The sequence below is a fragment of the Apodemus sylvaticus genome, chromosome 5, assembly GCF_947179515.1.
Source record: "Apodemus sylvaticus chromosome 5, mApoSyl1.1, whole genome shotgun sequence".
In the NCBI taxonomy this organism is placed as follows: Eukaryota; Metazoa; Chordata; class Mammalia; order Rodentia; family Muridae; genus Apodemus; species Apodemus sylvaticus.
The window spans coordinates 4563843-4632181 of NC_067476.1; the positions used below are offsets into that span (position 1 = coordinate 4563843).

At 50.5% G+C, this 68339-nt stretch overlaps 7 protein-coding genes across 8 annotated transcripts; 6 read left to right on the plus strand and 1 right to left on the minus strand.

The window, feature by feature from the left end:
• The first annotated feature begins 71 nt into the window (after positions 1–71).
• On the plus strand, positions 72–3266 carry Lcn8 (lipocalin 8). Of its 2 annotated transcripts, XM_052181054.1 has the most exons (7): positions 72–227; positions 1180–1310; positions 1757–1827; positions 2118–2222; positions 2302–2391; positions 2484–2509; positions 3123–3266. In XM_052181054.1, the coding sequence occupies exons 1-7, from the start codon at positions 135–137 to the stop codon at positions 3132–3134; spliced, it is 528 nt and encodes a 175-aa protein (XP_052037014.1). In that variant the 5' UTR covers positions 72–134; the 3' UTR covers positions 3135–3266. The 2 variants fall into 2 exon arrangements, with proteins under 2 accessions (XP_052037014.1, XP_052037013.1); XM_052181053.1 differs by having other exon boundaries at positions 2484–3266.
• Positions 3267–5290: 2024 nt separating this feature from the next.
• Positions 5291–9250, plus strand: LOC127686458 (epididymal-specific lipocalin-5-like). Its single transcript, XM_052184671.1, has 6 exons — positions 5291–5407; positions 5624–5760; positions 7379–7458; positions 7951–8055; positions 8214–8315; positions 9177–9250. Exons 1-6 carry the CDS (start codon positions 5291–5293, stop codon positions 9248–9250), a joined length of 615 nt encoding a protein of 204 aa, XP_052040631.1.
• A 10426-nt stretch (positions 9251–19676) lies between these two features.
• On the plus strand, positions 19677–26086 carry Lcn6 (lipocalin 6). Its single transcript, XM_052184672.1, has 7 exons — positions 19677–19827; positions 19997–20136; positions 23133–23203; positions 23855–23965; positions 24164–24265; positions 24499–24524; positions 25946–26086. Exons 1-7 carry the CDS (start codon positions 19735–19737, stop codon positions 26084–26086), a joined length of 684 nt encoding a protein of 227 aa, XP_052040632.1. The 5' UTR covers positions 19677–19734.
• A 34-nt stretch (positions 26087–26120) lies between these two features.
• Positions 26121–28953, plus strand: Lcn10 (lipocalin 10). The gene is made up of 6 exons (XM_052184673.1): positions 26121–26228; positions 26836–26975; positions 27368–27438; positions 27635–27742; positions 28339–28437; positions 28925–28953. Exons 1-6 carry the CDS (start codon positions 26121–26123, stop codon positions 28951–28953), a joined length of 555 nt encoding a protein of 184 aa, XP_052040633.1.
• Positions 28954–29941: 988 nt separating this feature from the next.
• On the minus strand, positions 29942–30773 carry LOC127684089 (mitochondrial pyruvate carrier 1). The gene has a single exon (XM_052181055.1). It carries the CDS (start codon positions 30742–30744, stop codon positions 30415–30417), a length of 330 nt encoding a protein of 109 aa, XP_052037015.1. The 5' UTR covers positions 30745–30773; the 3' UTR covers positions 29942–30414.
• An 11380-nt stretch (positions 30774–42153) lies between these two features.
• LOC127684090 (odorant-binding protein 2a-like) lies at positions 42154–44694 on the plus strand. Its single transcript, XM_052181056.1, has 6 exons — positions 42154–42240; positions 42796–42929; positions 43154–43224; positions 43612–43719; positions 44288–44389; positions 44669–44694. Exons 1-6 carry the CDS (start codon positions 42154–42156, stop codon positions 44692–44694), a joined length of 528 nt encoding a protein of 175 aa, XP_052037016.1.
• Positions 44695–49153: 4459 nt separating this feature from the next.
• Positions 49154–50061, plus strand: LOC127684091 (protein B-Myc). Its single transcript, XM_052181057.1, has one exon. It carries the CDS (start codon positions 49321–49323, stop codon positions 49828–49830), a length of 510 nt encoding a protein of 169 aa, XP_052037017.1. The 5' UTR covers positions 49154–49320; the 3' UTR covers positions 49831–50061.
• Positions 50062–68339: the final 18278 nt, after the last annotated feature.

Here is a 68339-nt window from a genome sequence, read left to right on the forward strand (position 1 = left end):
AGCAGAATCGGAGTCTGAGGAGCTGGCAGCCAGCTTCGCCCAATGGCATTCTCTGAGTGGTTGCACATGCTTGCACACTCTCCAAATATAAGCTCCCGCCTTCCACAAACAGAAGCCACAGGCCAGGCCCTGAAATGGAAGCCAGGCTGCTGAGCACTGTCTGCGGACTCTTCCTGGCCTTCCTGCTACACGCAGAGCCTACCCAGGTGGAGCTTGTACCAGAGAAGGTGCCTCTTTCTTCTTGGCTTTGAGGCACTCCTGGGGCTTAATGGGAGTCAGACAGGGAGGGAACAGAGTGTACAAGCACTGAAGTCTCTCTTCCCTTCCATCTGACTCCTAGTTGGCTGCAGCCTAGCTGCAGGGGCCAGACCCACTCTTGGGGCCGCCATCCCTAAGACAGGAGGCGGCGTGAGTCCCTAGTGCAGCTCTGAGCTCTGTAGATCTCTCTCCTCCCTGAGTTCTCCCATGTGCCACCTGTCTTGAGGCAGAGTTGCTGTCCTCAAGCTGGTCACCTCAGGGTCCATGGTGATTTACAGATTTGGGGTCCCTTCCTGCTTCCTGGTTCATAGAGTTCCTAAGACTCTGTCCATGTGCACCGTGAGGCCAGAAGAGGACTTCTCCAGAGCAGACAGCTTCTTGCTTGAATTCTTCCTTCTTTGCCCCAATGTCTCATCCTTCCTGAGATTTCCAGACTACACTGTAAATCTGACTGTAAAGTCAGAGGGGTCAGACTTTGGGGGACACAGATTCTTTTCTCTTGTAACAGTAATGAGTTTCTAAAAGTTTCAGGTGATGTCCTGTGCTCTGAGAACATTGCCACTCTAGGTGACCCCGACCCTGGGAAGGCTGAGCTTAGTAGAAGCATGTTTCATCCAGTATGGAAACTGTAGGCCTGCATGTTTGTTCTGCACACCTGTCAGAAAGGTCTCTTGGCAAACCAGGAGGAAACACTGTGTCAGTATCTTTTGGAAGGGACATTTCTGTCTGGTGTCCTGAAAGGTCCCCTGGGAAAGGAAATTCGCTGAGAACAAGTGGCTTCCAGTCTCATGACTATGAATGGCCCCTCAAGCCCACCCACTGCTGTCCGAGTGTCCCTGAGACGCCCTCTACGGCCCGGGTGCTGGAACCCAGTTTGGCTTGGCTGTGAAAAGCTAGGAATACTCTAGTTTTGTTCTCTAGATCGCAGGATTCTGGAAGGAAGTGGCTGTGGCTTCTAACCAAAACCTAGTGCTGAAGGCTCAAAGGAGGGTAGAGGGCTTGTTCCTCACCTTCAGTGGGAGGAACATCACTGTGAAAGCCGTGTACAACAGGTAAGAGGCTTGGGTCATTTGGGGAGGTAGTCTGCTGGGAGGGAAGAGCCATATATGTACTTGAAGTTAGACAAGGATATACCACCACTATATATAGTGGTGAGATCATCAGTATGTGGGCTAGCCTTTTCCATGTCTATCTGCTTGGGTCCTCCAACCCCAGAGAAGGCTAGATCTCAGGGTTCTCCGTCTGCCTTTCTCCCAAAATGCAAGCAAGGACTTTAGATAATGCCCTATTGCTTTGTAAGAGAGTGCAGGTAGTAGTAGCTGCCTGGCTCTCTGAAGGTGAGAGGCTGGGCCACCCCTGCTCCGGGCATGGGCCCTAGGCTCCAGCATGGTCATGATCTTGCCAGCATCCTTCCTGAAGGTATGCACCACTCAAGAATGCACCCAGCAGGTGGGATGCAGGCTGGCAGGTTCTTAACAAGCACGGTGTTGCTTTTCAGCTCAGGAAGTTGTGTGACAGAAAGCTCAGTGGGCTCAGAAAGAGACACTGTAGGGGACTTTGCTTTTCCTGGTAAGTTCTGTTGCCTTGTTGCCAAAGTTGCCACTGTCTGAGCCCAGACTTCTCTCCCTAGCCTCGCTCTCTGTGCCCTTCCCAGGATTCTCAGGCCCTGGACCCCAGGCCCCTCATCTCTACTAGTGTACTGGGTTGACCCTCAGAAGTTGTCTTCTCAGATGTCACAGGCAGGTCCCAGCACTAGGCAGAAACGGAAAGGAGTTAGATTCCGCAGACTTCAGGGTCAGCTCCCTGCAGTGTTCAGATATAAACAAACCTCCTTAACCCTGCCACTGCCACTTCTGAAGGCAACAGGGAGATCCGCGTGCTGGACACAGACTATGAGCACTACACCATCCTGAAGTTGACGGTGCTCTGGCAGGGTAGAAACTTCCATGTGCTCAAGTACTTCAGTAAGTCGGCCTGGCCTGGGGCTCCGCCCTGCAACTGTCTTCCGTCAGGCTGCCAACCCGACTTTGTTGTGCCCCACAGCTCGAAGCCTTGAGAACGAGGATGAGCCAGGCTTCTGGAGGTTCCGGGAAATGACAGCAGACCAAGGCCTTTACATGCTGGCCCGACACGGTGAGTACAACATCTTGGGGAGGATGCTGTACCAGGCCCCTGTGATGGGGTTTGATGTCCTCCGGACTGTACTAATGTGTCCCATCATGCAGGGAGGTGTGCTGAGCTCTTGAAAGAGGTGAGTCCACTACTCTTGGTCTACACTGCAGCCCGACTCCCAAGAAGGCTCTGCTGGTACTACTAGATCCTGATCCTGGGGAGGAGGGTCCATCCATCCTTCCTCTGATCAAGACAACTAACAGCCCCAACTGGCAGCTTCAAATGTATCTGTTTTGTAGGCTCTTTGGAAAGAGCAGCCTGCTCTGTGACCCAAGCTGCCATGCTGGGCTCTTGGGTGTGGGAAAGAACTAGGTTGGTGAAGAGAGGTTCCTCGTTTGTATTGTTGTGTGAAGCAAGGCTGTGCAGGGTTCTGGGCCAGCTCTGACCCGTCATGTCTTGACAGTGGGATGGGGTGTTCAGCTCTGCTAGATATCTGGGGGTTTCCTGTGTCTAGCACCATGCTAACCTGTGACCTATACAACCTCACTGTCACAGCCCATGCCCCAGAGGTTGACACCATAACCCATTTTACATATAGAGATGTCAAAGCTCAGAGAACCAGTGCTTTGCCAAGCCAGGCAGCTGGGGTGCCAGGCAGCTGGGTGCCAGGCACCTGGCTTGTGATACTTGTCCAGTGCCTCAGGGTCCCTGGAGGCCATGCATGGCCCTGAGCTCTGCTGTTCTGCCTGCAGGGACTGGTCTGAGTAGCTCCTGCCCAGGCCAGTGGCTGCAGCCCCACCTACCTGGCCTCTCTTGTTCCTGCCCGAAGAAACTGCACCTGCTCCAAATAAATCCTGCTGTCAAACGCTGCCCAGCATTTTTTTCTGGGGTGGGAGGCTGGTGGAAGGCTTCTCTGGCCCAGGTCTGGAGAACAAGCCTGTGTTTTCTGGGAATGCTTGTGAATGCGCCTCACACACAGGGCAGCCAGTCCTAGACTCCCCCGTGGAAAGGTCTGGCTCTACCCTGCCCTGCCCCACTCGTGTCACCCTGGGCAAGGGGTCCCAGTGTCTCCTCTTCTCATTCTGTGACAGCCCCTCCTGCTCATAAATGCCGGTGGCACCCCAGGGTGCTACAAGCAAAAATGAGAGCAGTCTGGAGCCTCGTGAGCAGTGGGCAGAGGGGCAACAAAGAGATGCTTTAAAGTAGGCTGCCTCATGGTCAAGCCATGCTTCCAGCATGGCCTCCAGGAAAACACGCGGACCTGTGTGACCCTGGCTATCACAGAGCCTCTGTCCTTCCAGTTGCCCACCTTGTTGGCTGCACCTCTGCACCTCTCTGTATTTGACGCATCCTTCTGAAGTGTCTTGTCCCCACTAGACAGCTGGGCAGCTGCCATTCAAAAGACAGAATAGAGTCTAGGGCCCTTTCCTGAAACCAGTATCTGGTGTTGCATTCTGGAGATGGCAAAGGCGTTGCAGCGGCAGTGGCTACTGTGTGAATCTAGGAGGGCAGGTGTGGCAGTGTGCAGTTAGCAGGATCCTGAAGGGTTGGTTTATTTGATCAAAACACAGGAGGCTTTTTTTTTTTTTTTTTTTTTGCACAGAGACTTTCTAAGAATACAGATCCTTACTGTTGGCCATAGAGTACCCTACAAAACTCTTGGTGCCAGAGGTTCCAGAGCTTACTTCATTGGCTTTCAAAGATCACTTCCAAATCACAATTCTAGCATGAGTTTATCAGCATCAGGAAAGCTCAGTTCTGAACAGACCCAACATTCTTTTGAGGTTTTCAGGGAGGATTGGAGGCCTGGCGGCTCATCTGGAGCTGGCTGAGATGGAGAGGAAGTGTGGGCAGAGCCCCAGTGGTTGCCTGACTCGATCTGGGCTTCCTCAGAATAGCTGGTTGACTGGTTTCAAGAGCTGGGAACACCGGCTTCTGTCGGAAAGAGAGGGCGCATCAGCCCACCAGCTGGCCTCCCCGAAGATCCGATGGGCCATCTCCTATGTCTGCATTAGACATCCCTTTCTACATTTTTATAGCCCTGAATCATTTTTATAGTTCTTAACTGCTCTCCATGCCTTCTCCTTGGCTCCCCCTCCCTCTCCTTAAAATTTGAACACTGGCTGTAGGTGACAATACTCCTCTATCCTTGTCTGTGCCCTGAAGGCTCAGGGCCTGAGCTATGCCTGGGGGGTGATATCACAAGAGGCTGTCTCTTTGCTCTGGAGCCTGCATGGCCCTATATGCTTAGCTCTTCACCTGGAAGCTGGAAATTGTGGTCTCTGTCCATAAAGACAAATTTGTGGGTAAAGATACTGTCGGGCAGCAGTGCTGGCTTCAGCACGGGCATGTTGGCTGCTCATCTGGTGCCCTTGGCCGACTGCCATGGCCTCTTCAAAGACAGTCAGTCACAGGGTTGGAGGGATTACGATGTTCTAGCCCACTCCTTAAGAGTCTCGGTCTGCTGGACATAAAGCTGCACAGATTCAACCACAAATGGCTCCAATGCCCTCAGTCCTGCCCCCGCCATCTCCAGGCCACTGATGCCTGGGTCACCTGGCAGAGTTGTGCTCCTAGCAGGTCTTTAGCTGCTCTGTGTTTATGACCAAAGCCTGCCAAGGGGCCTTGGTGGAACCTGCTCTGTCACCCACACATCTCTGGAAAGAATCAACTCAATTACTGAATGGATGGATAGGTGCATACATGAGTGGACACCCAAGGCAAGATCTGTGTCCCCTGGAGGCGGTTCCCCGAGGCCCCGCTATCGAGCAGGTGGGTGATCCACTTGGCTGGTTTACAGTGTGCTTCCAACCCACTTAATGAGAACCTTCTATGCCTACTGCGAGCATCCACAGGGAAGGCTATAAAGTCCAGAGGTTCTGAGCCAAAGGCTGTGGCTTCTGGCTGGGGAGCTGAACCCATGTGCTCAATTGCTAGGCATATGGGGAGCATCATGCTCGTCACTTTGCTGGGACTGCCTGTGGGGCTGGCAGCTGATACCGAGGGGGCCGTGGTGAAGGACTTCGACGTAAGCAAGGTAGTCACAGTTACAGTGGGCCAGTGCTTTCTGTGGGGGTTGGGCCCTGCCCAGAGTCAACCTTCAATACTCTACCATGTGGGGAACCCTTTACTCCTAGACCTTTCTAGACTGCTACATCCTTTGGAAAGGAGGGGTAGAGAATGGCCCCAAGGGTCCCAGGTCCTGGATGATGGTACACTTGGGTAGTTCCTTTCTCTACTCTCTATCCCCCAGTTTTTAGGATTCTGGTATGAGATTGCCCTTGCCTCCAAGATGGGTGCCCACGGCTTGGCACAGAAGGAAGAGAAGATGGGGGCCATGGTGGTCGAGCTAAAGGAGGACCTCCTGGCTCTGACCAACGCCTATCACAAGTGAGTTAAGGCTTTGTTGATGGCCATACAGGGACATTTGGGGAGTCTGTACAGTGCTCTGGGCTTTCCCCAAAGACACCTCTGCCCATGTCTGTGCTGCAGCTTCAGCTGTGGAGGGGGGCATGGGAGGCAACTGTTTCAGAAGAGACCAGACATCTTTGGCGTCATGGGTGTTTCACTGTAAACCAAGACAGTTTAGGAGCTGACCTACAACTTTTTGACCTTCAGACCGCCATGCTGGACAAAGTATGTCTGAGCAAACAAGGCAAAGAGCAGACAGCCCTAGGTCCAGTGTCCTAGCTCTAGGGTCACGAGACAGGCTGACTTCAGACAAACAGATGCCAAGGCCCGAGAAAGAGACAAGGTTGGCCTGAGTCATCGCCTCATCTTGGTGCTCAGTCTAGCCCTGTCAAAGTTCACACGTATCGACTGGCCGGGAGACATCTTCCAGTTCCGCAAGTCGAAGCCAGATCCTTCCACAAAGGCATGTGTACACCCTGCTCTCAGAGCGTTCCTTCAAAGTGTGTACTTTCATCACCGAGTGGCCCTCGGATGCATGTCCCTGATCCCCAGGGAATGTGTCCTCAGATGTATATAACTATGGTTCTCAGAGCGTGTACCTTCAGATGTGTATCCTGTCACCTTAATGTGTGTCCCACATGATAAAATGTGCTTGTACCAGAGTATGTACCTGACCCTTAGACTATGTGTCCTTCAGACCCAAGCATGTCTCTTCACCTCAGTATTGTGGTCTTCAGCTGTGTGTGACTCTGTTACTCAGACTATGGACCTCACATGTGTGTCTTTGCTCCTAAGTATGTGTATGTCCTCTACCATTAAGTGTGCTCCTCAGTGACTCTCCCCCAAAAGTGTGTCTCTACACTTTAGGAAGTTGGTCCCTCAGATTGTGTGCTTCCATGCTCCTGGATGGCTTATTCATATCATTGTGTCCCCCAGCAGCACTGAGCGGGTGTGTTTGCTCCTGTACCTCAGACTGTGTCCCTCAGGCGGGTACACACACTGATTCTCAGCACTAGTAAGTGACTCCTCAGATGGACTCGCGGGGGACATTTCCACAGCCACTTCCTCTTGTCACTCCAGCTCCAGCTCCCTGGGTAGCCACTGGGTGGGGGTCCTGTTCTCTGGGGTCATAGGCTTGGAAGACATTAGGCCAGTTGTATGTGACTGGTCTCGGATGCCTTCGTCACCCACCCTGTACCCTCAGGCCAGGTACTGTAGGGCCTGGTAGGCAGATGGCTGGTAGTCTACTATCTTCCTTCCTTCCTTCTCCTTCCTTTCATTCTTTCCCACACCTTTCTGTCTGTCTGTCTGTCTAGCCCAGGCTGCCCAGGGATGTGCACACATCTGAGGGATACAGTCTCTGGGGAACAGTGTAACACTTGTTACATCTGAAGATGTCATAGTTTGAGGTACAGAAACAGACATACCGCTGTCACTGAGGGACACAGTTTTTATCCTCGTTGTCTGTCTGTATACCCAGGCTGGCTCTGCATTAGGTCTATAGCCCAACTTGGCTTCAGACTACAATCCTTTGACTCGGTACCCTCACCCTCCAGTGTTGGGGTTACAGGCTGGCCTGCCTTACTTGTCTTTGTAGTGAGGACCGCTGTGTGCTGGAGAAGGTCACAGCCACTCAGGTGGACGGTCCAGTGAAGTTCAAGGTCACCAGAATATCAGGCAAGAATTCGATGGCAGGGTTGGTGGGTGCTGGGGCCTCCCTAGGGCACTTTGGTTTACTCTCAGTGCGTACCTACCACTGTTCTGGATGGGAGTGAGGGAAGGACCCTGCCTCACTGGGGGTGTTGTCTGGTGAATCTTGACTGAACCTCTGAGTGCAAGGGTGTGAGCTCAGTGCCATGCCCGGCTGTCTGGAGCTGGGGCAGCTACCCCTGCAACCATAGGCCGCAGCCTCTCTTGTCTTTGCCAGGGCTTTGGCAGACTCCTCTCTGAAGTCCTAGGTGTGATTCAGTATTCATTTATCTGGGCCCTGGGGATTCCTGCCCTCTTTGATGCAGCAAGTCACTCAGACTCTCAAGGCCCATTCCAGCTGTCCCAGTGTGTTTCAGATACATGCTTGTGTACACATATGTGAGAAGCAGAAGCACAGCTAGGAACAGAGAGCCCTGACCGACAGGTGAGAGGGTGTCTAGGATTCTCCTCTGTTCCCAGGAAAGAAAGAAGTTGTTGTTGTAGCCACAGACTACATGACGTATGCCGTGATTGATATCACCTTCCTGGTGGCTGGGGCGGTCCATCGGGCCATGAAACTGTACTGTAAGCCCAGCCTAGACTCACCTGGGGGTGGGGTAAGGGCAACCCCTCCTGGGCCTCATCTTATTGTCTGGGCTGGGGATAGGAGAGGATCCCGGGGCTACATCAGGGAGGGAGGAGGATGTCTGTGATACAGAAGCCCCGTCCCATCTTACCTGCAGGTCGGGGCTTGGACAACAACGGGGAAGCCCTGGATAATTTCCAGAAGATAGCCTTGAAGCATGGGTTTTCAGAAACAGACATATACATTCTCAAACATGACTGTGAGTAGGCCTCACTGGGATCGGGGCCTCCAGGGATGGGCCAGACCCGAGCCTGTGCTGCCCCTTCACATGGCTTTTGTCCACAGTAACCTGTGTGAACGCATTGCAATCGGTAAGTCCCCAAACGAAGCTGGGCCTGTGCTGGACACAGGGTGGGTGGGGGCTCCTTCGCATGTCCTTTCTGTCACATTGGGGAAGGTATCTGCTTACATCGGTCGGGTATCTGTGGGTAGCTGGCTAGTGTGTCTGATCACATACTGGAGCAAGCAGATCCAAGTTCTAGAACCTAGGCTGCCAGAGGATCAAGAGGACTGAGTTGTCCCCTCTGGGCATAGCAGCTGGGTGACGTCAGCTGGTGGGGTCTGGCTCCCCTGCCTCCACTACACACTGCCTTGCCCGCAGGCCGGTGAATCAAGGCCCTGAAGCAGGTGAGCACACATCCTTCGTTCTATACTGCAGCCGTGTGTTCTGACACTAGATCCTGGCCCCAGTGGTGTGTATACCCCTCCTCTGGTCAGGACACCCAACAGCATTGCTTGACAGTTCCAAAGAGGCATCTGTTCTGTGGTTTGGAAAGAGATGTAATCTGCAATGTGAGACCAAGCTGTCAGGCTAAGTCCTAGGAGGGAAGTGGATGGGTGGATAGGCATGTTTGTGGATGTTGGGACAGATCTGGGTGGCGTGCCCCTTGTCCTCAGGACTGCCGCTTGACTCTGTCCCTCCCTGTGCCAGGGAGGGGGTCACGGGGAGAAATGGACCCTGTTGGATATCTTAGGGTTCTCTAGATCCAGCACTGTGCTGATTCATCACCAGTGTGACCTCATTGCCACAACCTACCCCTAGATCTGACTCATTTTCCAGATAGAGAAACCAAGGCTTTGCCAAAGCCCAGCAGCTGGGACAACAGGACCCTAGCCTGTGACCCTAGCCTGTGACCCTGGCCTGTGACCCTGGCCAGTGAGTGCCTCAGGTTCCTGGAGGCCACACATGGCTCTGAGCTCTGTTCTTCTGCCTGCAGGGACAGATCTGAGGAGGAAGTCTGCCTACCTGGCCTCTCCTGCCCCTACCCAAGGGGTCCCTGCACCTGTGCCAAATAAAGCCAGCTGCTACACGCTGCCCAGCATCTTTCCTGTGGGTAGAGTGAATGAGGACAGATGGGTCGCAGGGGCAGAAGTGGGCATCATAATCCCTCCAACCCTGTGACTGACTGTCTTTCTGAGTACTTTGAAGAGGCCATGGCAGTCGGCCAAGGGCACCAGATGAGCAGCCAACATGCCTGTGCTGAAGCCAGCACTGCTGCCCTACAGTATCTTTACCCACAAATTTGTCTTTATGGGCAGAGACCACAATTTCCAGCTTCCAGGTGAAGAGCTGAGCATACAGGGCCACGCCACCTGTGCAGGCCACACACATGTCCACAGTGACCCTGATGAGTGAAAATGCATTGCATGTTTCTGTGAACACTCTGTAATGGACCCACCTCACATAGCTGACGGACTGAGTCAGGCGCTCAGCCTTGTCCTCACTCTGGAGCAGTCTCCTGTCACTCGTGCTCCGGAAGCAGCCCTCACAGGCCCCAAGCAGAGATGAGAGCAGGCCTCCTCTTTAGTCTCAGTAGCTCTCTCAAATGGAAGGGGGATGCTGCCTATAGTTTCCTAAGGCTCCCTACTGTGTCGTGTTCAAATCCCCAGCCATTGTTTCCTTGGCCTCCCTGGGCGTGGCTGCCCTCCAGTCCCCTGCTCCGCCCCTCCCACCCAGCTCTGTGTCTTCTGCCCAGCCGCACCTGACTGCTCATCACCGTGTCCCTCACACTATGGCCTAAAGCCACCACTGTCCGCTTATCCTGGACTTTCACCATTGCTGCCGCAGCCAGGAGGCAGGAAGGACAGGAATGTGGGGTGATCCGGGCATCAGCTCCTCGGGGCACGTGTGTTTTATTTGCAGAATAAGGCAACTGGAAGCTTCCTTTCTGAGAGTGGTAGCTCCAAGATGGAAGCAGGCAAGAGATACCTGTGATGGAACAGTGCTGTGGGGTGATGAAGACCCAGCCCGGCTAGTGGAGAGATACTAACTAGTAGAGTTTCTAACATCCAGGCATTTGAGTGAGATATCACAGAAGGAAAGCTCCACACCCCTCACCCTCCTCTAACCCTGAACCAAGTGCTAGAGAAGCCTCAGAGGAGGCAACCAGAGGTGAAGTCCTGACACACCAGGGGCACTGGGGAGCACTGTGCAAGGGTACTGGGGAGCACTGCGATCTCCCTCAGAGGTTCTGGTCCACACCCACACCAAGTCCCAGAGCTTGACCTGTGACCAGACTCCCTGCTAGATTTAGTCTTTTCTGACTCATAACAGGTGCCCTGCTGTGGACTCCAGCCACAGTACCTCACTGCACAGGGTTGGAGCTTGATCTCAAGTTCAGAGCCATGAGCCAGCATTTTATTTTCAGGGCTGGGAACATGGCTCAGTCAGTAAAGTGCTTACCATGCAAACATTCAGATCTGGATCTAATTCCCTTTAACCCATGCTGGGAAGTGGGCACAGAAGGATTCCCAGGCCCTGTTGGCCAACCTATTTAGTCAAGTTGCTGGGCTTTCAGTTCAGTTAGAATCCTTGTTATCAAAAAATAAGGTGGATACTGGACAAGGAAGACACCTTCTGCCGACCTTTGGCCTCCATATGAATGTACACACACATGTACACAATAGCTCACACATGCTCACACACAAACACACGAAAGTCCACTTTCAGGTTAGGTCTCGCTCCCTGGCTGATGGACATGGAAGTGTATGGTCAGTCTTCCTGTCCCCAGGTTAGCTACCGTGCCCAGACCCCCGGTGATTGGCTCCATTGAAGCCTCACCTCCCTGGTGTCCTAACACATGTCAGGAGGGTCGGAACCCAGTCACTAACAAAGCATGTCTTACAGTGTCAGAACGCAGGGGTTTTATTATCTATTTGTTTCTAATAGGGCTTTTATTTATTTTTAAGGCATTTTTATGTGTGTGAGTGTTGTGCCTGCATGTGTGTCTGTGTACCACTTCAGGCAGTGCTTAAGGAGGCCAGAATAGGGCTTTGGATCCCCTGGAACTGGAGTCACAGTTGGTTATGGGCGACTATGCCGGTGTTGCAGCTGAACCTGGGTTCTTGGGAAGAGCAGAAACTGCTGTTAACCACCGAGCCTTCTCTCCTGGTGTTGACTCTAGGTAGGTAGAGACGTCTAATGCATTATTAACCGTGCTTCATAGAACAGTTACACGATACACAATGGAAGAGGGAGGCTCCATGGGAGGAAAAGAGAGTGGTTAGTAAAGCCTAATTCTGAGAAGAACAAAGTTGTATTCAGAACAGGAAGATCTGATGAAGTGGTGTGAGCAGGTCAAGGAAAAAGGGGAAATCGTGATGCAGTGAAAAGAAAGGGCTCCTGAATAAGTGAGCAAAGAACCAGTCAATAGGTCAGAGGAGCTGAGCGCCACAAGGGCTTGAATGAAGAGCTACCGGGAAACCTCAGAGCTGAATGGTCGCCAGATGGATGTGGCATCAGATTGGACAGGTAGACATCAATGTCCCAGTCTGAGGGAGAGAGGCGAGGGGGCTGAGGTTATTTCAGGGGTCCCCTGGATAAGAGCTGGCCAAGTTCTTTAGACACACTGATGAGCTCCAGGTTCAGTGAGCAACCCTGTCTCAAAAAAATAAAAAAAGGAGCCGGTGATCGAGTCACCTGACGTCAACCTGTGCGTGCACATGCAAAGCAATTATCAAACAGGAGAGCAGGAAACGGGAGAAACATATTTGAATCAACAGTGTCAACTGAGTTAGTTACTTTTCTTACTGTGACCAAATACCTGAACAAAACAAACAAAACAAAACAAAAAAAAACAACCAAAGGGGAAAAAACCTGATTTTGTCTCCTGACCTGTGAGGGCAAAGTCCAACATACAAGGGAGGGCGTGGCGGAGTTCAAGGCAGTGAGAGCATGCTTCTGGGAGCTGGGACTCTGGGACCTTGGTGGTGGGTGAGGCAGGGACTGGGGGATGCCAGCAATGGCTTCTTCCCTTCCTTCTGTGTATTCAGTCCATGCGACCTGGGCATGTGCAGTGATGACCTACAGTTAAAGCAGGACTTTTCCTCTTCAGTTAAATCTCTGAGGAACACACCCAGAGGTGTGCCCCACCAAGGCCAAAGGCATTCATTAATCTAATTAAACTGACAAAGTTAGTCACCACAGTATCCTAAAGTTCAGAAGAATACCAAATTATAAATTTTATATGGATAAAAATATAAAAATATTTTATAAAGTTATAAAATATCAAGTTACTCATAAACTTGATGAAAACATCAATTTAGAGACTCCCAACATTTAGAGAAAATGAATAGAATAAAGATACAAACATAAAAATCACATGCAGGGATATCAAATTCTGCATGGCAAAGCCAGTGCGTTGGAGGCCATAGCAAAGGCCAAGATCATGCAGTCAACGCAGACATGATGTCCTGCCTCCCATCAGGCAGGACAGTCCAGGAGGGGACAGAGGATATGGTTGGAAGAGGAGGATGAGGAAGAGAAGGAGGAGGAGGAGGGGGGATGGGGAGAAAAAGAATCTCACAGATTCCAATAATCTCAGATTCCAGTCTTTAGGGAAAGCACTCTTCCAAATGAAGGCAAAATATAAATAAATGCTTAGATAGAAAAATTGGGATTTATCTCTAGTATATCATTAGCTCAATTAATAAATGCTAGAATGTTCTTTGTGACCTGAGAATCTCTAATAAGTCATATCCAAATTTAAGAACGTGTAGACTTGGTCAGTAAGATGGACCAGTGGGTGAAAGTGCTTGTTGCAAAAGCTTGAAGACCTGACTTTGGTCCCCAGCAGCCCACTGGGAGCAGTAGGGAACAGAATTAGCTCAGGACAGTCCAAGGTCAAGTTCTTAGCACAAAGGAGATTTATTTGCCCCAGAGAGCCAAAGGGCCAGAATAATCCTTAACTACCCCTGGAATGGTCTCCACTGTGTGCTTCCTGATGTCTCACACCTCCAGGTAGCACAGGAAAAGTGGGTGCCCACCCCCCAACACTGATGGGCCTGCTGCTGGCTTCTCCCATCTCAGAGGCACACATATATGGGGGTTTCTTGCAGGACACTCCTCAATTTTAGGTGTCCTCACCCTAAGCCCCTCCCTCTAAGGCCACTTCTGGGACACGGTTTAGATTTACAAGTCCCTCTTCCCCCACATTTGGGTAATCCTTCCCCCTTTGTCTCTAGGGTGGAGATATCCCAGGTGTCAATGTCTACCACTAACTTATAGAGATCAAAGACAAGGTCTGGCCACCAGACATAAGGTGTTCCTCTGTAGTGGACCACGCTGCATCCCCAATGGCTGAGCGTACTTGCCAAGTCACTTTGGTAGGGTTGTGGGGGTGCTGAGCCTCAGTGAGGGAGGGAAGATCCACCACAGCCATCTTATGGTTTCTCTGGCCTTGCAGCAGAGCTTGACAGGGTTGCTCCGGTGTCTGGCTGCTATCCAGTTGGTATCAGGCGCAGGTGCTGGTCTGGCATGAGTTAGGTGAACCCAGGCAATTACTCCATCCACTTTAACGGAGGTCGGGGTGGTCAACAGCACCAGGAAGGGCCCTCTCCACTTTGCTTCCAAGTTCTCAGCATGATGACTGGAAAGACCTTTTTCCAACTGAGCCCTGCCGGGAGCCAAGCCTACCTGGTTTACAGACGGAGCAGTTTTCTCCATGAAGGTCAGTAGGCCCTGGATGGCACAAATGTCATCTGGGCTGAACCTCTACCCCTGGCACATCAGTGCAGAAAGCAGAACTAATTGCCCTCACCAAAGGCAAGAAAATTAATCTACATGGATAGCAGGTATGTCTTTGCCACAGCCCATATCCATGGGGCTGTTCCAACAGAGAGGACTGCTCACATCAGAGGGAAAAGAAATGAAAAACAAGCAGGAAATCTTGGATCTCTTGGATTTTCTGATGAAGCTGGCAACTGTGAGTATTATCCATTGCTCAGGACATGAGAAGGGAAGAGACTCAGTGGCCTGGGGCAATAACCAGGCAGACCAAGTGGCTCGAGAAGCGGCTATGTAGGAGCCTGTCTCAGTTATGGGTCTTTCCATTAAAAGGCAAAGTATTCTTGACGTTGGGGTGCTAAGGGCAGGCAGAAAAAAAAAGCATCTTTTAAGTTTAAGACTTCCACATTCTGGAAGGTGGCAAAGAATTCAACAGAGTGTAGGGGTTCAGCACAGTTGGGTGGATGTCAGGCACTCCGTGGTTTACCTCTCATGAGTCCTGGACTGGGCGGGTAATGGTTAGTGCCTGACTTCTTCAGAGCAATGTGCTCCAGGCCAAATGGCGCTTACACAACACCAAGCTGGAGGAGCTTGGAGATGTGTGGCTTAATTCCTTCTCATGCCTCTCGAGACATAGTATAACCTGTGCCTTGAGTTCCACCACCACAGGAGGATGACATTTTGCTTTGCCCATCCAGGCTGATGGGAATGTTTCCAACCTCCAGGTCAAGTCCTAGCTCTGATTAAAGGTGGTTTCAAATAATTTACACTCATCACCTAGTCTGGTAGTCAGAATGAGTATGGGGTCTACTTTTGGGCCAGTCAGCTGTGATCTATTGGCCAGGAAGTATATCTGGGCCACCATTTTGGAGAGTAAGTCTCGTCCCAACAGAGGGTGTGGACAGTCTGGGATGACCATAAATGAATGGGATACCAGGCCCATCCTTAGGTCCACTGTTCTTCAGGTAGTCCATGAATACATTTTGGTGCCAGTGGTTCCTTGGATCCAGGATCTTTTCTTGGAAATGGGGCCATTGGCTTGGAGGACCGAGTGTTGAGCCCCTGTGTCCACCAAGAATTGAGTGGGTTTCCCCTCCACTCTCAGAGATACCCTGGGTTTGGGGAGAGGGTCCAAACCCTATATCTCCTAATTACTGACTTCACCCAGGGCTAAGACCTTCATCGTTTTGGGGTGCTATTCCCAAGGCCTGGGATTTCTCACCCCCGACTTCCATTTTTGGGGGCACTCTCGGGCCCAGTGGCCTCCTTGCAATATGTGCACTGGTCCTTTTCAAGGGGTTTTCTGTTTCTTCTTGGTTGGAGTCTCTCTTCTCTGCTTTCCCTGATGACTGTAGTCAAGATTCTCTGTAAATTCCTTTCCTGTTGCTTTTCTTTTTTTCATTTCCCTTTCATCTTCTTCCTTTCCCTTTCTTTGCTCCTTTTCCTCCTCTGTCTTCCTGCTATGGTAAACTTTCTCAGCAATCTGCACTAAATCCAATGACTTACCCTGTAGTCCCTGTAGCCTCTGAAGCTTTCCCCTGATATCTCTACTAGCCTGGTCTACAAAAGCCATAGTCACAGTAGCTTTGTGCTCCTCCCTGCTGAGGTCATAGGGTGTATATTGGTGGAATGCCTCCATGAGTCACTCTAGAAAGGCAGTAGGAGACTCATCTGATCCCTCACGTACCTTAGGCAAATTTGTGGGTCATCATGTGGCCCCTTGAGACCTGCCAATGGAACCTGGCAATAGACCTTCAGGTGCCACTTACCTTTTGCTGTGTTAAAGTCCCAGTCAGGTCTAGTCAGTGGAAACCTGTTGTTGATGACAGCCTGGTCACTAGATAGTGCTCTCATGTCTGAGGGGACATTCTTTCTGGCTTCCTGCTTATCCTCTCTTGCTCTTCAGTCATGAAGAGCACTCTCATGAGTTGTTGGATATCATCCCAGATAGTCTGATGAGTAAATAAAACAGTCTCAAAGAGATTCATCAGCCCCTTGGGGTTATCTGATAAAAAGGGGGGAGGTGGTGTTTGGGCTTTCCAGTTGTACAAGTTGGCCGAAGAGAAGGGCCAATGCGCATGGCCTGACTGCCATCATCATCTACAGACTGTAGACTCGAAGGGGGCGGGTCTACAGGGTCTTTTCCAGTTCCCCATGGCTGGTCCTACTTCCAAGGGTCACTTCCCACCCTCCTCCCTTACTGGGGCTGGAGGAGGGGGGTTAAGGGGACGCTAGACAAAGCCTCAAGGGAGAGCCTTGAGAAGGGCCTCTGGGAACCAGGGCTGTGGTAGGGAGGTAAGGGGGTGGAGGATCCATCAGCAGCCGATCCTCTGTGGAGGCGTCCTGGAGGCTGTTCTTCTTTACAGACTCGTTGGTCTCTACAGGGTTCTTCTCCTTCATGACCAGGACCTGCAAGAGTCTCAGAGACAAAAAAGTTTTTATCTAAGGTGTGGGGGGGTCTCTACTAGGTCTTTCCAGGTAACTGTGTAGGGCACTTGGTCTGAGTGCCCGAGGGAGCCTGGCCTAAAGTCTCTCTCCTCTACTGCTTTGATCACCTGCAAGTTGAAGATCCCTGTGGGTGGCCACCCTACTCAGAAGGTGGGCCATCGGGAGAACAGAGAGTGACTAACTTGCCCTTCTTTACTACTGCTGACAAGTTTTCTCCTCTTCCCCTAACTTCCCTCTGGTGGTTAAGTAGGATGTTTAACAGGGTAGATTCAGTTCAAAAATAACGTCAGTCCAAGTCCAGGAATACAGACACAGACAGTTGACCCCTGCAGAAACCAGGTTATAGGCAGACTCCGGTCCGCTCCCACTGGTACCGTGTCTTGCCATTTCCAAAAGGAGCAGAGTCCTCCCGACTCTCTCCTGGGGGGCCTGAATGGTCCTCCAGACTCCCCAAGGACACGTTTGCCCACTGCAATTGACCGCACCAGACTAAAAGCTTTCCAGCTGATACCAAGCTCACCAAAGCAGCTCACAGCCAAAAGAGAAAGCAAAAGACAGACAGACAGACAGACACTGACAAACAAAGTGGGCCTCTGTTGCTGTACTCGATCAATCTAGTAGGGGGCTGGGGGTGGGAGGGGTCTTCCTCAAACTCCAGAGAAGCTTGGGGTCCCTCAGTTTCACCAGCAGAGAAATACTCAGTCTCTGTAGCTTGTTCAATGTTTCTCCTTCCCCGCTTTTTCCTTCCCTCCATCCTTCCTTCCCTCCTTCCTTTCTTCCTTCCCTCCTTCCTTTCTTCCTTCCCTCCTTCCTTTCTTCCTTCCTCCCTCGCCCCCTCCTGTCCTGGTTTGTATGTGCTTGGCTCAGGGAGTGGCACTATTAGAGGTTGGGGCCTTGTTGGAGTAGGTGTGTCACTGTGGGAGTGGGCTTTAAGACCCTCACCCTAGTTGCCTGGAAGCCGTCATTCTGCTAGCAGCCTTCAGATGGTGATGCAGGACTCTCAGTTCCTCCTGCACCATGCCTGCCTGGATGCTGCCATGCTCCCGCCTAGATGATAATGAACTGAACCTCTGAACCTATCAGCCAGCCCTGATTAAATGTCCTTGTAAGAGTTGCCTTGGTCATGGTGTCTGTTCATAGCAGTAAAACCCTAACTAAGTCTCTCTCGGTCTGTCTCTGTCTCTCTCTGTCTCTCTGTCTCTCTGTCTCTGTCTCTCTCTGTCTCTCTCTCTCTCTCTCTCTCTCTCTCTCTCTCTCTCTCTCTCTGTCTATGGTTTTTCAAGACAGGGCTTCTCTGTGTAGTCTTGGCTGTCCTGGACCTCTGTAGACCAGGCTTGACTCTGGTCTCACCCCAGATCAGCCTGCTTCTGCCTCCTGAGAGATGGGGTTAAAGGTGTGTGCCATCACTGCCTGACAATGTATTTCATGGCTAGTGTGGCTGCAATTTCCTTTAGGGCATAATTTTTGTAAGATGGTGAAGAAATTCAGTTACAGTAATCCACCCTGACCAACTTCTCCACAGACACCTACTTACCTACCCACTTGTCACGCTCTCTGAGAACTTGCAAAGGCGCCTTTGCACATCCTCAGAGCTGTGTTCAGTCTGCCTGGGAGGAGCCAGGCAGGGTCATGGCCTGCTTTTCCTGTCTGCTGCTTCTTATTCTGCAGTCTTAGGCATTTGTGTTCTGGCTGGAAAATGTGTGACAGGAGCCAAGCAGTAGTGGCGCATGCCTTTAATCTCAGTACTTGGGAGGCAAAGACAGGCGAATCTCTGAGTTGGAGGTCAGCCTGGTCTACCTAGTAAGTTCTAGGATGGTCAGGGCTTCACTGAAACTCTGTCTTAAAAAAAAAAAAAAACAAAAGACAGTGTTGAGCAGAAGACCAGGCTGACCTCGAACTCAGAAATCCACCTGCCTCTGCCTCCCAAGTGCTGGGACTAAAGGTGTGCGCCACCACCACCCGGCTGGCTTTTTTTTTTTTTTTTTTTTTTTCTAACAGGAGTCTAGGAAGTTAGCAGCCAGGAGCCATCCTAACCCAGGATCAAGGCCTGACTCTGGGTTACTGAGAGAAATATAACAAGTAGCTGACACTTACACAGGTTCTGATTTATTCCTGTTCACCTTTATTGGAGGAGTCTGTCCCCAGCGGGGACTTGGGAGCTTTATTAGATCTCTTTTCTACAGAGAATCAAGCTGTGGACAGGTTCTCATGTCTGGCTTGGAGTAAGGCTAGAGATGATGGTGGTGGGCATGTGGAGGCAAAGTGTAAGTTTCAGTTTGCTCTGTGACGGGTGCTGAGTGTCCACAATCCTGTTGCTCTGCAGAACCTCTTGATAATGGTTGAGTGAATAAATGAGCAAATCTCAGGGAGCATGAGGCCAAGGCCTTGGCTGGAGGCGGAATTCCCCACCCTTCCACCTACAGCTTCTGCTCTCCGCACTCCGGTGATCTGATGTGGGTAGTCCAGGCTGCGGACTGCTTCCGAGGGGCCTAAGGGTCTGGCCTCAGGTGGTTTTGCCCCAGCCAGAGATGCATGGAGAATGGACAGATGCAGACATGGCAACAGAGTGATCAGGTCAATCTGGCTGCGGGGCTGGCTCTTGGAGCCAGTGGAAGGACACAGGCCAACAAAATGCAAGCTTGTGAGGGCCAGTGTGGGCGACGACGGAGGCTTGCTTACTTAGAGGCAGCCTTTTATGCTCTTAATGGTTGGCACAAAGGATGTCCGAGACAGCAGTTTCTGGACAGACAACTTGAGCTTGACCAGCCAGGACGTGACTTAACCTGCTTGGTCAAGGACAGTACTCTGGCCTACTTGGCCTGCTGGTGAACAACAGACTCAGCTGGGAAGGAGGCAAGGTGGCCAGCTTACTCCAGAACTTTCCCTGGAAAGAAGGTGTGGACAGACATGGAGTTGGCACTGTTCTATTGATTAGAACAGGCTCCCGGGCCTCTCTCGGCTCTGCCATTGGTCTGAGCTGGGCTCCAAGGTCACCACAGTTTAACAGTGCTCTCCTTCACCCTGAGTAATTTGGCTTTGAGAAAGATTGGGATGATATCCAGGTAGCTGGTGGCCACCCACACCAAGGCACTCAGAGATATAAACTGTTTCCTGCTTGGAGGGTACATCCTGGCCCGCCGTGCAGTGTGCCTGCACCTCTGGGAGAATGAAGGCGATCCTTCTGACTGCTGCTCTTCTCGCGTTGGTCTCTATGCCCTGGTTGCAGGCAGTGTGGCTGGGGAGGCTGGATCCTAAGCAGGTACCGGCCTTTCTGGGCAGCAGGCCTAGGAGCCAGGGCCGCCTTTGAGGCCACACAGCTTCTGGGTCCCTAGAGTCAGTGTGTAAAAGCTGATGGGGGAGTTGGAGTTGTGCGACAGAGGGAGATTTGAGGGAGGACAGCTAGGTGTCCTAGCTGTTGCTTTCTCTAGCTCCTCGGGCCCTGGTACGTCCTGGCCGTGGCCTCCCGTGCAAAGGACTTCATGGCGGAGAAGGACATGAAGAATGTGGAAGGTGTCGTGGTGACTCTTACTCCAGATAACAAATTGAGAGTTCAGTCCTCTCGGCATGGGTGAGTTGGTAACCCCTCAGAAGGGGGCTGCGGGTTTGTCTCCCTGGGAGCTCAGGATGCATGGCAGGCACCCGTGTTCCCCACTGCTGTGCTCTCCAGAGCAGGCTCCCTGACCCCCTGGGCCCAGGCCACTCTCCTCCTTCCCCTGAGCTCCCTAGAGTGTATGCTCTCTGCATCTGCTGCACTTCCTCCTCTCACTGAACTCTGGCTCATTCACATTCTGCCAGCCACTTCAATCTGTGTCCCTGGCCTCTCTACGCCTTTGTTCTTGATGGCTTGGCTGGCCTTGGTCTGCGTGCGGGCCCTTTTCTCTGTGAGTCTTCTGGAGCCTGTGAACGTTGGTTCATGTATTTGGTCCTCAGGGCCACCTGGTGGTCATAGAATCAATCTCTTCAGGAAGGAGGTCATCAAGGCTTCATGCTGGTGGCCTGTGGGGGTCAAGCTGTCCTTATCTAGTAGAGTAACACACACAGCAGGCCCTGGGGGACCTGGTAGGAGTGGTGGGGAAGTGGAATCTCACTCTGTCTCTGCTTCTTTCTGATTCTTCATCTCTATCTCTCTCTGTCTCTGTCTCTCTTTTTCTCTTTGAGACAGGGTTTCTCTGCATAGCCCTGGCTGTCCTGGAATTTGTTCTGTAGAGCGACCATAGTCTACTGTTGGATCTGGCTGGCCTTGGACTCAGGGGTATACTTCCCTCTGCCTTCCAAGGATTGGGATTTAAGGCATTTGCCACCACTGCCAGGCTAGGATCAATGTCTCTTAAATGTGGCTCAACTGGTCTGGCAAGCTGGCTGATCAGTGAGGACCTGAGGCACTGAGGCAGCCTGGGACTCAGAGAAAGCCTTTCTCTCCTCATGAGTAGTCCGTGAGTAGTCCCCTACGTCTGGTCCCCTACGCCTGCTCGAGAAGGGGACAGCAGGGCCTCTTTCACCTATGGACTCGGGAAGACATGGAGGCGCAGGGGCAGAGAGGTCTCAGTTAAGGTGCATCTTCCGTGTTGCTTTATGAACACCAGACCACATATCTAGCTAAGTTGCTCAACAAGCGAATGGTGGGTGGGTTCCTGTGAGGCCAGCAGAACAAAACCCTCATAGGCATCTGGGCCCACGCAGGGTGGAATGGGTCTCAGGAGAGTCCTCTATTCTATTAGTTCTTTGTTTGTTGTTCTATGAAAATGCATTGGGAAGTTAATAACTGGACTCTGTAAAGGCAGGCAGCTGAGTCCATTTCTTCCACCTTGTTTTGGTCAGCCAGGGCCTTTGTTTTGTGACTCCTACTTTATAGAATACTTTGTCACCTTGTGTCATAGCGACCACTCTCGCCTCCCACACTACCATCTTCCCAAACGGAAAGTTTGTTCCCAGGAGGTAGCATTTCATCACCACGGCAAAATACCCAAGATAAACAGTTTTTAAGGATGGAAGGTCCATGAGTTCAAAGGTTCCAGTCCTTGGTTACCACTAACCCTGTTGTTGCCTTGAGACTCTAGTAGCTTAGACCATCATGGTAGAGGACACATGGGAAAGGCAGGTAGCTTCATGGTGCTAGGAAGGAGAGAGAGAGAGAGAAGAGAGGAGGGGGAGGAGGAAACGAGGCATCTCAATTTCCCTTGGAAGGACACATCTCCAGGGGCCAAACTTCCTCCCACCAGGCTCTGCTTGTTCCCTCCGGTACTGACAGAGGCATCAGGTTTACACAAGGCCTATGGGGACATTGCAGATCTACACTGTACCACCCAGTCATACTGGATGTTACATCCCCTCCCCAGCAAGTGATACCTCCTCTGTGCTTTCTGTCCCCACCTCCAAGGGCTGGAGACCCCTGAGAAACCTCCCTACAGAGCCCACCCGGTTGTCATTGGTGGGCCCATGCCTCCACCTCTCCATGCTAGGAGTGTCGGTGTAGATGGCTCACCACCCAGCAATGTGCGTGCCCCGATGCAGAGAGCTCAAACATGTGGAGGCCTTCTCTGCTTCCTTCCTAGTGAGCTCTCTTTAAATATTCTGCATATTTGTTTCTCTACAATGTTTCTTACTTGTTTTTGAGAAAGGGGAATTTAAGCAATTAGTTAGTCTGTGATAAAAACTAGTTACAAATATATTTCCCAGTTTGATTTTCTGATGTCAGGGGTGGGGGTCTTTTTCAAAATATTTTATGTGTGTGAACATTTTGTCTGCATGCATGTCTGTGTACCATGTACGTACCTGGTATCTGAAGGGGTCAGCAAAGGTCATCGGATCCCATGGTACTGAAGTAACAAATGGGTGTGAGCCCCAATGTGAGTATTGGGAACCGAAACTATGTCCTCTGCAAAGACCAGCGAGTGTGTGCTCCTAACTGCTGAGCTATTTCTCCAGGCCGGAGGGAAACCTTTTTTCTATTAAATGTTTTTTATTTTTGCACTGGATGTATGCCAGCCTCCACTTCTGAGGGTTCTATGTGCCATGATGTAGGGACGGGGTTTCTTTCTCTTTCTGATATTTCTAGAATTTGGTCTGGGCTAGAGATGTGAGGCACACTCAGGCTGTGTAGCCTCACACTGTTGAGTTATGACCGTTGTCATAGATGTGTGTCTGGGTAAGCTCTCTGTGTTATTTTAGTTGTCTGCTCTGCCCCTGGATCTCTGCTTGCCTGATGTTGCTGGGGTCCCAGCTTGCCTTCTTTCAGAACCTCCCCAGCGACTCCACTGCAGGCGTCTCGTTCCCAGCCATCTTTGAAGCCACTTGGTCTACCCAGCAGACCTTCTTGTACCTCTGTGGCTTCTCATCTCAGAGTCAGACACCATGGGGACTCTAGACAGTGGCTTCTCACTTGAACTGCAGGCTGATGTCTCTCGAGTCCTTAGCACCTAAGAGTATGGGTCCCTTGGAAAATAAAGTGCTTCTCAGACCCTAGGGTGGGGTTTCTGGGTAACCCTGGCACCATGGAAGAGGTGAGGCCTTCCCCACTGGTGGACTAGCTGTGGCTCTGAGAGGCCCTTCTCCCGTTCTTCCTAGGCCGGGTGGGTGTCACCAGAGCACTGTGGAGCTGCTGAAGCACACTTCCCAGTGGATGTTTGAGAACCCCTGTGAGTACGAAGCTCCTGGGTCCTGCTCACCAGAGCATTGCCAGGAAGGCGGGCCCCGCTGTGTGTTCTCACGCTGTGGTCGGCAGGGCCAGGCCTGGTGGAGAGGAGGTCACTCTGCTCCAGAGCCCTTGGCACAGCAATGTGGGCAGCTAAAGGATCCAGCAGTCAGGACCTCGGGATCAACACTCAGTGGGATAAGAGGCCCCTGAACAGAGGTCTTAAGATCTGGATCCCCATCCCTGTGTGCCCAGATGCCTGGGGAGGGGGGCTGAGTCTCCATCCTGGGACTCCTTTGTGGGTTCAGAAGGAGGGGTGCATGGTTAGTAGTGTTCTTCCTCCGATAGGATAGGACTTGGGGAGGGTGACCCACTTGGTCTTTAGTTACCCCAGGCTGAGATGGGACAAACACTCAGCTGTCCATTTGCCAATTAGCAACCAATAACTACCTCCCCCCTCCCCCCCAGTAACTGCTTCTTGCTGGTACAATGTAGGGTCGGGGACCTGGGGACAGAGCTTGAGACCTCTGCTAAGGTTGGATGAGGTCTTATCCTGGATCTGCTCCCATCTTAATGGCCAATCCCATTTCCACACCTGGTTGGCATGATGGCCCTGCTCCCCTTGCTACTCCTAGATCTTTCATTTGCTTTCTAGCTCTGGGTATATTGGATTATCGGGTACTGGGCACTAACTTCAAAGACTATGCTGTTGTCTTCACACAACTGGAATTTGGGGATGAGGTCTTCAACACAGTGGAGTTGTACAGTAAGTGGGGTCTGGCAAGGTTGCTCAGGGTCCCTGGCACTCCAGACCCAGGTGAGTGCTCTGTGACCTCAGCCCCTAGTGAGGAACATACAGGGCCAAGACCCTAGGCAACCTGAAGTTGGCTAGGGATTGGAAGAAAGGGGCAGGGGTCACAGCCACACTCTGGCCGCCTCTCAGAGGCTGCTCCTTCATGCCCAGGTCGGACAGAGATGGCCAGCCACGAGGCCGTGCAGATGTTTACCAAATGGAGCCAGGGTCTGGGCTTCTTGTCTCAACAGCAGGCTCAGCTGCAGAAGGACTGTGAGTGTTGCTAGCGTGGGCCTCAGGGAGCACAGGAAGCTCTGGTGCACATAAGGAGTGACCAGGGTGGTGGTTGGCACATCACCTGCTTTCCCTGACTTGTGGCTCTCAAGGGATCACCTATGCCTTGTCCCAGTCAGGCTTGTGTGGACAGCTTTTTTAAAAGAGGCTTGTGGGTAGGGTTCTGGAAGACGCTACAGCCCATTCTCACAACTGGCTTGGTTCTTCTACAGTTACTTGTGCACACAAGATCCTCCAGGTAGGCCGCCTTTCTGTGAATCACTCTTGGCTCCCTGGAGAGCAGGAGGAGCCTGAGGCTCTGGGTGGACCGCCCTCCAAGCCTGTGGAGCCATGGCTCTGCGGGGGGGGGGGGGGGGGGGGGGAGGGGGGGGAGGGGGGAAGGTGACAGAAGGTGGGGACGATGGCTGTCATGAGCTTGACCCAACACCTGCCCTGGTTTTCAGTGAGTGCCACACCCTGGATATAGCACTACCGCATCCTGGCATCCTGGTGGAGGTGGGCAGGCACTGTCTTTGCACGGTGGCTGATGGTCCTGGTGTTGGATAGCTGCTCCCCTAGGCCTCACTTGGGTGGAAAATAAAGTGATTTCACAAGTAAACCTGCCATGACCTGTCTTCTCTGGGCCTGGGGTGGTCCCTGTGCTGTGGAAGAGGACATCGCCAGAGGTCAGACTGTGGAACCTCAGAGCCAGCTCACAGAGAAAAGAATTCGAAGAACTCCCTTGCTAGAGTTCTTAAGCCCAAAGACAGGGCTGGTAGTTTTTCACTGGGTGGGGGGGGGGGGCAAAAATAGCCCCGGAGTGGCAGGGCTGAGGAGCCTGGGTAGGCAAGAGCTACACCGAATAGGTCAGGACATCATTAAGGCAGCCACTGGACTATCAGAATCCAACCATCTATGCCTTCTGAGCAGGGAGGCAACTGAGTGCCGCATAGTAGGAGAGCACAGATGCCCCCACCACGCCTAGCGGGTTAGCATCCACAGGCTGCCTAGCGGGTTAGCATCCACAGGCCGCCTAGCGGGTTAGCATCCACAGGCCGCCTAGCAGGAGGACCCTGAATCCAGTCAGTCGAGCAGGGGAGGTCAGTGTCCGTGAGCTTCCTGAAGGGAGACACAGCCAGGGCTCTAGCTTTTCTTTTTCTGCCCGTGGCTTTACTGCTTGCCAGGAGCGGGCATGGGGGCGATGGTGGTGGTGGAACCCTCAGAGGCATGAGCCTGCAGGCCCTCATTACAAATGGGATCTCAGGTCTGCAAATGGTGGAATGATGTCATGCATTAGAAAGTAACACACCTGGGTGGGGTGGGGCGAGGGTCAAAGCCTGTGCACACATGAGCCTCCCATTTCTTCCCTGCCCTGGAAGAGCATCAGTATCCCCTCAGGCTCTCTAGATAGCCTCAGGAAGGGAGTCCAAAGTTTATGCCTAGCTGCTACTGCTTCCCTCCCTGCGGTTCTGTGTGCATAAAGGCCCAAGAGGCTAGTCTCAGACACTCTAGGCCTCTGCCTCTCACCTGGGTTATGAGAGCCGCAAGGCACCAGAGCTAGGTGAGGCCTTCCGGGCAGCAGCAGCATGCACGTGTGTGTACTTCTAGCCCCTCAGTAGTGAGGGATATGAGGAACAGCCTCCGTACAGCTTCTGAGAACATTGGGGTGTCCACCTTCAGGGGCCTCCCAGGCAGCCAACGATGGCCAGGCTGAAGCCCTCAGAAGGAGGGACACTGCCTGAAGCCACACCTCCTACCTCTTCCCCACCCACGGAAGCAACCAGGACCCACCCCTACCCTACAACAGGGCAGATGCAGTGAGACACAGGTTTAAACTGAGCTGCCGGAGCTAAGGATGGAGCTGGAGCTGGAGCTGGCCCTGGCCATAGCCCTGGTCCTGGCCGTCGGGTCCTGGACACAGGAGGTTTTCCCTAAGGAGGCCCAGACCCTCAACTGGAGCAAGGTAAGCCCACGGCCCTCGGTGCCTCTCTTAGGTGCTAGGACTGAAGATGGCAAGGACCAGCTCCAGCTGGGAGACCATCTGAGGTAATGTTCCCAGCAGGAGGGCAGACAGGGTAGCTGTTGAGGCCAGCTGTGTTGGTTGCCCGTTCTCTCCCACCATGGCCCTAGCCCTCGGGCCCCTTCACAGACACCTCTACAACGGAGCTAAGGCTGTGAGAGGAGCAAGCAGCAGGGCGGAGAGCAGAGCACTAGCTCTGTCCTGAAGCAGGACTGCGGGCACAGCGGCTAGCCCCACAGTGGGAATAGCGCGCACAATCACAGAGTTATTAGGAGCAAGGGATTGGCCGCAGGGAAGAGCTGGTGGCTAGTGGCTCAGGGGCAAGTGGAAGGACTGAGCATTCCTGTCACAGGGAGGCCAAGAGGGAAGAAGCCTCTGAGGTGGGTAGGTGGACCCAGCCCAGGCTTCGGCCTAGTCTGAGACAGGGCAGTACTCCCCTGTAGGTGTGTACATGTGTGATGTGGGCACTTACTGGGTCTGCTCTCTGGCTGGGAGCTTGGACAGGCATCATGGGGCAGCGCTCACACTGCCCTTCCCCATGCCTTGCCAGTTCTCAGGCTTCTGGTACATCATTGCCATTGCCACCGACACCCAGGGCTTCCTGCCGCCTAGAGACAAGAGGAAGCTGGGGGCATCTGTGGTCAAGATGCACAAAACAGGCCAGCTCAGGGTGGCCATCGCCTTCAGCAGGTGAGCGGGTGTGATGTGGGAGTGGCCCTGGTACACCCTCGCAGCCTAGCCAGGGTCTGCCCTCAGCCCACAGGAAGCAGTGTGGAGTCCTGGGAGGAGACAGCCTTGTCAGATGCTTCCACTACCTCTTTGTCCCCTAAAACCCAAGGAGTGAATTGGGAAGAAATGGTGGGTGGAAGGGAGAGGGTGTTGGGAGTGTGTCTCTCAGCTCCGGGCAGGCCTTTGCCCGGATGAGAAGATTCTCCTCCAGACTGGCCACCTTGCCTCCCCACCTCCCACCCTTGGGCTCTCGGGACAGAGGGCAAGCAGCCTGGGAGAAGTTGGCTGCAGAAGGTGGCGGCCAGTGGTTAAGAAGGGCCCTCTGGCTGCAGCTCACAGTATCTGTCCTCCAGACCTCAGGGATGCCAGTCTAGGGAGGTGACTCTGAAGAAAGACAGGAAGAGACCTGTGTTCAGGAACACCCGTGAGTAGGACACCTGGGCCATGGAAAACGGAGCACGTGGCAGGCAGGCCAGACACCCAGGATGGGTGAGCAGGCGGGCTGTGGCTCCAGAGCTCCTTGGAATGGCCTGGCCTGGGAAGAGAGGTCAGTGAGGGCTCTGTACTGTGGGTGGGCGCGGATGTGCAGGCACCAGTGACCACTGGCGCTTCTCTTGCAGTCAAGGGGGTAAAGGGCTTCCATGTGCTGTCCACGGACTACACATATGGCCTGGTATACCTCCGCCTGGGGCGTGCAGGCAACAACTACAAGAGCCTGCTGCTTTTCAGTGAGTACCGTGTGCAGAATCAACTTGAGTGTCAGAGCCCTGAGGGTGGACTGCTTGGGGACCACAGACACAGAGTGGGGGGAGGGGAAGGGAAGACTAGGCTGGCAGGCAAGGCTGGCTAACCAGGGGTGGAGAGGCTGGTTGGTGAGGGTGGTCTGAGAGGGGCTGGAGAGTGGAGCTTGCTGTGGGTAGTTAGTGCTGGAGGTGGTGGCAATGGAGTACGTAGACGGGAGACTATCACCAGGAGGGGTCTAGATGCAGGAGCTGCGGCGAGAGACAGCATGCGTGAGTGCGTTGGGGTGCTGTCCAAGGACTAGGTGGCTGGATCCTGTGGGGACAAAGGAGTGTTAGGGAAAGTGTTGGGGAGGGTGGATGGAGGTGACATGCTGGGGAGGAGGGTACAGCCTGGGCTACAGCGAGGGAAAGAGGAGAGCAGAGGAATGTTTAACAAACAGCAAAGCCTGGATGAGCCCGGGGATGGCTACAGTGAACTGTAGGGGCAGAATGACAGTGAGAGGGGGCACGGAAGATCAGGATGCAGCCCTCCAAATGTCATACGGGGAACCCTGCTGTGCCAATTCTGTCTCCAACTGCAGACAGACAGAACATCTCTAGTTTCCTGAGTCTGCGAGAATTCCTGGACACCTGCTATATTCTGCAGCTCACCAAGCAGGCCACCATCCTTCCGAAAGACGGTACCACATGGCCTCGGGCTTTCGTTCTCCTGTTCTTGTTCTGTCCTGTGAGACAGCTGGTCCATCCAGGAGGGGTGTGTGTGTGTGTGTGTGTGTGTGCACACGCGCGCACGTGCATGTGTGTGTGCGTGCGTGCGTGTGTGTGTGTGTGTGTGCGTGTGCGTGTGCGTGTGCGTGTGCGTGTGTGTGTGTGTGTGTGTGTACGCGCGTGCACTTCTCTGTGCATAGCCATGTGTCTGCAAAATCAGCTGTGGAAGTGCCCAAATGTAGGTTCCCCACTGAACCTGTAGGTTTCCTGCCAGCATTGGGTGTCCAGGGCCCCATGCAAACAGTGATGGTTCCTAGAGTGTATAGACTCCAACACTGAGAATGGCGGCTACACACCTCTGCCCTCTTTAGAATCCAGGGTGATGGAGGCAAGGACCCTCCTTTGGATTCATGACAGGGTGGCAGCCAGGCCTCTCAGCATCTCTGTCCTTGCCCACAGATTCCTGTGCACACACGATCCGGCCTTGACAACCAGCCGCCTCCTGCTTAGCCCTTTGAGAGTCCTCCAGACCCTGGGAATGCTACTCCAGGTGATGGCTGTGACATTCCGTGGCTGGCTGGCTGCAGAGAGCCTTTGCATCTTCCAATCCCAGCAAACTCCCTCTGGGCGGTGCTCATGGCTTTCTCTTTGGTCCACTGGCCCTGCAGGGTCCTGGACTCCCCTGGAGGCTGAGTCTGGAACTCACTATCACTTCACCCTGGGGAGGCCAAAACGGACTTCAGGCTCCCCCTGCCCCTTTCTCCTTCTTTTCTTTTAAAAAAAGACTTTCTCATTTTGTGGGCTAGAGATGGCTTTAGTGGTTAAGAGAGCAAATGGCTGAGAAGGCAGGTTCAGGCCCCAGCCTCCATACTGTGTGGCTCACAACCGGCCAAACTCCGGCTCAAGGGGATCCAACACCTTCCGGCCTTTGTGGGCACTGCACACACGTGGTCAACCTGCCCGCTTGTACATACAATTAAAAATAAAAATCATACAATTAAAAATAAAAATCTTTTAAAAGTTTTCTTTTTTCATATGTATTTTTTTGTTTATTTTTGTTGTGAGTGAGTCCTGGCTGGCTTGGAACTCACTACGTAGCGGGGTGGTGGCAGCTCAGGCTTTAAGCCCAGCGCTTGGGAGGCAGAGGCAGGTGGATTTCTGTGAGTTCAAGGCCGGTTTGGTCTACAAAGTGAGTCTGAAGATAGCCAGGTCTGCATAGAGAGATTGTGTTTCAAAAAACCAAAGCCAAAACCAAGCTAAAACAAACCAAAACTCACCATGTAGACAAGGCTGGGCTCAAATGTATAGAGATTTGCCTGCCTCTGCCTTCCTAGTGCTGGGATTAAAGATGTGTGCCAAGTGCTGCCAAGTGCTGCCATATTACTGTGCTCTTCTCTTACCCCTCCCCCTCTTGTTCTCCAGCCCCTCCCCCACTGCTTTCCATTTTTTGCTTTCTTTTTTTTTTTTTTTTTTTTTTTTTAGTAAATATTTAAACCATTTATTGCCATTAAGGTACAGATCTGAATTACATGTGGAAAACACCGATACTTGTTATCACTGGAAATTATGTGTAGACATGTGACCAACTGAGGGTTACACTATTGTCATTAAATGCTTGTGTTATAAAATTTTGTTCCCTTAGATGTTTTTATTACACAAATCCCAATAGATAATATACATATTACTACAGATTGCTATAGAGAAAACCATCATTCAAAATTATTAAATTAGTTGCATATTTTGAACTACTCTTGATGAAGACAAATAAAGTTTAGCATTGATAAGGCAGCAGAGAGCTGGTTTAGAGACTCTCGGCTATTCAATAATGTTGGCATGGTCATAAAGATAGCGTTCTGTGTTTTCCCCTCAGCACGACTGTTCATGCTGACGTGATCTGTGGCTGCAGCAGGGACTGGAGCTGGCCCTTTCTCGAGCTGGTCCTTGCACTGCTACGCAGATGGCTTCTTACTCATCTCGAAGCTGATGAGTCGTCCGCCCTGAATGAGCTGTGCTACTTCGTTAGTTACATGGCACGCAAACAGAAGCCAGTTCCGAGGCTGCACCTTGTAGGCAAATCTCATGAACGCCAGAGAATAGCAACTGAGGGCGAAAGTCATCCGCCCACTGATAATCTCTGGAGATTTCTTCATGTCATTGAAAGCAGCAATGGGGAGACCCCAGTTGGCAACTGGGCCCCAGAAGTGCGTACTCATGAGATAGTCGCGGAAGTCCTTGCTCCGGACATATTCCGCCGCTTTGCGCAGTAGCGCTCCAGCCATGGCCGTGCGGTCGGCGGAGAAGCAGCTCCCCAGACCATTTTTTGCTTTCAAACCGTGTATATTCCTATATTCCACAATCCTTTCTCTGTTTCAACCTGGATCTCCTTCTCTCTCTCTCTCTCTCTCTCTCTCTCAAGAATTTATTGATTTTTTTTTTTAAATTTTACATTGGTGTTTTGACTGCATGCTTGTCTGTGTGGGACAGGAGTTACAGACAGACAGTTGTGAATTGCCATGTATGTGTTGGGAATCTATGAAAGAGCAGGCAGCCCTCTTAACCGCTGAGCCATCTCTCCAGTCCCTGGCAATCTCTTACATTTTCCTGGTCTCCTATTTTCGTCTCTCTCTCTCTCTCTCTCTCTCTCTCTCTCTCTCTCTCTCTCTCTCTCTCTCTCTCTCTCTCTCTCTCTCTCACACACACACACACACACACACACAATTTGAATCTAGACCTTGGGGCTGGGGAGATGGCTTTCTGGTTAAGAGCACTTTTGCTGCTTTTCCAGAGGACTCAAGTTCAGCTCCCAGAAGCCAGTCTCACAGCCTCAGCTAACTGCTCCAGAGGATCTGATGCCATCTTCTGGCCATAAGGGGAGCTGCACATGCAGATGCACACAAACCTTCAGTAGATGATACAAATCATAAAAAATCTAGACTGCTTATGAGGTCAAGGGAGTGTATTCTCTTTATGATTTGGTTTATTCAGTCCAATATAATAATCTCTACTTCCATTTATTTTGCTGAAAATGTCACTATTTCCCTCTTGTTTATGGTTGAATAAAATTCTTTTGTGAGTGTGTCCCACATTTGTGTAGCACGCCATATTTTCTCTGCCAGTTCATCTTGATGGCATCTAGGTGGACCTGCATCTTGGCTACTGCAAATGGTGCAGCAATAGACAGAGCTACACTTTGCTGCAGTGTGCTGACTTAGAGGCCTTCGGGTATGTTCCTAGGAGATCTCAGATGGTAGTTCTATTTTCTGTGTTTAGGAATCTCTATGCTGACTTCCACAGAGGCCGTGGCCACAGCTCTTAATCCCCTGACCTCTTAGCCATGTTCAGCTACAAGGAGCAGGGACAGCAGGAGCCCTCTTCTGGAGACCTCTGGGGCCAGCTTGCCTGGCGCTGGGCTAGCTCTCAGCTTCTCAAGTGACCATCATGGCCAAGGTCACTTGCTTTTCCCCAATGTGGGTCGCTCCTCAGCAAGGTAGGCTCCCTGTACCCGAGAAAGTCCGCCACAGGTGCCGATGTGTCATTGTTATAGCTGTATTCCACTTTGACCCTACCATGTGGGTAAAAGATTCCAACAGTGCTGGCCCTCAGACCTCTCCTTTCGAGATGTGGATCTTAGGATGGGATTCAGGTCATAAGGCTTAGCAGCAAGCCTTTTATTTACTGAGTAGCCTCTCTGTATTTCTAATATTGGCACATAGAATGAGCAAAATTGCAAGGAGAAGCAAAATTGGAGGAGGAGGAGTTCCACAGTCTAGGAAGTTCTCAGATGTGTCTCTAGGCCTTGCTGTCTACACCCAACGACTATGGTGATGTTCTGGGACCCCCATCCTGATGAGCACATGGCCAGTTGTCTTTTCCTAATGGTTGAGTGTCTGCTGGCCAGACTGTGTGAGTAGCCTTTACACACAGTTAAATCACATGGGGCTAGCTTGGTCTTTTCAAGTCTTCCACTGAGGTGTTGTAGAACGGAGCTGTATTTGGGGTTAGTTTGACCCCATTGCTTAATGTGATGGTTCTCATTGGCCGCCCTGTTGCCTGGGGCGTGAGGATGTTTCTACACACTGCAGTGTGAATCCATCCAATGGCCCCCAAGGCTTGTTCTGCCAGTGGCTGGGTTTGCTTAAACACTTTTGGCAGGAGTATCAACAGTGGGTGATTGTGTCCTTTGTGATGTGACTGATCATGTCGACTGACACAGGATTCTGTTTGTACTATCTGCAGTTTTTACCAGGTGGCTCCCATGTAAGGTACTTGCCTGCCGTGTTTTCAGTTCATTACTGTAAGTGTGCTCTTTACCAGCCTTTTGGGTCCAGGGCAATTACACATAATTTTTGGCTTATGCATGAAAACAGAAGCCCAGGAGCCCGTACTCAGAGGAAGGCTGTCGATGTAAGGCGTGGCTTCAAGATCTCCTGGTAAGGATCTAAAACCTAAGTCTGGTGGGGGGATGGCAGCCAACAATAGGCATGGACCTAACCCTCCTAGGGGAAGGACCCAGGGTTTAAGTATGGTGGGGACTTGAGCACCCCTTAAGGCCTAGGTGTACCATGGGGAGCTGAGCCTGGGATTCCCGTCTCTTCTTCTGATATCTTTGGTCCTTAATATTTGACAGAGGGTGGCCACTGCAGAGCAAAGGACTACCATGCCCTACCAGTTAGCCTTAACAATCTCTAGACTGTTGTTTCATCAGGGTGGGTAAGAGCACCCTGTTCTAGGGGCCTCAGACTCCTCTTGTCCTGCCTGCTGGGCCCTACCAGAGATGGGAGAGGAGGAGAAAGGGAAGGGGAAGAAGAAGAAGAGGAAGATGAGGAGGAGGAAGAGGAAGAGGAGGAGGAAGAGGAAGAGGAGGAGAAGGAGATTTTGGGAGGAGGGAAGCATGGAAGGTCCCAGAGGCTGGAACATGGGCCAGTCAGGAAGTTTGAATGTTTGCATGTACCACACAGGGTGGACTCACAGAATCTGTTCTTCTATCCTTGAAAGTAACCTCCCTTGAAGTAGTCAGTTGGGTGGGGGCAGAGTTGTCTCAAATCACACAGAGGCAGCCTTGCAGATCCTAATGCTGTTTGCAATAGCCTTGTTCTCACACGAGCCGGGTAAGGTTAAATCTACTTCAGGGCCCTGGGAAGAGATTCACAGTCTCTGTGGCCTCAGGAGTGTTTTAAACGCCATTTCCCCGCCTTGTTTCACAGAGGCAGCAGCAGAGCTGGGGCTCTCCCGCTGGTGTGTGTCTGGAAAGAGAGCCACGCATGTCAGCCCATGGGTGAGCACGTATTACCATAGTGCTATAGCATAGTAACGCCGCCTGTTACTCCAGAGACTATTCAACGAGCAGGGACAGGAACAGAAGGGGAAAGGCACAAGGTCACAAATCTCGGAGACAAGGCTGACCACCCGGCCAGAAGGACAAGACTTTGGGATGATTAATGCCTTTGTCCCAGTTTTCTATAAAATATACCAGAGAGAGTGTGAGGGAGAGGGAGCGAGCCCAGGCCAGGCTGTCTCCCGCTTCCCTGCTTGCTCTCTGAGTAAGGTGCAATTTGAAGAGTCCTTTCCTGTCTCTGCCCATGGAGCTTGAAGTGAAGGACGGTGGCGCGGTCTGAACTTCAGCAACACATATAGGTGAGCCTATGCTTGATGTAGTGACACGACAAATGAGGAGGGGCTCAGGGGCTCACAGGTGTCCCCTCGTGAAGCTCCGGCCTGCAGTGGGATGATATGTGGAGAGGTACCCGTGGGAAGATTTGTATTGGATGAGGTTGAGGTGGGTCCTTATGGGAATCAGTGCCTTGGCACATGAGGACACAGTGAGAAGTTACCCCGTCACCCTCTCATCTGGGAGGAGGCTTTCTTCAGAATTTCATTATATGGGAGTCCTCTTGGGCTATCGCCTCCAAAACATTGAGACATAAATGCTGTTTAGGCCTCTGTGTAGGGTCCTTGGTTATAGTATCTCCAGCTGACTCATACACATGGGGGAACTATAGGTAACCGCCAGGCTCGCAACTTTGCCTGGGGACTTGGTCTCTTGAGAGGAGGACACTCTGGCACAGCCTCTTCCCACTTGGCCATTTTGAGTGTGTGTGTGTGTGGGGGGGCAATGAAAACCCTTCCTGTCTGAAGGTGGAGGAACTTGGGAAGACAAAGGGAGCCTTGCTCACAGGACTGGGCACTATGTTCTGATGGAGGATGCCCTAATGGCCCTGCTCTGCAAAAGAGACAGGCTTTATTCTGAGCTCAGCCCACAGGTCCAGAGCCTCCAGGATCTCTTTCTGCTTCCTAGATCAATGTGTCCCCCTGAACCCCATCCCTACCACCTGGCTTAGTTTCCTCAAAGTCCTGGCTACATTTCCCAGGGTGGGGTTTTCTGCATTTCCCAGGGCAGGAGCAGATCTCAATGACTTCATTCTGCAGAGACTACAAAAGTGAATGCCACAGACAGCTGCACACACACACACACACACACACACACACACACACACACACATACACGCACACACACTCATACACACAGAGCAGTAAGCACCCATGTTATGGGTGCATTGCATCTTGACAAACAGCTCCATTAGCACATCTGATGTATAGGCACAGAATGCAGAGCTTCATGACGATACATGCTATAGCACACACCCCATCTTGTGCACAGCACGCTTACCTACATACATATTCAGTCATATGCATATATGCAGAATGTGCATATGTGTACTTGGAAACTTACACAACTACAGGTATGTTCACAATAACCACACATGTATAACATGCTTATATAATACACACATTCATCTACATGCAAGCATATTCACCCATACACATGCATGTATACTTACACATGCACACACCTGTGCAAATACACTTCTGCTCGTTCCAGCTCTAGCTCAGAGCAGAGCCAGCCATGCTGGCTTGCAGTGGAAGAGGGGATGCTAGAAGGTTCTGCTTTCCAATTACTCTATTATGTAGTGGGGGAGGTCTAGGTTGGAGTAGTGGGGATGTAGGTTGGGTAGTGGGGGTATAGGTTAGGTAATGGGGGTCTAGGCTGGATAGTAGGGGTGTAGGTTGGTAGTGGGGTGTAGGTTGGGCAGTGGGGGTGTAAGTTGGGTAGTGGGGGGTCTAGGTTGGGTAGTGGGGGTCTATGTTGGGGTAGTGGGGGGTCTATGTTGGGGTAGTGGGGGGTCTATGTTGGGGTAGTGGGGGGTGTAGGTTGTGTAGTGGGGGTGTAGGTTGTGTAGTGGGGGTGTAGGTTGTATAGTGGGGGTGTAGGTTGTATAGTGGGGGTGTAGGTTGTGTAGTGGGGGTGTAGGTTGTGTAGTGGGGGTATAGGTTGGGTAGTGGGGGTATAGGTTGGGTAGTAGGGGTATAGGTTGGATAGTGGGGATCTAGTTTGTGTAGTGGGTGTCTAGGTTGGGTAGTGGGGGTATAGGTTGGGGTAGTGGGGATCTAGGTTGGGTAGTGGGGTGTCTAGGTTGAATAGGTTGAATAGAGCATCTTGGTCTCCAGTGTAGGGAATGGCCAAAAGCCACAGTGGCAGATTCACAAGTTTGGTCAGTCTTCCTCTAGTTCTGGAAGGCACCAGAGAGGCGCAAGTCTCTGCTAGTCCAGTTACTTTGATGCACTATGGAAACATTCTTCCTCTTTGCTAAAGGGGAGCCCGACAGTTCCACAGAGCCAGAGACAGGCTAATGAACCTTTTAGGGGAGGAACTGTGGCAGGAGACTTGATGGTACCCCAGATCTGGGGATGAGGGTCTAGCTTTCAGAAGCATGAACCGGAGGGACTGTTCAGCCTGTAGCAGGTCTGACCAGCCTTGCAACCTGCCCAACCACTGCAGGAGGTCCGGAGCTGCAGAAACAACTCTTATCACCTGGGCTGCTCAAAACAAAAGAAATGCACACCTTACAACTCTACAGATTCCAAGGCAAAATCTGGGATCCCAGGATTGTGCTCCCTTGGAGGGTTCTGGGACAGTCCTTTGGGTTTCTCCCAAGCCCTAGTGACACCACAGGGTCCTCATGCCAGGGTCATGTGAAGAGGACTCCTGAGAGACCTGGATGACCAGGGGTCCGTAGAGCTGAGAAATAAGTCTTTGATAGCCCGCCCTTCCTTCGGAAGCTTGCACAACAGGATCTTTTGCCTCCTGGGAATTCGGTTCCTGGAAGGCAACCAACCACACCCAACTGAGGGTTTTGATTCTTGGTGTAGAAGCTTTGGGTGCAGTTCTGGAAATGACCACTGGGGGCATCACTGCCTACAATGCTCAATGGAGCAAGAGGAATGAGGGAAGAGCCTTTAGGGGCATACTGTGTGCCTGCCTCACCCAAAGGGACCCTTATCTCTAGCATTCCAGGGCAAGGTGAGCCCAGAGGTGGGGAATGACTCCAGGCATGTACAAACAGGCAATGTGACCTTGTTCAGGGCCAGAGCTGAAGCTAGCAACTCCCTTCCCCTTAAAAGAGGAGTTGCTTAGACCGAGGTTTCCAGAATTTCATCCATTTCCTCATTCCTGCAATGTCCATCCATCTTTTCATCTGCCTATCCATCCACTTGTCAACCAATGCCCAGAGGTTTCTGCCTTCTGTCTGGCCCTGTAGCTTGCTCTGCTGTTCTGACTTGCAAGGAGCTACTTCCTTGGAGTGCCTATACACATGAAGGGGTACATCCTGGGGGTTACCAGGGACAGTGGCTACTGGGAATCACTCTTATGTAAATGTCAAAGATTGAATTAACATTTCCCACTGGGTCACTATGGTGAGATTAATTTTGGTTTGGTTTTGTAAACGTTTGCAGGTGGATCTTCAAGTTCATGTCAGGCAACAACACAGGGGCAACCCTAAGTGTTACCAAGCCCCTGGAGAAATGGGGACCCTTGAACTTTACACATGGGACTGTAAGATGGTACAGTCACTGTGTCAAGCCACCTTCCAGCTCTCTAGATGTCAGGATGGATAGGGATCCTGACTGGGCAGCTCTGTACCCAGGAGCATGTACACTGAGAATGTTAATACACATGAATATGTGTATGTGAAGGCCCGCCCACAGTAGCATGGTAGCATCCATGCAGGTGTCTGTCAACTGACAAGCAGATGAACACACGAAAACCTGTATGTGAAGGTCCACTGTAGCACATTTCCTAAAAAGCCCGTGGTGGGTTCTGTGCTTGTCAACTGAAGAGTAAATGAATACACATGGTTTGGTTTTAGGTTTATGGTTTTTTTGGCAGGGGTTGGGGAGGGCTTCAGTGAACCACAGAAGGAATGGAGTTCTGACACACACTAAACACTTGTAGGTCTGGAAAATGCTCAGGGCAGGAAACCAGACCTGAGGAGACACAGCCTCTGGCTTCCATCTCTGTGACAGGGCACACCACAGGGATCACCCGACGACGATGACGACGACTATGACGACGATGAGAGCTGGGGCTGAGAATCAGCTCCAGGCTTCGCTTCCTTACAAGGAGACTAAGCCAGGTGAAGGCAGAGCTCTCCATAGACAGCAGAAAATGGAACACATTGTCTCATACCCACTTCCCTGTCAAAGAGCCACGGCGTCTGAAGCCAGCGTGTCACAGATGTGAGCTTGGCTTTCCGTAGGCACAGATAGCTGTGTAATGGAGACTCACTTCCCTGTAGGAGAGCCACGGCGTCTGAAGCCAGCGTGTCATAGGTGTGAGGTTGGCTTTCATGGAAAATCTGCCCAGTTGTTTGGGGCAACAACTTCTGCATGCTATGTGTCCTTTGCTGAGGTTTGAAAGGTCAGTTGCTACAGCTAGGATGTATCCTGTTGCCTGTCATGGCTCCTTCTTCCTCAGGCGGAGTCATCAGCGGTCCTGCCATGGTCCAGCAGATGGTGCATGGCCATGCTGAGCTCCTCATGTCCCCCGACTCCTCACTATCCTGCTCCTCCCTCTCCCTGGCATCCACATCACTCTAACTGTTCTGAGGTCTGAGTGGGTGGCTGTCGATTCTCCCAGAGATGGATTGAAGCTGCTCTTTCCCCTTGAATTGTCTCAACTCCTTCAGGAGTCCTTGCCTTGTTGCCAGGAGCTCTCTGACAGTCCTTAGAATTGTTTCTAATTTGAGGTCATCCTTCCGTCCCCCATGTGAGGAGCTGTTTCTGCTTCTGGCACTTTCCTGGTTGTACATGGAGCCCGTGGCAGACATATTTCTGGGGTTCTTCCTGCATGTGGGGGTTTTCTCCCTGAGTCTCACATAGTGCAGTCCTGACCTCAAGTCCCACCACTGTATCCTCCACTCAGCTAGACCCTGGCCCTGTTGCCCACATTCTCTGTTGTTCAAATTCCCCACAGGTTTCAAGATGCTGTGACAAGAGTGACCTCATATTGTAAGTCACCCCAAGGACTCAACGCCTTCGTTGTTTGTGGTCCATTATATAAAAATTATTTTGCATATTCTTCCCTGTTTTCTCTCTGTGGTGGTAGGTATATAAGTCCATTCTTTGTTCTTCCCAGGTAGGTAACATCACACTATTGTTCTGGCCGGAATCGTTCAATGCAACCTTTCCAGCTGTATAGTTCTAGTATAACACCTGGAAGGACTCTGAAACTGTGCACACTGTGCTGGGTCAAAGCCCTTCAGGTCTCTCTGTTTCTCTCAAGAAAAAGCTAATGTCCTTACCTGATGGCCCACAGCTGCCCTTGCTGACCTGCCCTCTCTGTGACCTGGGCTTTGGCCGCTCTTCACAGGCGTCACCTGCTCTAGACATCCTGCCCTTCACTCTGTTCCTGGAACAAGCTCAGCTCACTCCCCCAGGTCTGTACCCTGCGTTCCTCCCACGTTGAATGTTCTTCCACCACAGTCAAATGACACGCCGGTGAGGCTGGCTCAGACAATTCAACTTAACAATCAAACACCCACTGTATCAACACTGTCTGTACGATGTGTTCCATTTGATGTTCCCCATAACATTTATGACCTTTTAAATAATTTATAATTACACAAATCAGAGTTCAATCAAGAAGCAGAACTGCACAATAGACAGAGCCCGGGTGGCTTATGCAATGGACACTGAACACTACAAGTGTAGACAAAGCCAAGGCATCGCTCAAGGCTGCTGGAGGAGGTGGTTGGGGGTGGGATCCCCTCCACAAGGCTTCCATCACACCTGCTGGGAAATGGTGGCTGCGGCCCAGGGCATCTGCCGGGGTCAGGGGTCAGAGATAGCAAACAGAGAAAGGCACACATGCTGCCTGGCACACAGAAGCCTGGCTCCCTTTGCAGGTGCAGGTGGGCTAGCTGCAGAACCTCCGAAATTCACTGGGAATCTGTAGTGGGCTACATCTTGATAGCAAGCCATTTGGGACCCATTGAGGCCAGGGTGACTTGCATCCTGCATGGCCTTATGTGTTTACAGTTCAGCTAGATAGACAAGAACTCTGAAGTAGACCTGACAAAAAAGATGTGTCCAAATGAGATGAATGTGTACTCTCCACAAGAGATGTTTGTGACATTTGTCTTTCCAGCACCCATGACGTACTTCCTTCAGACTCCACATTCCCACACACAGTCACCCTTGCAGAATTTGTCTTTCTGAGTCTGGTAAGACTCGGCTAGAGCAGGATTCAGCTGAAGGATGTGCTTTCTGAGTCTCATTTCCACCAGCCCTGAGCCTTCAGTCTGCAGAACACTCCAGAAGAGGGCCACTAGCTGGGAATTAGTCTTCAACACTCAAACCTCTGGAGGATGCTTCAGATCCCACATGACAGCGTAATAAATTTACTTCACCTTTGCTCATCGAGGCCAAGTGCTAGGAAAACCCAGAAGGGGGATGCAGGCACTGGACTAGGAAGCTGCGAGGCTGTCAGTATGTCAGAAATGTCTGTCACAGGTTCAGGGAGCTGTGAGCTTCAGCCTTCGACTTTCAGACACTGCCCAAGTCAGCAGTGAACTGAAGATGTCCCTGGCTCTGCTAATCACGTGTGCATGTTGATCTCCTGTTCAAGGACTGACACATGGGCCTATGTGGGGACATGCTTACGGGAATGATTCGTGCATGGTGTGAGGGACAACCTGACAGGTACAGAGATCTCTCCCATGATACAGAACTGCTAACCTGCTTCCTGATCTATCATAAAGAGCACCAGCCCCACCCTCTCACACCCAACATGACAGGCTTCCCGCCCATTACCTTCTATACTAACATCAAAACCCGAGCCGTGCCAGCTCCTCAGCGCAGTCCAGGGCTTATCACAGAGTCCTCACTAATATTGTGTATGGATACTGAGCCTGTCAACCTTTGGTCCAGAGAGGCACAAAGATGCCATTGTGGGACCAGCACCTGTCTCCAGGGCCGTGGAGTGTGGACAGCCCCACAGGAACTGAAACCCTTCTCCAGAGATGACCTTCTGTGTCTCGGGGCAGGTGGCCAAGTCCAGGAACTGCAGAGTGGGGAGTGGAAGGCAGAGTTCCCATTGGGAGGGAAGTTGGACTTAGGCCAGAAGCCAGGGCAGCCAGGGCAGCCTTCACTGAACTCAGAACACAGGCCGGCACGTGGACTCATGGTGCCTCGCATATCCATTTGTCTGCAGGGAATGAGACCTGGCCGTGTTGAGAGCCTGTGGGTGCTCAGACAATGAGAAGGACGGCTGTGGACTCCAGAGACGAGAAGTTCAACAGGAGCACAGGGCTGGTTCAGGACAGGCTGTGATGGAGCCTGCTTCTCCATCCCATGTCAGGGCACAAGATGGCAAGAAACGAATCACATGGACCTCAGTTGCATCAGGGCAGCCCTGTCTTTGCACGTGTCCTCTCAGAGGGCCCTCAGATGACCCAGCATCAGAAGGTCAAGTCCCCTTGTTGGACATGAACCCCCTTGAGTCACAGACGTGAGCCCTTTCACTGATTCCTTTAGGGGACACATACTCATGACCCTAATGTGTGGCTGGAATTCTTCATACAGTTTACTTACAGTTGAGATGTATGGAAACTGCACCCTAACTGGGGTTCAGTAGATGAGCAATGGCCGGTCAGTGAAAAGGGACCAAGACATCTGAGAGTAAGAAGTGCTCTGTAGAGAGCACGGCTGGCCTCAGTGCAGGATGGAGAGGGTCAGGGGTCCTGGTGTTCCCTAGTGGCATGGGGTCTACCCTGATGGTGTCGAAACTGACTCCGCTCAAGAATTTATGTCCACCCTTTCATGCAAATTGAAGTGAGTTATCCATGCAGGGAAGGGACAATGAAGTGAGTCCCCAGGCAGGGGCCAAGTCATCTGGGACCCAGCAGATGGTCTCTGGTTGTGAAGCTCAGCCTGGTTCTCAGCAGCAGGAGGTCAGAAGCCATGTCCCATGGAGCATAGCTCAGGGCAGCCATGGGCTGGAGCAGGGCAGGGGTGTGAAGGGAAGTCTGGTTCTCCTTCCCGGCACGTGAGTTGCTTATCCACCAGGGTTCTTTGTGAGCACAACACTCGGGTGACACAGACCTTCTGGGGCATTGTGTGTCTTTCTTCATCTGCTGGTGACACCGATTTGATATTCATCAGATCCCAACAACAACACCTTCAGCTCCATGATGGATGTGTGTTTGGCCATGAGAGAGGGACAGGAGGGACATGGTTAGTGCCAAGTGGGCACAGGTCCCTGACCATGGGGGACATAAAGGGCACCTGTGAGGAGCCAGAGCACACACTGCCCAGGTGACCTGCCTTGTGTGAGAGCCCAGTGACTGGAGATGAAGAGCCTGCTCCTTACCGTCCTGCTGCTGGGTCTGGTGGCTGTCCTGAAGGCTCAGGATGTCCCATTAGATGACCAGGAGGATGTGAGGATGGGAGGGACCATGGGTGGTAGTATGAGATGACCTGGCCTTCTGCTTGGTGCTGGTAGATTTGTGCTGAGGTAGAGGGTATTTCCTTGAAGGTTGAGTTTGACTCCATATTTCTTCTCAGCAGTTAGATCAGGGGCTCCTGAGTCCTTCTATTAGAAGATAGGCATCTTCCTGAAAAAACAGGTTCTCCTAAGTCTTGAGTTAGAAGAGAAAAGCAGATTTGGGTGAAGGATCCTTGTTCAAGTAGTACCCTGAGCATTAAGAGCAGGCCATTCAGAGCAGAGGATCTGCCCAGTGCCTTCTCTGAGGTGTAGACATCAAAGAGTACATACACTGGGCTGGGGAAAGACACTTCTGCCATCGTGGAACTGGGTAGCCCAAGTGCTGGTTTCTCTCTATTGACAACAGCTCTTGGAACACATGGGTTAGCTCTCCTCAGTGGCTGCACCCTGAGCTCTGGAGTGTCTTTTCAGGAGCTAGCTCATATACTGGAACCCGGGGTAGACTCTGGGGGAGGCCTGGGTGTGCTCACAGCTTTGTCTCTTGCAGTTCTCTGGGTTCTGGCATGCAAAGGCCATGGTACACAATGGGAGCCTACCCAATCACAAGATACCCACTAGGGTTTTCCCTGTGAGAGTGACATCCCTGGAAGAAGGGGACTTGGAGGTCACAATTACCTTCTGGTACGTGTTCCCTACTGGGGCTCTCTGCAGTTTGTCTCTCCCTTGCTAGCCATTATTTGCACTTGGGTAACTAAGCGATTCCTACCTTTGAGGGGACACGGTCTCAAGGTAGCACATTAAAAGTAGAACAGAACTGGCATAGAGTTTAAGGGGTGACCTGAGCAGGACTGATACACCTCAGTTATGTTGCTGAGAGCAGCTGCCTGTGGGCTTGTGTTTTCTAGGAAGAAGCATCATTGCCATGAGTTTAAATTAATTCTGAAGAAAACAGAAGAGCCTGGCAAATACACCACCTGTGAGTCCCTGTGTCTGTGTTTTCTTCAGTGGCAAGTGCTGAGGTGGATGGGTCCCTGCCTGCTCTGGGACAGGCCATCAGCCACTTCCTATTCTAGTGGTCCTAAAAACCGAATCATTCTTGTTCTCCTACACAGCTCAGCTCTTGAAGGACCCAAAGACAGGAAAGAGAGGTACTGTGCTTGAAGTGCCCCAGTTCCACCTTCCTCTGCTAGGCTTGGCAGCTTCCGTGGGAGACGGCTCCTGTCTAACTATGGGGACTACAGAAAGGCCAGGGTTAGGCCACCTAAGGTGTCCTGGGTGACCACCGAAGTGTTCCTAGGCATTCCTTTATAAGGTCTTCAGTAGTGTCTCGATGAGACACTGAGCTGTTTCTGTTCATCTGCAGTTCACGACAAGAGGGTTGTTCATATTGAACAGACGTCGGTGAAGGACCACTACATTTTCTACTGTGAAGACCCGAACAACGGGAAGTTTGGCATGGGAAAGCTCATGGGTAAGGTGCCATGGAGCCCCATGTCCTGTCCCTGGTCTCTGCTTCTGGTAGTCATGAGAGGGGCAGGAGACATGTGTGACACTGGGCTACATCCAGCCGGGAGGCTTCCCTGGGAATGTGTGAGATCCGAAGTGGACAGTGGAGAAAACTGTGTAGGAGTGAGATTTGTGTGGCCTTTGGAGACCTGAGCACTCAGGAGTGCATCCCATACCTGGAGTCCGCGAATGTTGCTCCCAGGGCTCTCAGTCATGTGAGCTTAAAAGGATATGTCTTAGTAGAGACATTTTATTATAGGTAGGAATCTTCCTGGGTAGAGACATTTTATTGTAGGTAGGAATCCTCCAGCCTCATGGCCTTGAGATTCAGGGCTCTTAGAGGACGGTGTAGTGACCTTGCAGGTCTGCTTGGGTCTGACGACCAGTCAGTGTCTATGGATGTCCACACACACAGTTCCTTGTCTACCGCCAGGGTCCTCTCTGACCTCTGTGCTGTTTGCACCTCCATCTTGTGTCCCTGGCTCTTTGAAGAGCTGCGCATCGCCCCTCAAACCTGCCCCACCTCCTCACAGGGAGAGACTCTGAGGAAAACCCAGAGGCTATGGAAGAATTTGTGAAATTCATACACCGCATGGGACTCCGAGAGGAAAACATGTTTGTGCCAGAGAACAGAGGTGAGAGCAGAAATACCCATGCCTTTCTCTCTGTCCCCCATGACTGACTGCCTCCTGTGTCCCCATGACCTACAAGTGTCCTGTGCTTCTGCTCCAGTGTCTCCCCAGGTCTCTTTGCACCCCTGGCTTCTGTATTGTCTGTCCTTTCAAGGCCCCTCCCCTCTCACCGGGATCCCAGGGCTCTGCTTCAGATCTTGGCTGTGGGAGGGTCTGAGCCACAAGTGTGAGGGGCCCCTTTCAGGGCCATTCTCACTTCTGGGTTTCTTTTGGTTTCTACAGATGAGTGTGTTGATGACAGTGACTAGGGTAAGTGCCCCGCCCCCCCCCCCCCCCCCCCCATTGCCCATAGGACCATGCAAAAGCCTAGACTGCTGGGCTCTGCGTGAGGGTCCTCATCCCATCCACACAGACAAGAGTGGTCACTCAGGATGCAGCCCTCTGTATGGTCTCCATGATTATAGAATTCCGTTCTTCTTGTCATGATCTCTCCCCGTCCCTGGTCTTTACCTGCTCCTTCCTTTCCTTTCCCTTCTCCCCAAGGAGGCCGAGATCTGGCCAGTTATGGAAGTGCTGCAGGGCCCCGCTCCCAGCCAGGACCACACAGACACATGGGGAAAGAAGATCTCTGACCCCTATCTGCCCTGTGCCATCCCCGCCCATGCCTCCCTGACTGCTGCTCCTGAAAAACAGCGAGGGGAGGGTGCTTATCTTTCTTTCTCTCCTCTCACAGCAGCTACCCAGGTCTGCAGGAGCTGAACCAGCCTGCGTCCAACACCAGGCTGGGACATCCCTGCACCACACTGCTCCTGGACCAAACTTCCCACTGCTTCAACACCACCCCCTCAGTACCTGCTCCCCCTCCCCTGATTCCAAATAAAGGTTTTCAGCAGTACTCTGGCTCAGCCTGTCTGTGAAGAGCCTTGTGAAGGGCTCTAAGAGTTGTGTTGGGAGAGAAACATGGGGAAAATTGCAAAGCTATTGCCTAACCAGTGCCCAAAGAGCAAGGCGTCTGGCTTTCCCGTAGAGCCATGTAAAGTGCTAGGAGCTACCTAGTGAGCTACTTGCTGTCAGGTGGGACCGTGGCAGGAGTGTCTAAGATGCTCTGGGGAGGTGAGACCATGAGTAGTCATCAGGGCTTCGTATGAATGTCACCGCATGGGGCCCTGTTCCAGCAAACTGCTTGAGTCCTGGGAAGGCCATGCTTTGAGGAGCTCAGTGACGATGGTTAGAACAAGAGTCGCTAGTTCTTCCATCATCCTTCCCCCGACCCCCTTCCCGGAAAGACAGAAGCAGCTACAGTGTCCACCAGCCCTGTTTACCATTCTAGCCCTCTCTCACAGTTTGTCCAAGGATCAGGGTTTGGGCTTTCTCTGTCCAACAGGGACATGGTGGGCCACAGTGAGGGAGCAGATGCCTCTGACCCCAAATAATCAGTAACAGCCTCAAAGTGCAGATCCCAGTGGAGGCTGGAGGCTGGCCGCCCAGCTTGTCACCGTTGTGAGGGGTGTTGGGATTCAGGCTGGTGTCCATCAGTTCAGTTAGCTTCCACTCCAACTCCCATGTGACCCGTTATCTCTGAATTCCTCTCCTATCTGGACTCAGTTCTTTCTGGGAGCTATTGGGTGTTTCTAAGGTGGGGCCTGAGGAGTCCTGGACACTTAGAGGCAGGACCAGGCCAGGTGAATCCCACACACCGGGCTCTCTTTTTGGTCAAGACAGGGACTACATATGGACTTTACTGTGGGCCCCAGAACTGCCCGAGATGCAAATACTTGATGTTGTTCTCTGTTGTAATCAGTACATGAGGAAGGCTTCTAAGTCCAGCCTCAGCATGCAGAGATGACACCACAGCATGTGACAGCCCTCCACCCCTTTCCCCTGCTCTCTGGGTCAGTACTTAGGATTCAGGCACAGTACCCTGGATTTGGCAAGGAACTGGGACTGTGCTCAGGGGGCATAGGCAGAATTCCAGCAGGACAGGAAGTAAAGAAGCATCCTGCCCTTCTGCCAGCTGCCCTGCAGGGAGCCTTCTCTGAAACTCCTTGGGCTTAACTTCTGCTCGAAGGAAAGCTTCAGGGACAGCATCTGGCTGAGACCACTTCTTCTTTCTTGAACTCTGAACCCAGTCGCTTCAAAAGTGTCAACGACCAAACAAGCATCTTGTGGTTTGCTGAGATTGGTTTCCCCTTGCGACCTGTGGCAGTTGGTCTGGTCACATGTTAGGGGCTGGGCAGACAGCAAGATAGAGCCCAGGGTACTTAAACCGACTCTATGCAGGCATGCATAGCTTCGGCCTGGGTGTGAGGGTCCTAGTAGGACTTTGTGGAGACAATTTCCTCTCTCTGTTCAATTTTACAAGGTTCTGGGGGTTAAGTCAAATGGTCAGGCTGTGCATGGCCTGTGTTTGTACTCAGTCATGGACCAACACTGCTGGTACCCAGTCTGGTAAAACATACCCAGCTCTCTCAGGATATTTAGTTTTAGCTGTAACTCCCAACTTACAGCTCAAAATAGACATCAAAGGTTCCAGATAAAATTTTTTAAATAACTCCTCATTAAAATCCTAGGGTGGGGTGTCACACGCCTTTAATCCCAGCACTTGGGAGGCAGAGGTACATTGTTCTCTAGGAGTTTTAGTCTTGGAAACAAACAAACAAACAAACAAATTAAAACTCTTTGGGCTGGAGAGATGGCTCAGTGGCTAAGTGCACTGGCTGCTTGTCCAGAGACACCAGGTTTCATTCTTAGCATCTACTTGGCAGCTCACTACTGTCTGTAACCCCAGCTCCAGGGGACATGTTCACACAGACACATATGTAGGCAAAAAACAAAACAAAACAAAACAAAAACAACATGTATAAAATAAGAATAAATGAATCATTGAAAAATCATTAAAATATTTAAAAATTAAAACCCTGAAGAATTAAAAGTAAACACAAAATATTAAGTTACTATTTTTTTTGTTTTTTGTTTTTTGTTTTTTTGAGACAGGGTTTCTCTGTGTAGCCCTGGCTGTCCTGGAACTCACTCTGTAGACCAGGCTGGCCTTGAACTCAGAAATCCACCTGCCTCTGCCTCCCAAGCGAAGGGATTAAAGGCATGCGCCACCATTGCCTGCCCAGCAAGTAGCTACTTTTTAAAGTTTTTTTTTTTTTTTTTTGAACATGTGGGTGCTGGGAATAGGACAGAGGTCCTCTGGAAGAGCAGCCAGGGCTCTCTACCAGAGAGAACTCTCCCTCAGCCCCACTCACTTAGAAGTTTAATACAGACCTCAAATGTCTCTAAGAAGATATTGTCCAGAAACCAGATAGCGTATATGTTTTTTAAATTGTTTATTTTTCCTTCCTAAAAATTTGGTATATAATAAGGAAAGAAAAGAGAAAATAAGATAGATCTTTTGATTATTTAAGAATTCTGATGGGTGGGAAAACAGGGGGAGGGAAGGGGACTGATGGGACTTTCGGGGAGTGGGGGTCCAGAAGAGGGGAAATCATTTGAAATGTAAATAAATATATCAATAAATTAAAAAAAAAGAATTCTGCATTATGGCTTTTTCTTGTTTGTTTGAGCAAGGTTCTCACTATGTAGACTGGGATAACCTGGAGCTTACTATATAGCCCGCCATCCTCCTGCCTCAGCCTTCCAATGTATGAGCTGCCTTGACTGCTTGCATTATGTAATATTTAATCATAAAGTATTTTAGAAGTTTAGTTCATGCTTAAATTTAATGTCTAGCTCACACATATTTGTGTCTATTCTTTAGAAAAGTTGCAGGAGCCATTTATAGCTGCGAGCATCATTTAGTCATTACCAGTGCGTGGGATGGCGCTGGAGGTGGTCTCTGTGTTTAGATCTCTCGCAGAGGTCCAGAGGGTCTTCGTTCCCAGGACCCACTCACATGGAGGCTCAGTGTCCTGACTCAGGTCCAGTGGGTCAGTCATCCTCTTTGGGTCTCCATGGGCACCGGGCATGCAGGTGATGCCCTTACATACATGCAGGCGAATCACTCATACACTTAATACAAATAAACCTAAAAAAATAGTGTAGCTTTAAGAAAACCCTTGAAAGGCTGGAGAGATGGCTCGAGGCTAAGAGCACTGTCTGCTCTTCCGAAGGTCCTGAGTTCAAATCCCAGCAACCACATGGTGGCTCACAACCATCCGTAACAAGATCTGACGCCCTCTTCTGGTGTGTCTGAAGACAGCTACAGTGAGTGTACTTAGGCATAATAATAAATAATTTTTTTAAAAAAAGAAAACCCTTGAAGAAGACATGAAGCAAGGACACCACCCAGGTTGAACGTGTGCTTGTTCCCAGTGTTTTCACAATAGCTGCTATGGAACCAAGGTGTGCATCAACCGAGGAACGGACAATAAAGATGTGGTTCATATGTGGGAGTGGAATAAATGAGAGCAAGTGTGTCGTTTGCAGGAAATGTATGGAATTGGAGATTATCATATTAAATATATTAAGTCAGTCGCGGAGAGACAAAGATTTTTACTTCTTTCATCCGTGGGTTCTCGATTTTATAGATACATGAAATCACACGTTACAGATGACATGAAAGTAGAAGAGACACTGGGCGGACGAAGAGGATTAAGAGGTGGAGAGGGAGACACTCGCAGGAAATGGGTGAGAGTATGCCGGGAATAGGTTATACGCGAGCACGAAATGCATCCTGTGCACGCACGGTGCGGCGCCAGGAGCCACTCGCCAGAAGGTGGCGCGATACTTTGAGCGTGGCGTCTGGCGACGAGCTGACGCCTCCTTCCTCCGCTGCAGTGGGAGACCGAGCCTGGAGAAGGGACTGTCGGGATAGTCGGAAGTGAGGGTCTGGGAAGGGGAGTGGTTCGGGGCTGCTGCGCAGCGCGCCAGGTTTCCGCAGCAGCCCTGCACCCCTCCGGGTCGCATCCAGACGCAACGCCGCGACCATGCCCCTCCACGTGAGCCTCGCCAACGGCAACCGGGACCTGGACTACGACTCGGTGCAGCCATACTTCATGTGCGACGATGAGGAGGAGGACGTGCACCAGCAGCCGCCGCAGCCGCCAGCGCCCAGCGAGGACATCTGGAAGAAATTCGAGCTGCTGCCCACGCCGCGCCCGTCCCCGGGCCACGCCGGGCTCTACTCGCCCCCCTGCGAAGCGGTCGCCGCGTCTTTCTCCCCCCGGGACCACGAAGGTGATAGCTTCTCCATCGCAGACGTGCCCGAGCTGCCCGGAGGAGACGCGGCGAAGCAGAGCTTCGTCTGCGACCCGGACGACGAGACCTTCGTGAAGAACATCATCCTGCAGGACTGTATGTGGAACGGCTTCTCGGCCTCCGCCAAGCTCGCCTCCAAGCTGGACCCTTACCAGGCTGTGCGCAAAGAAGGCACCTGCGTGAGCCCGGCCGCCGACGCGGAGCCTGCTACGCCTCCAGACTGCACCTGCAACACCTGAGCGCACAGCACCGGGGCTTTGGACTGTAAGCTTCAGCCATGTTAATTGCCTCAAATTCTGGGTTTAAGAGAACCCCTCCCCCCTTTTCTTTTTCAAGCTTGCCACCCTTCCTCACTTCCCTTAACAGATCTGTATTTGTTTAAAAAAAGGAATCTTAAAGTATATCAATTTTCCAACGTCAGCTGGACCCTGAAGTGTAAATAACTTCAATAAAATACTTTATCAGTTATACAGGATCTTAAGATATGAAGTATAAAATATATTTTCCTTTTAAAAGCTGATTCTTTTTTGTTTTAAGAAAACCAAAGCAATTGGGAAATATGTTGAGCCTATTCTTAAGAAATCCCAGCTTTATGAAACCTAACAAAATAAAGAACCAAGGCATGCTACTGCTAAAAGCAGGCCAAAAGTAAGAAAGGGGGAATTTATGTGACCAAAAAAGAAAAGTAAAAACAGACAAAAAAAAAAAAAAAACAAAAAAAGAGAGAGAGAGAGAAAGACAAAAGATGAAACAAATGCATAAACAAAATTAGACTAAGGGGTTTAAAACAATTGATATAATTTTAAAACTAAAATAAAGGTACTACTGAAGTATACCAAGAGAAAAAAAAAGGTGAATCAGGAGAGGCAAGGAAAAAAAAAAGAGCAGCAAAGTCTTGGTGGCTCGCCTCTCTGGCTGCTCTGTGTTAGCCCCGGCTGGGTGCGTGGCGGGTGGTGTGGCAGGTGGTGTGACTGTCTGCTGAACTTGGAGACTCTTGTCTCAAGGTTTAGGCTGGTGCTGATCCTACCAGAAACAAGTGAACAACAGAGCTGTGGTCACTTGGTCCTTTGCCTGATGGAGTACTGAGGACCTCTGCTGGCCACACTTGGCTTTGCAGCCTGAGTCTGGGCAGCCCTCCTCCCCCTCCCCCTCCGAGCTTCCTCAGTTCCTTCACCCAGGAGAAGTAGCTGAGATGAGGGTAGTTTCTCTCAGGTGTGTAGGGAGCGGGGCTAATAGCCACGGTGCGGAGACCTGTGTGTGCACCTGTCTTTCTACTTTCAAGGCCTGCTAAAGTGGAGTCTGTGACTGGGATGTGGGATAGACCACAGCAGCTCCAGGGACCTCAGAGCCCGCAGGGGGACACTCAGAGCTCATTATTGACACACTTGCCGGCACAGGCTGAGTGCTGCCAAGCTGCGGAGTCCCCTCAGTTGATAAGGACAGCTGCAGACAACAAGGATGGGTCCCTTCCCCCATGCAGTCCTGCTGCAGGGCCCAGCTTCCTGCCAGGGGGACTCTGCGGCCTCTCAGTACCTGCCCCCTACTCTCCACAGCTGCATCCCAGGCTCTCCCCCTGGAGCCCTGTGGCAGGTCTCTGAATCGCCATGGTTCCCTGTCCTTGGCTACATCAGGCTTAAATAACAGGTTCCTTCTCAGGATGGCTCCTGGTCACAGCCCTCAGAGCTGGGACACTGTTGTCCACATGTGGCCCAAGTGGCCAGGAAAGTGACTTCCTAACAAGAAGAGCAGCTGGATCTGAGGTGTGACTTGGACCTGAGGGTAGGCCAACCAGGCTCTGTGCACAAGGCCTCCTTGCTGACCTTTGCCAGGGGCAATGACTCCTCCCCCTAGGACAGCCATCATGGTAGGTATGGGGGGCCATGGGGGATGGTGACAAAGGGCTGCTTCTTGATAGAGAAGGGACAGATAAGGCACAAAGGCAAATGGTGATCTATAAAGGTAAGCTGGGAAACTCCATGTTAGGATAAGGTGATTGATTTTATTTAGGTGTGCTGACTAGGGCAGCCGAAGGGGCCTTTGATAGCTGGGCCTTGGTAGTCAGCTAAGGGGGAGGAGGAGACCCAATAAAAGAATAGACCTCGGTGGGCAGCTGTGGGAATGCAATGGAATGGTTTTCAGCAGAGCAGAGGGGACGTGAGAGGGCGAGGCCTGCCTCGGTCATGCTCTGGATGCTCAGGCCAGCTGGAGTCCCTCAGCTTTCTTCCTTCTGTTGAATGTCATCTGTTTCTGCACATTCCCAGCTGTCCTGTGACTGCCCTCATGACTGTCTAACAGGTCCTCTCTTTCCCTGTAAGAGCAGCTCTCTAGATAGATTTTTTTTCTTATCCTGACGCTTCTCCTTCACCAGGGCCCATGGAGTCACCTTGTTAGCCTTCATTAGACTGCAGGTCTCTGGTTTAGGTCTGACCATGTCATCACCTGGTTAGCCCTCCTTTGACTGCAGGTCTCTGGTTAAGGTTTGACCATGGAGTCACTTTGTTAGCCCTCATTGGACTGCAGGTCTCTGGTTGAGGTCTGACCATGGCTAGAGATTCTCAGTCGGTGCTCTTCAGCCCTTTGTGAAAGGTTTCCATGTTGCCCATTGGTAATTAGTTCCGGTCTGTTTTGCTCTTGTGCCCTGTGCACTTCTGGCTGAGGTGTTCAGCTGGGCTCTCTGGGAGTGCCTCCTCAGGGTTTGACTTGGCTCTGAGAACAAAATCACATAGGCTGTGTGGCTCATAAACAGAAATTGATTTCACAGTTTCAGGGCCAGGGGAGCCAAGGTCAAGGAGCTGGCAGGTTTGGTGTTTGCTGAGGGCCCACTTCCTGGGTCTCAGATGGCTGTGAACCACTGTGTCCTTACCCTGATCCCCTCCGCTCACTTCACACTATCAATTACACTATGAGACCTGCACCTCTGCAAGGCCCCACCCCTAACCCCATCTCCTTGAACTGAGGCATCAACACATAGAGTGGACAACAAACATGCAGGCCATTGTGAGGCCCTCTGAGTGTCACATGCTGTCTGAGCTGTGACAACTAAGACTGTTCCACTGTCTGCAGATCTTGGTGTCACTTGGCATATCCAGCCATTTTTGAACTTTTCAGCAGTGTGTAGTTTGCTGGAGCGCTCCCAGGAGAAGAAGTTGCTCACAGTTTTCTTTGATGGGAAAGGCTGGGAGAGGGAGAAGGAGAGGGATAGGAAGGGTGAGAGGAAGTGTGTGGGGAGGTAGAGGGAGGTCAGGAGAGGAAAGAGAGGTGCCAGAGAAGAGAGGATGCTTTTCCCACAGGAGAGAGATGACCTCTGTGTTGCTACAGGTTCTCCCTGGAGGCAGAAAAGCTGATGTCATGAAAGGCTTCACAGAATTCAACAGAATGATCACAGGGCACAAACCCCTGGAGCTCAAAGACACCTGAGCAGTTGTGGGTGGAAAACCTGAGATTCCCTTCAGAGCCCACCCCCTCACTGGAGCAAGAGGACTTCAGGGAGCTTCAATCATCCTCACACCATATTCTAGCACTGAGATCCCAGGACGCAGGACCACAGAGCAAGCCCCAGCAGAGTTGCATCGAGTGGCCTTACTCTCCCTGACATACAGAACAGCCACGAAGCCTCAGGGAAGTTTCAGTGCCTCAGTGAAGTGGGACTAGGTCTCTCTTGCTGTCAGAAAGGTCAGCCTTCTCAAATGGAGAGGCCCAGAGTTCAGGGAGTGGAAGCAAAGCCAGGCAGGCATGGAGTGCAGAGCCCCTCTCAGGCCTGGGGCTTCTTCCTCAGGATGGTTTCCATTCCTCCTGAGCTCAAGGGCAGGGCTGACAGAGGGCTATACACTGTGTGAAAGTTTCCTCTGAGACTGGCACATTCCTTCCTGTAGAAAAACTCTTTAACCATAAAAGGAAACAACTCAAAACACCTCAGTACCTCAAATAGGTTCAGGAAGTCCCTGAAACCTCTCAGATTCTCACAGCCCCTCTCTGCGAGAGTAAGCAAAAAACCTAAAAGTCCTTCTCAGACAAGACAAGCTGTAAAGAAGACTCTGACACCTAACCAGGTCCTGGAAGAAACAGAAACTAGCAGTGCTGCCTGGGTGATGTTTAAACACTCGCTCCATTTCAAACTGAGTTTGAAAGAACAGTCTAGCAGTCTGCAGGACCTTGCTCTCAGCCTAAGGACTGTCATCCACAGGATGTCTAGACCATGACCCTCAGGTCAGCCCCATCAGCTGTGGAGCTGGGACAGCAGTCTATGGAGGAGACTGATCTCAGGGCCGCTTGGCTCATCTCCCCTTATTGTGCAGCTTTTATTAAAATTGTAACCAGACCCTTTCTGCTGATGTAATCTGACTTCACTGCAGTGTGTTCAGAAAACAAAACAAGCAAATATGACAATGCCTTATGCAGGAGAAAATCCCCAGACTGAGACAGTTGCAGTTTGTGTCATCAGGAGCTCAAGTGCATCTTCTGCTTTGCAGCGGCTCTCAGACTGGCAGCGGCAGCTACTTGTTGCAACAAACATTGCTATAAATAACCTAAAATTGTTCATTTATCTTTTAAATTTAAATTTTGCTGGTGAGCATTCCCTAGTGGTCTCAAACTCCACAGCTCCTGGAAGAGGTTTAGACCAGTGTCACTTGAAAATGACATCTTCTGTCGAGCTGCCTGCAGGGTGTGCATATGATCCAGGTTCCCAGCACATGCAGGCTGTCTAAGAGGAATTTTGTCCACAGTGCTGTTCTCCTGGCGGATCTTACTGCCACACCTGCCCAGAGGAGATCTTTGGAGCCGTGAATGAAACACACACACACACACACACACACACACACACACACACACACACACACACACACGCTTATTTTTAAAATTCCTTCACCACCTCAAAGGCTGGGCACTCCTAAATCTTTCCCTGCTGCTCCAGGCCCTTTTGGGGAAGTGGGCCATGTCCATTTACCTGAAATCTTACATGACTGCTTGGCTTTAATTCCTGCTGCTCCTGCATCCCATCCTTCTACCCTGAGTCCTGACGAGTCTCCTGCTCCTCTCTGAATCCTCACACACGCTATTCTCAGTGTCCTGTCCTGTGTGCAGCCATTGGACACTGGCATCTTTATTGGTCAATCAAAAACCAACATGGAACAAGGACGTTTGGGCACATAGATTCCCGATTGAATGAAAGCATTAGAACCCATCTCCAACAGAGTTGTCACCCATGCTGGGGTGAGTCTCAGTGATATAGTTGTCTTTGAGTCACTTTTGCTTCTGTTAGTAACCCCCACCATCCTTTGTAAGCAATCCCAATACAACTCTGGTTCATCAGGATGGCCTTTGGTGGCATCTTTATTTGGTCTGTCACAGGATTCCAACCTGGACTGTGTCGCATCTCTCCAGGAAAAAAATTATCACACATTATGTGACACCAGATGGCTATGTGTTGCCTACTCCTCCTCTTATTTTTTTCAAGGTTTATTTATTACATGTAAGTACACTGTAAGTAAACTTTGGACACACCAGAAGAGGGCATCAGATCTCATTAAGGATGGTTGTGAGCCACCATATGGTTGCTGGGATTTGAACTCATGACCTTTGGAAGAATAGTCGGTGCTTTTAACCACTGAGCCATCTCTCCAGCTCACTTCCCCTCTTCCTCTTCCTCTTCCTCCTCTCTCTTGCCTGACAGAACTATCCATACAGCCTCCTGTCCTGGATCATCAGTTGTCACATAGCTGATAAGGTATTTCTCCACAAATGAAATAAGCCAATTCAAGCCAGATTTTACATACACACACACACACACACACACACACACACACACACACACACACACACACAGGTTTATTGGGAAGCTTCTCTCAGGCAGGGCAGTTCAAGGAAGGAGGCTAGGGAAGTCACTATGAGGAGGTGACACCCAGAGGGGAGGTGAAAGAGAAAGAGAAAGCACGCCCATGCAGAGAGATGAAAACGGGGAATAGAAAAAGAGCTGGAGAAACCAAAATGTCTACGTTATATGGGACAGAGCCTCTGGGGGAAGGACTGCCCAGCTTCTGGGCTGCAAAGTTTCGGGTTGGAAACTGTATGCCAGGCAGGGACTGAGGGAGGCTGGGAGGCCAGGTCTGCCTTGGGATGTAAAATATGCATCTCAGCCCCTTGTCCCAGGTTCTGAAACTCAGCATCCCAGCCTTTTGTTGATAGTAAGAGAATAAGGAGCAACATAATCTTCTGTGATGAAGCACTTCCTCCTGACACTGGGGTGTCATTATGGGGGAGGGTGGCTGGAATGTTGGCCGGGGCTAGGTAGAGCTGGTTGTTTCCTTACTGTCGGGCTTGTGGAACAGTCGGGGTTAAGAGTGGATAGGCTCAGCTGAAGCAGTCGGTGAGGCTGAGCAGAGCACCTGTGGGGAACTGCTTTGGAGCTTTCCTGGTGACAGGTTCTGAGGGAGCACCTGGGAGCAGGATGCTGAACAGATACATGCGTGTTTATATATACACACATACACACATACAGACATACACACATACATACATACACACATACATACATACACACATACATACATACACACATACATACATACACACATGCATACATACATACACACATACATGCATACATACACACATACATACACACATACATACACACACATACATGCATACACACATACATACATACACACATACGCACATAATACATACACACATATACATACATACACACATGCATACATACACACATGCATACACACATACATACATACACACAAATGCACATATATACATACATACACACATATACATACATACATACACACATACATACATACATACACATACATAAATACACACATACATACATGCACACATGTACACACACCACACATACATACATACACACATACATACACACATCACACATACATACACACATACATACATACACACATACACACACATCACACATACATATACACATACATACATACACACATACACACATACATACACACATACATACATACACACATGCATACATATAACATACATACACATACAGACATACATACATATATATATATATATATATATATAAAATCAGGCGTTTAGGAAAAAAAAACTTTTTTCTTGGGTATATATTTGAAACTTTTAGGCCCATGACCTTGGCAGGTTGGGGGGGTGTCAAGGAAAGTGGTTTGATCCCACCCTAAGGAATGGGCGGGTGGGGAGGGAAACAGGCTGTTGATTGACAGTACTTCTCTGGCGTCGATTTGACCTGTGGGAGGGGATTCAAGTGGATTCCTTGAAACTTATAAGAATCTTTTAAAATTTACAAAAAAAAGACTTTTATTTCCAACCTCAAATATGTTCCCTTTGAATAACTTGTCGTTCCTAAGTACCTCAAATCACGTTCTGGTCACCCTCCAAGATTTTTACATGCCCTAGACTCCAGAAAATGCATTTTCCAACCTCAGTCACCTTCTGTGGCCCTCAAACACCTTCCTAGGCCTCAAGCCCTTCCTTAGAACCTTGACATGCTAGGCCCTCTGCAGTCAAGACTGAGCCAGAAGGATGCTGAAATGCTTTATTAGGAGGAGCTGGTGCTGGGGCGGGTGAAGCAGAGGTCGGAGGGAAGTCCATCAGTGAAGGCGAGGAAAATGGTCTGGGGTTGGGGAGCTCCAAGGATGCCTCAGAACTGAGCTGGTGTTAGGATCAGCAAGTGCATCAGTGATGGGCTGCTGGGCTGCTTGCCAAAGAGAGTCAGGGGAGTGGCAGACGCTGCTCAGTGCTCTTCTGTCCTGAAGCATTTGTGCAGTTACTGCTGGACAGCCACAGGCATGACTGTGACTCTGTTTCCTTTCTTTCTTTTTCTTTTTCTTTTTCTTTTTTCTTTTCTTTCTTTCTTTCTTTTTTTTTGTTTTTTTTTGTTTTTTGTTTTTTTTTGGATTTAGTTTTTTTAAGACAGGGTTTCTCTCTGTAGCCCTGGCTGTCCTGGAACTCATTCTGTAGACCAGGCTGGCCTCAAACTCAGAATTGCCTCTGCCTCCCAAATGCTGGGATTGACTCTGTTTCTTATACCCATGACCTGGCATGTGTTTGCATACTCCTGGTCTTGGGAGAGGAGGGGATACAGCCAGGCACAGAGCAGAGTTCAGGGATTTCTTTTTCTACTTCTTTTTTTATTTTTGATTTATTTGTTTGTTTGTTTGTTTGTTTAATGTATGTGAGTACACTATAGCTGTCCTCAGAACAGGTCATGGGATCCCATTACAGATGGTCATGAGCCACCAAGTGGTTGCTGGGATTTGAACTCAGGACAAACAGTCAACACTCTTAAACACTGCGCCATCTCTGTAGCCGTCAAGGGATTGCTTCTTGTGTAGACCATTTTTGCGTGAGTGCATCAGCAAAGATCAAAGCACACGGATCCTCCAGCTACAGAATCCAGGACGATAGATTTTTTTCTCATGGTCCTCCCAGAGGGTCATGTACCTTATTTAGTACTAGGGAAGCAATAATCTGTAGAAAGTAAGAACAGGGCAGGGGTGAGAAAGAGCTCTTGGATAAGGACCCATCTCATATACAATTCAGTCCCTCCCAAAGCCAAGATTTGAAGTTGGGCTCTGGTGCCCTTATGAGGGGGCAGAGGGATTTAGGGGCAGCAGGAAGGTGTACATAACACAGAGCGGCACAGACCCACAAGGTTCCCAAAGGCATACAGGAACTTGCAAGGTGTGAGGGACTGTGGAGACACAGGTCACACCCATAGCACTATCAGGGAGACTCAGGAGAGAAAGAAGCTGGGTAAAGGGAGGCCATGGTCAGGGCCTTCTCTCACTCCTCTGCTCAGGTACAATGATGTATTCCAGTCTGAATCCCTTGCTCTTTGCAAATTTCTTGAATTCGTCCATGGCCTCCGGGTTTTCCTTAGGGTCTCTCCCTGTGGGGGGAGGGCCAGGTGAGCAGGGCAGCAGCAATGCAGAGCTCTGCAGGGAACCAGAGACAGTCAAGAGCAGGGACCAGCACTGCCAACCTGGAGCCGTGAGGACAAGGAGGAGGCGAAGGAGGAGGAGGAGGAGGAGGAGGAGGAGGAGGAGGAGGAGGAGGAGGAGGAGGAGGAGGAGGATCCTGTCAGGGGATATGGTGCTCTGGGGTGAGGACTCCCATACACTCAGTGACCCCCGACAACCCTCTGTGAACCTTAAAAGGCTTTCGGAGTCAGGTCAAAGTCACTCCTGCACCTTTAAGACCTCTGGATCTCAGAAGCAAGGGGCTGTCCCCTGACCTTGGGGGATCCTACCCACACATCGAGGCCTTCCTATTGGCTGGCACATGGCTGAGACCTCTAGAAATGCCATGTGCCAGCTCCAGAAGTGGGAACCCCCCCTTCTGAATGCCCAGACCTTCAAATGTCACATAAGGGAAGTCCTTTCCCAGCTGATGAACTTTCTACACTGGATCTCACATACTGCCTGGGTAGCACTTAGAAGCTTCTCAGTCCCCAGTGCCCATCATGGCTATTGCTATTTTGATAGCTACTGGAAAAAGAGACTGTGGACAGGACAGGTCCCTGTTTTTCCTTACCCACAAGTTTTGCCTTGCAATATGGCTTCCTGTGGCGCTGACCTACACAGAAGAAGATTAAGTGGTCCTCTACAGGAATCTTGTGAATATAGACGGTACTTTTGCCCTTCACTGAAGGTGAACAGAAAAATAGCACTTAGCATTTCATTTCTTGAAGAACCTTTGGAAGTTTTTCAAAGAAATATTCAGGAACACTTGTGGTTAATCACACAGCACACCCAGCCTGTCCAGCTGCAGTCCTTCGGTGATCTCTGTAACTAGACAGAAGCCATCTTACAGGATACTGCCAGGCCCTGCCAGGATCCCAAAAGAAGGAAAGGGCTGAGTTTCCCACCAGGCCTAAGCACCTCTCTTGCCTGTTTTCTTGTTCTTAGCCACGATTCCTCATGGGTCAAGGGCTAACCAGGTGAGTCGTGGCTTGGTGGTGGTGTACCAGTCAGTACCTGAATCATAATAACCCATGACCTCTAATGTCTCATACATGGAATATTAGTCAAATGCCAAACTGGGAGCTGAACAAGGTAGGACGTGCCCCTGAGGGGATGCTGGTCTGAAGGACACTCACAGGCAGTGTACTTGAGAGGCTCATTAGTTTTCTCCAAGAGAATTACTCCGCTTTTACAAATCCCAGGAACCCTGCAAAACAGAAGAGGCACATAGCTCACCTGGTGTTTCAGCCCTGACCTGGGAACTCTAAAAATTTTTATCAGCCCTGCTCAAGATTTAGAATATCACATGGTACCACGCCCACTCAAAGGCAGGGGAATTCAGTCACCCATAACAAAATAAAAATGGAAATGACCAGAAAGACAGCAGTAGAGATGCAGAGGGGACACTCACCAGTACGTTATCCGGACTAGCAAGGACCCTCCTTTCAGGACCTTCACGGCCATAGGGAAAGTTCTCTTTGGTATGTTCCCAACTGTAAGGTTTCTGTCAGCTACTGTGGCCTTTGTGTACCAGGTCCCAGAGAACTGCAGAAGACAGAGCACGCCGGGCGGTGGTGGCGCACACCTTTAGTCCCAGTACTTGGGAGGCAGAGGCAGGCAGATTTCTGAGTTCGAGGCCAGCCTGGTCTATAGAGTGAGTTCCAGGACAGCCAGGGCTACACAGAGAAACCCTGTCTCAAAAAAACAAAAAATACCCAAAAAAGCAAGAAGAAGAAGAAGAAGAAGAAGAAGAAGAAGAAGAAGAAGAAGAAGAAGAAGAAGAAGAAGAAGAAGAAGACAGAACCTGAGATACAGCTCAGTGTGTTTTCTACTTTTTGCAGGTTCTACTGCCTGAGCCTACAGTCTGAACAGACATTCCAGAGCCTAGGCTGCAGCTCTGAAGAGGGCTGACACCACACATTCCCACACACGCCCACTGTAGAGAGAGTCCAATCTTGGGCGATATGGCCTAGTGAGGACACAGGATCTTTTATTTCTAAGTCTATGCATTTGGAGATCAGAAAGTCAGCACTGAAGAAGTCCTATGTCCTAAAAATCACATGCTATGAAAACTTTGGGTATCCCATGTTACCCAAGCAAAGACCGTGACCTGACCGACTCTCCAACTCCAGTCCTGTGCTAGTGGAAAGGCTCTGCTAGTTACACAGTAGTGTCCTGATCATGACCTTTCCAGGGTTAGACTTCAGTCTTCAAGGACACCACTTGGACCACTAGACCACCACCAACCAGGGCCAGGCCATCTCCTACTGCAACCCACTGTCCCTCCCATCCTCACATCCTCCTGGTCATCTGATAGAGCATCCTGAGCCTTCAGGACAGCCACCAGCCCCAGCAGCAGGACGGTAAGGAGCAGGCTCTTCATCTCCAGTCACTGGGCTCCCACACAAGGCAGGTCACCTGGGCAGTGTGTGCTCTGGCTCCTCACAGGTGCCCTTTATGTCCCCCATGGTCAGGGACCTGTGCCCACTTGGCACTAACCACGTCCCTCCTGTCCCTCTCTCATGGCCAAACACACATCCATCATGGAGCTGAAGGTGTTGTTGTTGGGATCTGATGAATATCAAATCGGTGTCACCAGCAGATGAAGAAAGACACACAATGCCCCAGAAGGTCTGTGTCACCCGAGTGTTGTGCTCACAAAGGACCCTGGTGGATAAGCAACTCACGTGCAGGGAAGGAGAACCAGACTTCCCTTCACACCCCTGCCCTGCTCCAGCCCATGGCTGCCCTGAGCTATGCTCCATGGGACATGGCTTCTGACCTCCTGCTGCTGAGAACCAGGCTGAGCTTCACAACCAGAGACCATCTGCTGGGACCCAGATGACTTGGCCCCTGCCTGGGGACTCACTTCATTGTCCCTTCCCTGCATGGATAACTCACTTCAATTTGCATGAAAGGGTGGACATAAATTCTTGAGCAGAGTCAGTTTCGACACCATCAGGGTAGACCCCATGCCACTAGGGAACACCAGGACCCCTGACCCTCTCCATCCTGCACTGAGGCCAGCCGTGCTCTCTACAGAGCACTTCTTACTCTCAGATGTCTTGGTCCCTTTTCACTGACCGGCCATTGCTCATCTACTGAACCACCAGTTAGGGTGCAGTTTCCATACATCTCAACTGTAAGTTGGCTGCATGAAGAATTCCAGCCACACATTAGGGTCATGAGTATGTGTCCCCTAAAGGAATCAGTGAAAGGGCTCACGTCTGTGACTCAAGGGGGTTCATGTCCAACAAGGGGACTTGACCTTCTGCTGCTGGGTCATCTGAGGGCCCTCTGAGAGGACACGTGCAGAGACAGGGCTGCCCTGATGCAACTGAGGTCCATGTGTGTTTCCTTGTTGGCATTTTGTGTCATAGGTGGATGCAGAGCCAGGCTCCATCACTCCTGCGCTCCTGTTGAACTTGACCTCCCCTGGGTTCCCAGCCTCCCAGCAGGTTCACCTCCTCGTTACTCTTGAGAACCCACCTGGTCCACACATGGGCACATTGCATGCTTTGTGATCAGGTAGCCACACAATGCACCAATGTGTGCAGAGTTCACTACGGCTGCACTCTTTCTCTATGGCCCTCAGCCCAGCCAGGTACTCAGCAGGAATTTGATTTTCACTCCTGAACATGCAATTCCTGGGCCCAGCCACCTTTCCTGAGACCCCACTGACCTACATCCTGGAAACAAGTTTGGTCCCACAGTAGCACCTTTGTGCCTCTCTGGACTAAGATTAAGAAGTTCTAGAATCTGTAAACAATATTAATGAACTCTCTATGACAGGCTCTGGGTTGTGCCACCTAAGGTCCTACCATGCACCAGTCCTTTCCCCAGCAACCCCCCCCCCCCCCGCCATGGAAGGTACTGCTGAGCAGGGAGCAGCTACCACCTGGTGGGAGAGGAAGGCTGAGCTCTTAGGACCAGAGCAAGCATTTCCATGTCCACGGAGCATCCTCGGGGCTCCTGGCATGTTTTCCTCCTCGTGTATGCCCCACTCACTTATCTAAGTCACTTAGCACTTAGGCACATGTGTTGGCATTCTTGAGACAGGAGGGGATCAGCACTCCCGTGCTTGGGAAAGCCTGGACTCCAACAGTGCTCTGAGTGCCAGTGAAGCCCTGTGGGCTCCTCTCCTGGCTGTGGTCCAGTGTCTGAATATTCCCAGTTCTCCCACTGTTCGCAGGCAGCAGTCGGGTTAAAATGACAGCGAACACTAATTGCAATGTGTAAACTGCAGGAATTTCCTTTTCTGTAGATACATGAGCAAACATCTACCCCGTTCAGATGGGCCCCAACCGAAAACCAAAGTATGACTCCACCAATTTCCACCTTAGCGAACCTGAGTTTGTCGGTCTCATTCTCAGCCTGGATGAGCCCGGAGCAGACTTTACCACATAAAGGTCTCACCCACCATGGGTGATGGCCTCTTCATCCCTTCTTCAGTGAAGCCTTTCACAGTCCGGTCATTCCCACAAGTCCTGAGGCCAGGAGGTCACTGCGGATCAGGAGAGAATTCCTAATGGGCTGGAAGCTCAGGAGAAAATGACTAGAGTCTCAGAGGAGGAACTCTGAGAGTCTCCCAGCACCTCCTCCTAAGGCCGAGTGAGATCTGAGTGATAACAGCCCACAGGTAGGTCTGCACAGTCTCTTGTAAGTAGCTACAGTTGCCCTGATGAAGAGAATGCTCACTAAGGTAAGAGAAGAGCAGCATTATGGAGGATGGTGCCCAACTCTATGTAGGACTGGTGCCACCGATGGTGGACAGGATCTGGAACTTGAAGTTATATTCTCCCGAGGATCGGTGCTCTCTGGAAACAGTAGTACAGATACCAGGGCTACCCTGGGAGATGGTAAGTTAAGACACAGAAGCTTTCCATTCCCAGTGCTGCTTGGCCTGAATCCTTTCTCTGGGCATGCATTACACTGTGGTGGCAAGTGCTGCCCTCTGCTGGTCACCTCCCGCTCCCGCCTTGCCTCTGGTTCCCAGTGAGGTCCCAATGTCTTGGTGCTGCTCTCTTGTAGGCGACCCCTGGGCTGCCAGTGTCTGGGCTTACACAGCATTTCCATGGAATGAAGCCTTGATGGTTCCTGCTACAGCCCCGAGCTGGCCTGAGCTGAGACACATCTAGGAAGCAGGAGACAAATGAGTGTCCATGAAGACCACCAACCACCTGACAAGCAGGTTACAACTTGCTCCATGCCTGTCAGGCCAACCATTTCAGAGACTGAGTCTCCCACAGCTTGAAGCCCAGTTGTGGTATACAGACTCACATCCTAAAGCGCCTGTGCCAAGGTAGGCTGTGGCTCAAGGTACTGATGGACAAAGCTCTGAGTCCCCTCAGCTGTGTAGATACTTCCTGACACATGTGACACCCAGTCAATGCCTCTGTCTCCTTTTGTGCTTCTCTGGCACAGTCTTGAAGAGCAGCTGTGAGGTTATTGAACACTGTCATGTGTGGATGTCAAGTGTCGCCCTGTTTTGGGAAGCTCTGCAGAATGAGGCCTGGTCTGGAAGAACTTACTCACTGAGTTTGTCTCCTTCAACTGCATCATATTCTGGCCCCTTGTCCCATCTCTCTGCTTCCTTGATACCATGAGATGTCCAGATCCTCTGAACCTTCTGTGCTGTGATGCTCTGACTCACCCCGGGTCCACAGCCTTGAGACCAATTGATCATGGGCAGAACTTCTGAAACAGGGCACCAAAATAATCCTTCCTCCCTTCACATTGTACTCTGGTGTGTTTAACCCAGTGATGGAATCCTGGCTAACACACCCTCAGTCTGCAGGGATGGAAACTGATAGGATAATGGGTCTGGCCTTTTCCTTCCCCCTTGAGATAACATGGAGTGTCCCAGCCTGGCTCTCAGGGAGAGCCAAATCCCAGTTGCTCACAATGCTATCTGCTTCATTAAAATACATTTGTGAAATGTAATTTCGTTTCTGACATAAGTACAGAAGCAGTCTCCATCTCTCCATCCATGGCACTGGGTCAAGTGCCAACCACAGTCAGGTCAGCAACCAGACCTTGACTAGAGCCTGGTGTTTGTTCCTCTCCAAGTCAGGATTACAGGCCTAGATTTCCTGTTGGTCTCAAAGCAATGAGAGGAAAACAAAGAAAGGATTGTTATGACCTGGGTGGCAAGGCAGTTCTGAGATCTGCCAGCAAGCAACAACCCTTTAATAGGAAGTTATATACATGCTTAAAAGTTTTGTAACTTACTCTGCCAAATGATTCTTGTTGGTATCCACAATTGTTTCGCTGGATATGGTTTCTAAGAGATGTGTCATGTTTGGTTTAATGTATAAAATCCCCTGCTTGAGAGCTGCAAAATATACTCAGATTCAAACTGCCTCTGTGTTTGTTTCTGTTTGTCACCACCGAATCCTTACCCACCTGGACTTCGAGAACCCTCATCCCAGGGACCCCCATTCCCAGCTGGGGTGGTCTGTGACATTTCTGGTATTATAGTCTACAAAGACAAAATTGGTCTTTTTGTTGTTTTTGAGACAGATTCTTCCTATGTGTCTTTGGCTGGGAGCTCCCTATGCAGACCAGGATGGCCTGAAACTCACAAACAACCCCCTGCTTCTGTTTTCAAAGTGGAGGATTAAAGGCATATGTTTAACTTTTGTTGTTGCTTGTTTTTAAGATAGACTCTTACTATGTAGCTCTAGCTGTTCTACTATGTAGATCAGGCTCCCCTTAAACTCACAGAAATCAGCCTACCTTTGCTTAAGTGCAACACCATGCCACGCATACATGATATTATTTTTTAGTTTCAGGAGGAGGGGTGACTTTTTTATGGAATAAAATTATGTATCCTTTACAGGGCAGACATGAAATATGTGTGTGTTGGGGGGGTGGGGGGTGGGGGTGTACACATATATATGTATATGTATATATTATATATTATATATTATATATGTATATGTATACATCTGTTGATTTTTGAATTTTTATTTTTATTATTTGCAACTTTTAAATATAATTTGATTATATTCGTACCTCCCCAATTTTCTCCAGGTTCCCTCCCACCAAACTTTAAGTTCTTTCCCCTAAAGCAAAAACCCAACAGAACAACAAAATCAAGAAAACAAAATAAAAGCATACTCAAAAATAAAATAAAGTAAAATAAAAAAGCAAACTGTAGCCAAATAAAAGCACACACAAAATACTGGCGTGTATTCTTTGTTAGTCCTGGTGTAGTTGTTATGTCTAGTGTCAGTTGGAGAAAATTGATTTCCTTCTCCAAGCAGTTATAAGTGGCAGTTCAGTTTTTAACCTTTACCCCGTGGCTACGTTTTCATTCATTCATTTAAAAAATATATAACAAAATAAAATATAATAGGAAAACAAAACCATCACACTGAAATTGGACAAGAAAACCCAAGAGAAGTAAAAGAGCCCAAGAGAGGGCACAAGAATAAGAGACCCAGTCACATGACACTGGGGAATCCTATAGAAACCTAAACAGGAAACCATAATATACACGCAGAGGACCTGGTGCAGACCTGGGCAGGCCTGGGCATGCGCTCCAGTCCCTGTGAGTTCGTATGCGCTTTGCTCACGTTCTGTTAGAGGCCTGGGTTTTCTTAGTGCTGGTTCTTACCACTCCGCTGCCTCCTCTTCCTTGGGGTTTCCTGAGTTCGAGGAGAGAGATTTAATGGAGCCATCCCATTCAGGGCTGATTTTTCTAAGGTCTCTGGCTCTCTGTATGATGTCTGGCTGCGGGTTTCCATCTGGTGCCATCTGTATAATAGTAACATAGGAGAAGGCATCTCTGATGAGGGCTGAGCAAGGCACTTGTCTGTGAGTAGTGCAAAATGTCATTAAGAGTCATCTTATCACTATAGTTTTATCCTTTCTTTCGGACCAGTATGATCTGGTTTTACCCTAGGTCCCTGGGCTATGTAGGCTCAGGTCCTTGGTCACGCACGAGGTTTTGGGTCTCGGTTCCATCTTAGGCAGTGGCTTTAAAATCAGTCATTGGTTGGTTGCGTCCACAGCTTTGTGCCGTTATTGCCCTAGCATGGTTTGCAACATATCACTGTAGATAACGGATTTGCAGCTGGTTTGGTGTTTACCTGACTCTTTGGGTAGCATGCAGAGTGCCTTCCTGTTAAGGAGGATGCTGGAAAGTTGAGGTGAAGGCTCTGGCCCCACATCTCCCTCTTCAATGAGTTATGCAGGTGTTGTCTTCAAAATGGGGACTTGCTGTCAGTTTGTGGAGACCAACCCATAGTCTTGACAACAGCTTCGGCTGTTTGGGGATTCCCATGGGACCTTTTGGCCAACAACTCAATTAGATGCAACCCAATAGTACTACTCTAAGCTTTGCTTGGTGAAAGAGATGGCCATTTGAGACTGTCTCCCCCATTATCTACTGGTTTTATTTTAATTTCCGTCATACATGTATACATTTTAGGAAGTTTCCATATGACCCCTCAGATGCCCCTCAATGTTAGTTGTCTCTCCCTGCAGTCCCTCCCACAACCTTCTCTCCATCACTCCCACCTGTTCTCCCACTGCAGTCCCCAGTACATAACTGTCTTTCTATTTCCCTCTCCTAACAAGATCTTTTTGTTCCCTATAGTCCCTTACTCTATACCTACCCCTGTGGCTCTGTGGATTATTCCTTAGTTATCGATGATGTCACTGCTAATATCCACATACAGCAAATACAAACCACGTTTGGTTTTCTGAGTCTGGGATACCTCACTAAGGATGATTGTTCCAGTTCTTTCCATTTAGTCAAATTTCATGATGTCATTTTAAAATACATAATATTTCTATTGATCATTTTGGAAACATCACATCATGAACCCTGATCACAATTCCCTCACCCTGTGACCTCCCCACCCAGAAGAAGAAGAAGAAGAAGAAGAAGAAGAAGAAGAAGAAGAAGAAGAAGAAGAAGAAGAAGAGGAGGAAGAGGAGGAAGAGGAGGAGGAAGAAGAGGAGGAGGAAGAGGAGGAGGAAGAGGAGGAGGAAGAGGAGGAGGAAGAGGAGGAGGAAGAGGAGGAGGAGGAAGAGGAGGAGGAGGAAGAGGAGGAGGAGGAGGAAGAGGAGGAGGAAGAGGAGGAGGATCCTGACTAATACAAGTAGGCACTTCTTGTTATCCATAGTAGTGTCAGGTTATAGGATGAATTCCCAAGTAGGACAGTCTCTGGGTGGCCTTTCCTTCAGTCTCTGCCCCACACTTTGTTTCCATAACTGCTCCTATGAGTATTTTTTCCCTTTATCAGAGGAACCAAATCCCCACTTTGGTCTTCCTTCTTCTTGAGCTTCCTGTGGTCTGTGAATTGTAACTTGCTTATTTTGAGTTTGGGGCTAATATCCACTTATCAGTGAGTGCATACCATGTGTGCTCTTTTGTGATTGGGTTGCCTCACTCAGGATGACACTTTCTAGTTCCATCCATTTGCCTAAGAATTTCATGAATTCATTGCTTTTAATAACTGAATTAAAAGTACTCCATTGTGTATATATACCACAATTTCTGTAACCATTCCTCTGTTGAAGGACATCTGGGTTCTTTCCAGCTTCTGGCTATTATAAATAAGGCTGCTATGAACATAGTGGAGTATGTGTCCTTATTACATGTTGGAGCATCTTCTGGGTATATGTCCAGGAGTGGTGTAGCTAGGTCCTCAAGTAGTACTACATCTAATTTTCTGAGGAATCACCAAACTGATTTCCAGAGTGGTTTTACCAGCTTGTAATCCCACCAGCAATGG

Coding starts and splice junctions, on each gene's coding strand:
- LOC127684090 (XM_052181056.1), top strand. CDS start 42,154: ATGAAGAGCCTGCTCCTTACCGTCCTGCTGCTGGGTCTGGTGGCTGTC. Junction 42,930..43,153: donor GAGGTCACAATTACCTTCTG/GTACGTGTTCCC, acceptor TGTGTTTTCTAG/GAAGAAGCATCATTGCCATG. Junction 43,225..43,611: donor GCCTGGCAAATACACCACCT/GTGAGTCCCTGT, acceptor GTTCATCTGCAG/TTCACGACAAGAGGGTTGTT.
- Lcn8 (XM_052181053.1), top strand. CDS start 135: ATGGAAGCCAGGCTGCTGAGCACTGTCTGCGGACTCTTCCTGGCCTTC. Junction 1,828..2,117: donor AGGGGACTTTGCTTTTCCTG/GTAAGTTCTGTT, acceptor CCACTTCTGAAG/GCAACAGGGAGATCCGCGTG. Junction 2,223..2,301: donor CCATGTGCTCAAGTACTTCA/GTAAGTCGGCCT, acceptor TGTGCCCCACAG/CTCGAAGCCTTGAGAACGAG.
- Lcn6 (XM_052184672.1), top strand. CDS start 19,735: ATGAAGGCGATCCTTCTGACTGCTGCTCTTCTCGCGTTGGTCTCTATG. Junction 20,137..23,132: donor GTTCAGTCCTCTCGGCATGG/GTGAGTTGGTAA, acceptor CGTTCTTCCTAG/GCCGGGTGGGTGTCACCAGA. Junction 24,525..25,945: donor GTGCACACAAGATCCTCCAG/GTAGGCCGCCTT, acceptor GTCCACCTTCAG/GGGCCTCCCAGGCAGCCAAC.
- LOC127686458 (XM_052184671.1), top strand. CDS start 5,291: ATGTGCTCAATTGCTAGGCATATGGGGAGCATCATGCTCGTCACTTTG. Junction 5,761..7,378: donor CTGACCAACGCCTATCACAA/GTGAGTTAAGGC, acceptor TTGTCTTTGTAG/TGAGGACCGCTGTGTGCTGG. Junction 8,316..9,176: donor ATACATTCTCAAACATGACT/GTGAGTAGGCCT, acceptor CTCATTTTCCAG/ATAGAGAAACCAAGGCTTTG.
- LOC127684091 (XM_052181057.1), top strand. CDS start 49,321: ATGCCCCTCCACGTGAGCCTCGCCAACGGCAACCGGGACCTGGACTAC.
- LOC127684089 (XM_052181055.1), bottom strand. CDS start 30,744: ATGGCTGGAGCGCTACTGCGCAAAGCGGCGGAATATGTCCGGAGCAAG.
- Lcn10 (XM_052184673.1), top strand. CDS start 26,121: ATGGAGCTGGAGCTGGAGCTGGCCCTGGCCATAGCCCTGGTCCTGGCC. Junction 27,439..27,634: donor ACCTGTGTTCAGGAACACCC/GTGAGTAGGACA, acceptor CTTCTCTTGCAG/TCAAGGGGGTAAAGGGCTTC. Junction 28,438..28,924: donor CACCATCCTTCCGAAAGACG/GTACCACATGGC, acceptor CCTTGCCCACAG/ATTCCTGTGCACACACGATC.